The sequence below is a fragment of the Zosterops lateralis genome, assembly GCF_965231275.1.
Source record: "Zosterops lateralis genome assembly, chromosome: 5".
Classification (NCBI taxonomy): Eukaryota; Metazoa; Chordata; class Aves; order Passeriformes; family Zosteropidae; genus Zosterops; species Zosterops lateralis.
In genome coordinates, this window is record NC_139766.1 from 17722954 (window position 1) to 17795042 (window position 72089).

General features: G+C 38.8%; 1 protein-coding gene across 1 annotated transcript; it reads left to right on the forward strand.

The window, feature by feature from the left end:
• Positions 1–24190: 24190 nt before the first annotated feature.
• LOC310909977 (beta-glucosidase A-like) lies at positions 24191–45765 on the forward strand (the record flags this gene model as incomplete). The annotated part of the gene is given in 5 exon segments (XM_083862364.1): positions 24191–24304; positions 35325–35397; positions 39555–39856; positions 45632–45680; positions 45683–45765. Coding segments are annotated over 5 exon segments (621 nt in total).
• Positions 45766–72089: the final 26324 nt, after the last annotated feature.

Below are 72089 nucleotides of genomic sequence, written 5' to 3' on the forward strand. Positions count from 1 at the left end.
TCCCTGAGCTCTGTCCTCCCCGACAACGAGCTTTGGTTTCCCTCTCCTCCGCTTCCATGACTTGGCTCTTGCCCTCCTGCTTCAGTTCTTTAGTCTTGCAAGGGAGACTGTTGCTGTTCTTGCTTCGTGAAGGAAAGATAATCCCCTGCCTAGGTGATGAATGGCTTCGAAATTAATAACGCCACGTAAATAGTACTTATAAAACATTTTTCTTCAAATTGTTCCCGTAAAATGAGGTAACCAGTTATTCCCACTTTATAGCCAAAAGTTACTTGAATATCATTCTTCTCTACTATAAACATGCACACACAAACACAAAACTCCACCTACCTGCCATGTGTGTTTTCATGGGACACTTGAAACTACTTTTCGGAGTGTAATTAGGTCATGTTCTCACATTTCTCTGTAGCCAAGACAGCCAGGCACAAATACTTTTGTGCCAATGACAGCTGAAATTCTCAATATGCTCTTTGCCTCTGGTAGGTGTGAGGATATCTGTTGCCTAACTCTCAATAGAATTACAAGAAGTGGCAGGACCTACTTTAAAAATTTTAAGACATTTTGCAACACCCAAAGGACGTTCTGGTAACTAACCAGGAACAGGGTCCCATCCTTTCAGAAGAGAACTGGCAAATGGCACCCTGCAAACGACTTGCTATTACACAGAAATGCCATTTTACATATTGGCAGTAACAGCTGCCAAAATGAGTCTTATAAAATCTCTAACCTAAGATGTCCTTGAATAAAGCTAAACATTCAGACTGTGACTCAGTTTTCAATGTAACCTAACAAAAATTACTGGCAAACCATTGGAATTGTGGATTGGAGTAAAAGGAACAAGATTACAGTAAAAACTTCACAATCACCTTTTACTCCTAGGCTCTGTGTCCTCTCACAAATGAAGATGAAACATGTTCTAAGTACTTAAATTGTTGACCAGAGTGTGAAGAAGACACTAGTCCCTGAATTTTAATATGATGTTTGTGTGCCACTGAGTCACTCAACAGGACCAGCCTGATCTGGGTGAGGTGTGAGGCCACTGTCACACTTGAACTAAATTAGGTCAGACACAAAATGCAAAGTTGACAATGCCTTTTTGCACTTATGCTGAAGTTATACTAACTGTAAGAGAAGAGAGATCTAATCAGCATAAAATTCACCACTAATTCTTCCATTTTCGGCTCTGTTTTAAACCAATTCAAAATGCACTGTTAATTTGTGTTGGGTGTTTCATATCATAGAAGCTTATAATTTTTGATCTGGCACCAGGAGTTGTAAAGCTGAATTAACTATATCAAACCATGGCCCAAGATATTTTTTTCCCTCAGAAGCAGTGCTGGGTTAAACAGTTCTTCTCTTTTGCTACCTTCTTCCCAGAACATCTACATCAATAACATGACCCAGTTCTCTGTATAGCCACATAAAAAGTTTGTGCTGAGCGATGGATCAGCATGGAGGTAGGGCAGAAAACTGTCTCTCCTGGCAGTGGGGGCAGTATATGCCCATTTAGACTGTTGATCCAACCAGGACTGTTTTTGACATCACCACCATTTCAGCATAGCTAATCAAGATTGCACTTCAGTGCTACTGAAAAAAATATTCTCATGTTTTTCTCAAGCTTCTTGCTTCTCAACCTTGTCTTGTGTTTGTTGCAATGCATGTTTTGATCAGTTGTATCAGTGAGATGATCCATGTGGTCACATTATCTAAAGACAATGATGGACGTGGTGAACTGTTGCTTCTGGTATTTGTGATCACAGCCCATTGTAATTTTCCATTTTCCTAAAGTCCTGGAGAGACAAATTTCTTGTTACTGCTTTTCATCTTAATGTCATATCCAATTCCTTTCTTTCTAATATATAGATTTGAGTGTTACTTGCCCCTGATGTTTCTGAACTATTTGCTCTGTTCTTTCATCTTTGCTGAAACCACTCCTATTAAGATATCTAACTATGGATGCCACTTGCAAAACTACAATTTTAAATTATGCCTCTGTTTAAACTGCTACTATGGAAACCTACAAGTTTTGCTCTCTGTTGATTTTTCTTCTTAGTTTTACTGCCTCTCCAGGGAATCTAATTCCACTGCTCCTTACCTGTTTTCAAAAAGCTTGAAGGCCTCAAGCACAAGTCTCTTCTTGAAGGCTTATGCTTGTCCCTTCATCTTTCCTCTTTCATGCAAATTACTGCAACTTCCATTCTGTGCCAAATATTTGAAAATGTGTTTTCTTATGTTGACTCAGGAAAGCCCTTAATCCAAAACGTATGTCCCACAGGAGTTACTTAACAAATTTCATGCGTGGGTTTGGGGGTTTTTTTTAACTGCGGTATACCCAAGTCAAGTTTATTAGGTCACTACTTTTGTTGTAGTTTTTTGGTCTAAGGATATGAGAACAAAGCTACATAGTATAGCTGCTTCAAAAACCAGAAAGTCCTGTTGCTTCTACCTTTCCAACAGCCCCTTTACCTTTATGATGTATGCCTTCACTCTTGCTCCATCTGCTGTAATTACTTAATTGTTCAACAAACCAAATTAACTCAACAACGAAGTTGGCTATTTTTTGTTTAGTTTTCTGCCAGGTTATTGAGGCAAGGCAGGAAAGGGTTAAAAGAACGTCAGAGCTGAAGCGGAGGGCAGGCACAAGGGAAGAGTGAAACCTCCCACCTGGGCAGCAAGATAAGCCCTCCTATGTAACTTCAAGTGAGACAAGGTTTGTAGGGGGAGGAAACACGTTTTATTATAATAGCTGATATAGATACAAAAAAGAAAGCAGGTTGTTCCCAAAGCTTATGGGCTATAGCTGCTAAAGCAGCTACTTTAAAATACCACTTCTTTCTGCAATTCTTGCTTCTTTTTCTGCACTGAAAAATCTCCAAACTTTCTTTCCCTCAATCCTCTCATTCTCCACCAGTGTTGGTAATGTTGTTGGTGCTGGTGATGCTTTCTTTGCAGTGAGCCATGTAACTTGCACTTTTTTGAATGTGCCTTGCTTCCAGATTGCCAACAAGCATATTTTGTCAGTTCTGTGGTTTCCCTTCCCTTCATAAAATTTGCCACTAGTACATTCACTTTAAATTACTTTTCAGAATTGAATGTACTAATGACAGATTTTATGAAGGGAAGGGAAACCACAGAAATGGACAATTTTTCCTTCCTTTTCTAGTCTGCTAATTAGTAATTTTTTGTATCCAGTATATATAAAAAGAAGGGTGTGGGAAAGAGGGCAAGGCAACTAAATTCTTATTGGTGTTTATATATAAACAAAGGCAGCTTTGGCAGCATTTCAAGTTCTTCATTTGTCCTCAGGTCAGAGCGATAAATAGGAACTTTTACATTATATCTGTCTTTCATCCTGATTATTTTCTTTGCTTACTCCTTTTATCTTTCATTATTTTGCATCTCTTCACATTTTCCTGGATTTTCATAATTTTCACTGAAATGGTTACTTGCTAATTCTCCTCTCAAGGGACTCCTAGGCTACCTCTACCTTCATATCTTAAGGGATTTTTTTTCTCACTGCCACAGAGTTTTTTAACCAACCACATTTCATGGATTTCAACATCATCAGTTAAATTTTGTTTGCTACAGCAATTGTCAAAAAAGAGGAAGCATTTGGTTGCCTTCAGCTATGTCTGCAACACTGTGGTTATTTGATATTCCAAGTACAGGGAGGTGATGATAACTGCTGACACATGCTGGCTTGCTGTTGGTATTCACTAAATCTAAGCAGGCACAGAGTCACCTTTGTACAACTATTCAAAAATACACAGCAGCAGGTTGTGGTACTGCACCCCTGCCTCTGTCAGCCACTTCACTGGATTACCCCAAGCTCTGCTGTGTGAAATGCACAGGTATTCCCAGATGCTTGGCTAAAGCTTTTCATGCTGAACATTCTCCATTTGTTCTCAGACACAGAGATATTCTCTGCAAGTCCCTCTCTCCATTTTGCAGCAGTCAAAGGTCAAAGACCTCCAGCTTTAGTAGTATAATGGGGAAAATGGAGGTTTTAGCCTCCATTGGGAGTCTGAGGAGAAACATTATTTCCCTTTACCTGGTTGCTCTTTAAGCAGACATATTTCACAAAAACTTTGGCAGAATACCAAACATTCATTGACTTAGTTTGTATACTTCTTATGGAAAAGTTTTTGGAAATGCTTAAAAGGAGAATGCTCTGCAAGCTGTTTATTTAGAGATCTCTGGGTTTGGTTATCAATGAATCCCAAATTAAGCTGGAAATAGACACTGAAATTTTGTGTATTAAAACTTGAAATACCACCAGATTCACTTCTGTGGAAAGGACAGCCAGTCCTTGAATATTTTCATGCTTGATTTTCATTTTCTTTGCCATGACCGAAGGAAAAAAAACGTTCTGTGTGGATTCAGCAGACTCATACGGGCATCTCACTCATTCTCAGCTGTTTTAGCCTATAATTGTAGATGGAGCACTGACTTTGAAATACAGTTCCATTGCTAAATTTTAGAAAGCAATATGAACAGCTCAAAACCACATAAAATATGTGGTACATGGTTTCTTTTTAACATACAAATTCTATTACCACTTTTTGTGTATTTAGCCTTCAAATAATTGTTTCATATAATTTTGAAACATTTTGATTTTCTATATATATGACATGATTTCTCACAAAAATAAAGTTATAAAAATATATATTTGCATGGAAGAGGAAGGAATAAATACAGTTTTCATACAACCTAGCATTAAAATTTTTCTAAAATATGTAACTGTCATTCCACTCCCTTTTTAAAATATTTTCATCTGTTAGACACATTACTCAGCATAAATGTACTTATAGCATTCTAAGCAGTAATCTACTAATAAAAATGGAAATAAAATCGTTTTCCTTCTACTTCTTGTCATACTTTGTTGTATACTTCAATAGATGTTACAATGTAGGTGGGTTTCAAACACTCAGAATTGTGGGGTAAAATTATAATGGAGAACAAAACCTGGACTACTTCATTACTGTCATAGCCATGCTTGTGGCTTAAAAGAAGGTGATGGTGTTCTAAGGTGGTGGTGGTTATGTCTAGGTAGATAGATGAGGATTTGCACTGTTGTGTGAACAATGCAGGTGAAAGAAATGCTGTCGGATGTTTAAGCAATTCAAATGGTTCAGAAGTTAAGCATCCTTAAGAGGAATAGTTTGAAGTATTTTCTTCATTCTCAAATCTTTTCACCTTAGATTTTACAGAACATTAGGTCTAGAAAAAGTACCAAATTTATTGGCTGTATAATGTTGCCTGAAGCAAAAGATTCTTTTTTTCTTTTTTTTTTTTTTTTCCCTGCACAATATCTCTAACTCAGGTAGAAAATTTAGATGGAAAAACAGGAGAGAAAAAGTAATGTAACAACAAAAATAAAAAAGAGTACACTGGCCAGAGGCAAGTGACAGCTGAGTCCCACACTCAGACAATACCCTGCAGAACTGAGCCAGACCTGCGCAATAGTCAGGAAAGCAGAAGGGAGGGTGATAACAAGCTCCTCTGGACTCAGAGGTGTACCCACAGTGATAGAGCGGGAGTTAAGGGCACATTGATGACAACAAGATGTTACCTTCAAAACAGAGGTTGGGATCCTTGCTGTCGAGTACTCAAGATACATGTACCCTGTGTATGGCACACACAGACATATGGCACGGCCACCATGCAGAGATGCAAAAAAAGCAGTCAGTGGATGGGAGAAGTGCCGTGCCTTACTGTGGCACTCCTTCGGAGCTCACACCCGTACCTTTCAGCAGGTGGAGCCACAGCAGTAGGTTATAGCTGCCTGTCTGTTTGCAGGGCTGTATCATTAAAGAAGTGATCTCTGTCTCACCCTCAATTTCTAAATAAAACTACAGTCTAAACAATCTGCAATGAGACTTGTACTGATCTTTTCTCCTAGTACATTTTATCCATAGGATTATTTATAGTTCTGGTAAACAATCACAAGGCATAAGAAATGGAACAGAGGAAGCATAATAATAAATAGCAATTAATACATCATTAAAGTTTTTCTTCCCAAGACAGAAGGAAATGGAAAAAACAATGCATTTTTATGTCAACATCAGCAAAATTTCTGGATCCTGCTTTTTGAGTACTTAATCATCCTGACATCTAGGCACTTCCATGGGAGTTTTGGCAGTGAAACTATCCAGGGAAAACTTTTTGTTGAGCTGGCCTCTCAGACTGCTCGCCTTTTTTTTCTCCCTTTTTCCAAACTCATGTAATTTTATCATGATAACACAGCATAGTAAACATATTTCAAATTGTCTTTTGTACTTCCTGGGCAATTGAGATTCAAGTATTTAATTTAGACTTCATTAAACAGTTATTATATATTAAACAAATACCAGCTACATACTAAAACATATTTGCAGAGTATTATGGCAGTGCAATAGGTCCATATCAATTTCACTGTTATGAATCTATTACATAACTTTTAATCCTTGGTGAGTGTATAATAATCAGTATTCATATAACATACACTAACTGTCCTATTAAATCTAAATTAATTGTGGCTTAGGGAACATTAATTTAAAAGGTTGCCTATTTTCCCAGCAGATCTGATCTTTGTTTCATATTTTTCCATTAAAATTAGTGTTAAAGACTGAGTTTGTTTCATTTAGAATCTACTTACTAGGTGACTGAATACCTGTGAATCACATTCTGCCAATCTTCTCCGCTAACAGCAATATTAAAGATTCTCACCCTTTTTATTCCAGTGTAATTAGCATTATCTGGAGATAATGATGATAATAAAATATCACATTTTTGTGCAGGAAAAGCAATTCCTATTGGCTGAAAGAACTGCCATTCAGCAGTTCATTTAAACCAGTGAGTCAAAATTTGTCAGTGGAATTTGTATATTTCTGGCTTGCAAAATGACCAACTCTCAGGAATGGATGTCACTTTGAAAATTTTGAAATACTTTTCTTGTTTAAATGAATCACGATCCCCACAGTGATGATCTAAAAGGGCCTTTATACCTTGTCATCCTCTGCAACAAATGTGAGAAGCTGCAATAACACTGCCTGTAGACCTTGATGAAGACTGCATTGCTATGAGCAATAATTGGCATCAGAATGTTTTGGTAAGAGAACTGAGATATTTCATTGGAGAAAGGGTCAAGAATCCTTGAAATTAATGTCAGAAGAAACTGTTCAGTCATATATTTTAACATATAAGAAGCCATCACAAGTCCATATTGAACTCAGTAGATTGTAACTGGTTCAAGCTCTCTAGAAAGATATTTCTGACAACATCCAGAGCTAGAGAATTCATTGCTTCTTTTAGTAATCTTGCTTCTTTTAGTAATCTATTTCCAGTGACTGTTCACCTTTAGTTTTAAAAATCAGTTATGTTTTTTTTAAAACTACTAGAAAGGTATTATTCAGCACTCTTCATCTAACACACAGGAATTGTATCAATACACTGAAATCATATTACCTCTCAGTCTTTTTAAAGCCAAACCATATCTGTCATACAAAAATCTTCCCTTCTGTGGATCTCTTGTTTACTCCAGTTTCTCAACCCCCATCCTCCACAAAAACAGCTGCCAAAACTGTATGCAGTATTCCAATACTCATCAATGCCAAATAACTTCTTTGTTCCTATTTACCATTACTTCCAATTAATGTGTTTTCTTTTTCTGTGACTGCACATTGAGAATCAGGAGCCCACTGAACTGTCTGTTTATAGATATACCTTCAGTTTTTTGTGCTATCTAGATACCATGCCCAGGATACACCTGTATTGAAAACACAGAGATGTTTTAGCAATTGCTGAACTATCCTTACACAGCATCAAGACCTTTTCCCTCTCCACCTATTAATGGGGAGCCTGGAGGTGCCCGAGGAATTTGCAGGGGACATGGCCAGGACAGCTGACTCCAACTGACCCAAGGGATATTCCATACCCTGCAGCATCATGCTCAGCATGCAGTGTCAAAGGGAGAAGGAGGAAGCAGGGCACATTTGGAGTGATAGCCAGGGTTTGATGGGGTCTTGCTCTCCTGGAGGTGTCTAAACACCTGCCTGCCCCTGGGAAGTGGTGAATTAATTCCTTGCTTTTTTTGGGTGGCCAGCTTTTCCATTAAACTGTCTTTATCTCAACCCAAGAGATTTCTCTTTTACCTTTCTAGTTTTCTCCCCTATCTTCCACCAGGGCAGCGAGCAAGCAGCTGTGTTGGCCTTAGGTGGTGAGTGGGGTTAAACCATGACACTCGCATAAAGCCAGAGATTTACATAACTTTTGGTTCCTGTTATACAGCCATAGCACTGGTAGTCATAGCTCAAGTTTGGCTGAAGCAGTGAACTTTAACCTCAGTTGATTCATATCTGAAAATACTAAAGAAACTGACAACATTTTTCTTCACTGTCCCTCACACCCTGAAGAAATACACACAGAAAACAAGAAGTATAGGAATCAAGAGAGGATTTGTCAAGTGTGGAAGGCGCCTTGCTAGTCTTGTTTAAGTAGAATTTTCTCCCTTAACCATTTAGTCATTGGTTAATCAAACTAGCTTTTATTAGTTGTGCTATAGGCTTACTGCTCAGCTTAATATCCGTCTATTTTGCCTCTGGAAACCAAGAGGATGCTAAAATTATATTGCAATTTGAAAGAAGAGAATAACTGAGGTTTGAGGAAAAATGAAGAAGAATTATAGGCCACTAAATTTAACTTCAATATCTGACAAATAACTAGAACAATTAGTAAAGCAAGAGCAATCAGTATGTAAACAGGTTGAAGAAAATGCAGTGATAAATTGGTAACATGTTTGTAAAAAGCATAAATCAAGTGAAACCAAACTAATTGGTTTCTTCGATGAAGTAATGAAGGCACAAAGCAAAAGCTCTAGACAGAATTTCTTAATATTAGTAAAACACTGATCCTGGTTGCGCATGGAATTCTCAAAAAGAAGTTTAGTTGGATTAAATAGAACCAGCACCAAAATAAAAACCAACACAGGTAAATAAATCAAGCTCTGGAAAACTGAGCTGATAGCTGGGAGTAGATCAAAACCACTTTGCACGATCAAACATCTTACACAGCTCAATTTAGACAGGAAGAGATTTTTTTCTTGAGTCAAAAATCCCCCATAAAGCAGCACCTCGTGTTAGAAACACCTAAATAAAGAAACTGAGCAGACCAGCAAAAATGACAGCCATTTTGGTTCTATGCCAGCACCAGAATAGCTTACATCAGCATCAGTTTTCTGCTACACAGCTGAGTTGCTTTATTTAGATACATTACATATTCCAAAGCATATCTAAATAGAGCTTTGGTTGCTGCAGGATTATCTCAAATTTGTTTATTGACGTTGCTTCTGTTGACTGGTATTTCTGTCCATTCATCTAAAATCGCAGGATTCATGAAATGTTTATGCCTTTTTGTTTTGACTGAGTGAAAAAAGATGTCTACTGGCACTACATGGCTTTGGGATCTTTTGCTCTGTTTTCTTTATAAAAGATGATAAGGTTTTGTATGGTTATTTAGTTGTTTTTACCACAGCAAATAGTCATGCTATTGGCAGGTATGGCCAAAGGTATGTTTTTTTTGACAACTAAGATAATGTTTTGGCTTTTAAAATTGCAGAAACTTGTTCTTGTCCCAAAAGGTGGTGTGGTAAGAAGCAATAGGTGATAGAGAGATGAGATCCCAAGATATCAGTGGGAGGCACTTTATAAGACACAGACAGCAATTGTAGCAGGAACATCAGCTGTCTCATCATTGTCAAGACTTCATTGCAATTAGGGGAAAGGAACATTTTTAGAAGTTTTAAAGGATGATTATCAAGTTAGTTTTACAGATTCTTATGAGACAACCTTTCCAAGTTAAGAAGGGTAGCACACGCCTGAGCAGCAGGTGAGCTAATCAAATCTGACAATAAAACACAACAAATGTATTTTAGTGTCAGAATAAAAATATAATGGTGAAAGGAGACATCAGTTGTATATATAAAAAAACCCTGAAATGCAGAGCACAAAGAACAGGCAGATGCAATGAACGAAGTGTTTTATACAAGAAAAAGCAAATACTATTAATTGTTAATGAGTTGATTTTGTCTGCTCATAGACTTCAGTAGTGTTTATTTTAAAGTATAATGAATATATATATATATATATATATATGCCACAAATAAAATCTTAGTCAGTAAAACTTTTGCCACAGTCATTTCTACACCCTTAGTGTAATCCAGATTGCATTAAAGTTGAAATAAATGCAAAATTGCTTCTGACTTCTCCAGGTGTTGGGGTTTGTCATTGTGTTCTGCCTGTTCTATGTATATTTGTGCATGTTTTATGTACATTTCAGTTTAATGTACCCCAGTTTATGTTCCCCAAAATGGCTTCCCTGGGCCCTGTTCCTCAGACTCCATTTTGTTGTTTACCCTTTATGTTATATAACCCTCTGCCTACCCTCCCCGGAGACAGTCCCTGATTGGCCCGTCTTTCCCGCCACAGGCCCTGTCCATCACCCTCACCCCCCCATGCCAATCTCCCTGAGGCCTGAGCCTAGGGATTGGCTGGGCCCCTTCCCGCCTTTTCCCTGGTCTCTCCTGAATGGTTCACCCCTCAGCCTTGCCACTCCCTGGTTCCCCCTCATTGGATGTCCTGCGCTTTCCCCACACCCACAGATTGTTCTATATAAGCCGGTGCACTGAGTTGCTCGGGGCTCTCGTTGGAGTGCCCGGGCGAGAATAAACTTCTCCGTTCCCAACCTCCCCGAGAGTCCCTCTCTTTCTTCGACACCGGCTTCGTGGCTGCGGATCAGGTGACTGGCCTAGGTGGAGGACCACAAGCGGTTGGTGTACTGCCACGTTGCGCACAGGGCTAGCCTATCGGGCAAGCGCACGGCGGCAGGGGTGGCGCCCAACGTGGGGCCCCTCAGCGTCAACGCCTGAACTCCTGCAGCGGCGCAGGACGCGACAAGTGAGCCGTCCGGCTCATTTTGGATTACAGTTGGTAGACTGTTCGCAGTCTGCGCGCCCTCTGTAGAGCAGCAGCCTCGGCTGAGCGCTCCAGAGGGGTGGAGAAGGTAGCTCCCAGCACCAGGGAGTCTTCTCCGAAGCCGGACCGCCTTCAAGCCATTTTTCGAGAAACCTTGGACGGGTAAGTATCCCCGAAAACCCTACGCTCCCAGGGGGGAGGAGGTTTCGGGAGGGAGCTTGCCCGAGGGAGGAAAGGGATACTGCTGCCCAGGGGGGTGGTGGTCCTTTTCCGAAAAAGGGGAAGGGAATCGCGGGGTGAAACCCGAGGTTCCTAGGCTGCGCAGCCCCCGGGAGGGTGGACCGGGAGCCCGTCTGGTTTGGGTTTCTGTCTTTGCCGTTCTCGGGTTTGGTTTTCCAAGGATTTCTCACTTTTCGGTTTGGTTTTGTGGTTTTCGTTGTTTTGTGTTGTGCCTCGGTGGCTTTTGTCTTTTGTTGGTCCCGCCCCGGTTGAGAGGTTTGTGGCCTTGCCGGTTTTTTGTGCGGTGGAGTTGGTTTTGTGTTGTTTTTGTTCAAGGCTTGTTGGTGTGTTTGTGGGCGCATTTAACATCTAAAGAGCCATGGGTGCAAGGCTCAGCGCACCACAAAGAGAGGTCCGTTCTAAAGTTAAGAGTTTGCTTGTTGTTATGAACTTTAGGTTTTCGAAGGGAGATTTAAATAAGTTTGTGCGGTTTCTCTTTTTGCACTTTCCCAAGACGGTTGCCCGATCCGTCGACACCGCGGTTTTTTGGGCTGTGGTTTATATTAAATTTGCAAATTTGGCCAAAACGGGCGATAAAGATGCCTTGAAATTTTTGTATTGGGTTCGGCAGCTAAGGGCTGCAAGTATTAGTTTAGAAGGAGTGCAAAAAGGGAGTTCACGCGGCTCCCTTTCGAGTTTGTGTTCCCCCCGTCCTAACCCTCCTTCCCGTCCCCCCTCTCCCCGGCCAGGGATCCTCAAGGGGTCTTCGAGCCCCGGCCCCTTGAGGGACGGCAAATCCCCCCGCCCGAGCTGTCCCAGCCAGACGGCTCGGGATTCTCTGACCAGGTGTACCCCGCCTGCGAGGAGATCTTCCCTTTCCCAAATGTCCCCAAGTTTAAAACCCCGAGTTCGATTTTCTTTCGCTGAGCCGGATTCCCCTGGTACTCAAGATGGCGCCCAAAACCCCTTTACCCTAGATGGCGGGCGTCTCGCTCACTCCTCCTCCCTCTCCTCCTTTTTCCCCTCCCATTCCCGTTCCCCCGCCCTTCGGACGTCATCTCGGAGTACCAACCCCTTCCTCGATACTCCTCCCCTTTCCCACGCGGAGTTTCCACCCCTTTCTCCTCCCACTTTTCCCCCCGCCTACTCTGCCTCAGCCCAGCCCACAGGGAACACGCCCCTTCCCTCAGCACCGCCCACCGCTTGGTCCCGCCCCTCTTCCGGTTCCCACGCCTACCCTTCCGGTTCCCACGGTTGGAGTCCGGAAGGGGAGGGCCTGGAAACCGGAAGCCCCGACCCAAGTGGCATTCCCACGGTCACTCCAGTAACCTACCGCGGCCGAGGGGGGGCAGCCACTTGGAGACCGTTTCCGCAGGCGGCCATTAAGGATCTGATGAAGACCCTGAAGGAGTACGGACGAGAGAGTCCGTACTTCCAAGGCATGTTAGAGTCTACTCTTGCGGGGCATGTGGTCGTCCCATGGGATCTAAAGCAGCTCTTCCGGTGTCTTAACAACAAGACGGAGTATAAGCTCTGGCAAGGCACCTGGAAAGACCTGCTTGGACGAGCGCTCCCTAGCTTGTTGAGAGATCCTGTGACCGCAACGGATAACGGTGGGGACCCCATCACTTTGGAACATCTGATGGGGGAGGGAGATTGGAAAGGAGCATCGGACCAAGCGGAGAACATACCAGAGGGGGTGCTAACGGTTATCCGGGAAAAGGCGATCCAGGCCTTTTGCGAGATGCGGCCCGCGGGACCCTTAACATCTTATAGCGAGATTTTGCAGGGTCCAGCGGAACCATTCGTGGCTTTCGTTGAGCGGCTGACTGCGGCCATTGAGCAGCAAGTCAATAGGGTGGGCGCACGGGACGACATCCTTGAAGAGATGGCCTTCAAGAATGCAAATGAGGAATGCAGAGAGGCCATCATGAGGATCCCGAAGGCGCCAGGAGAGCAGCCCACCCTCGACGAAATGCTCAAGGCCGTCAGTGCCCGAGTCGCCGCTGGGAAGCCACGGACCCTGCAGAGAAAGTCGTCTGGTCCTGCCAGGGTCGCAGCAGTCTCACAAAGTGATCCACCGAAAACGCCACGGACACCTCGAGCGCAAAGAAAACCACCGGATAACCGTCCGTGTTTCTTATGTGGCCAGAGGGGCCACTGGTCAAGCCAGTGCCCTAAGAGGGCAGAGTTTCAATCGTTTTTGGGCAAAGGGGGAGGTGGGAAGGGGAAACATCCCTCCTCAACAAAAAACTAGATGAGGAGCGCGGCGCCCCCCGGCGTGACGACACCAACAGGGAGGGCCACACTGCCGGGGTGAAAGATAACCATGTCTCTGCTCTTGCCCTCCACAGGAACCAAGTCATGCCTAGCATGGCCGAAGTTCCAGATACAGCTGACTTACCGAACATGACTTCCAAACCGGACGTGACATTTTTGCCAGACGAGACTGAGGCACCGCCTCCTTCCCAGGACGCCAAGCCGGAGGACGAGAAGATCTTCGTCCGGGAACCCGAAGGATCCCTGACGACCGACTCCAGGTATGAGCCCTTTAGGCTCAAGTTGGCCGAGCCTCTTCACTTGCGGGATCGCGATTGGCATACAGTCGTGGTCTCGAAGGACAGGGGCACATGGGACGAGATTGGGTGCAAATATGTCGTCGTGGGAGATTGTAAATTCACACCGCTTGACATACACATAGCCCCTGGGGTCATCACCACCGACCCCAGGAGGTTTGAACTATGGCTGCGCACAGACCACCCACCCACATTCTTACCGACGGGACAGATAGTAGCACAGCTCATCCCAGAACCCCTCTTGGCCATCTGCAAAGAAGAAGGGGACGAAGCCGAGACCACGGGGATGAGCTGTTGCGAAGATGAACCACCAAGTATCCTCTCGGTAAGGAAGATCACACGGTCAAAACCAACAGACACGTGTAGGATCAGTGTGGGTGGGGAATCCAGAAACGTTAGAGGGGTCTGGGACACAGGAGCGGATGTGACGGTCATACCGGAGAGTATGTGGCCGTCACATTGGGAACTGCAAAGCGTGGGGAAGCACGTCTCGGGTGTAGGCGGGCTTCAATTGGCGAAGCAGTCGAAGGACATGGTCCAAATTGAGGGGCCAAACGGACAATTGGCTTCATTACGTCCGTTTGTTTTAAACTATGAGACACCCCTGTGGGGGAGAGACCTCATGCATCAGTGGGGGGTCACAATTGGCTTTCCTGACCCCCCCAAGGTTAATACGGTGGCCATCAACGAGCGCCCTACCTTGAAACTGAATTGGCTGTCTGATCAACCAGTCTGGGTAGAGCAATGGCCACTGTCTCATCAAAAATTAAAGGCGCTCAACGAGCTCGTGGCGGAGCAGCTGGCCAAAGGCCATATAGTGGAGTCCACGTCACCGTGGAACTCCCCGGTCTTTGTCATCATGAAATCAGACAAGACCAGATGGCGGCTCCTCCACGACCTCAGAAAAATTAATGAGGTAATTGAAGACATGGGGTCACTCCAGCCAGGGATGCCTTCCCCGACCATGCTCCCCCAAAATTGGCGATTGGCTGTAATAGATATAAAAGATTGTTTTTTCCAAATTCCGCTACATCCGGATGATGCGCCACGCTTCGCCTTCTCCGTTCCTACCATCAACCGAGAAGCCCCAAGGAAGAGATACCACTGGCGGGTTTTACCCCAAGGTATGAAGAACTCTCCGACTATTTGCCAGTGGTACGTCTCTTCCTTGCTCGCTCCTGTGCGCGCAGCCGCGCACCAAGCCGTCATTCATCACTACATGGATGACGTCTTGGTGTGCGCTCCCACCGACGACCTGCTGGCCCACGCGCTTGACCTTACAGTGGCTTCACTGGCTGCTGCAGGGTTCGAGTTGCAGGAGAATAAAATTCAAAAGATGCCACCCTGGAGGTACCTAGGCTTAGTTATCAGTCAGCGGACCATTGTTCCGCAACAATTGGAAATTAAGACCAAAATTGAGACATTGGCGGACGTCCAACAACTGTGTGGGACGTTAAATTGGGTGAGACCTTGGCTGGGTCTCTCTACCGAGGACCTAGCCCCCCTTTTCAGTTTACTGAAAGGGGGAGAAGAGGGGCTCAGTTCCCCTAGGTCCCTCACCCCAGAGGCGAAACAGGCCCTGGAAAAGGTTCAGGAGGTTATGTCCACCAGGCAGGCCCACAGGTGCAGACCTGACCTGCCCTTCCGATTTGTCATCTTCGGAAGGCTGCCTCACCTCCAGGGACTGATATTCCAGTGGGACAACGTCATCCAGCAGCTCCCTAAGAGGGACCGTGATGGCAGTGACCCGCTCCTCGTTATCGAGTGGGTCTTCCTGAGCCATCACAGGTCCAAGCGGATGACAAGGCCACAGGAATTGATGGCTGACCTAATCCGGAAGGCTAGGCTCCGAATTCGGGACCTAGCCGGCTGTGATTTTGAGTGCATTCACATGCCAATTAGGCTTTCTTCGGGCCAAATTACAAAGGCAATGCTTGAACACCTTCTCATGGAGAATGAGTCACTTCAATTCGCATTGGACAGCTACTCTGGGCAAATTTCGATAACTCGGCCTGCCCACAAAATTTTCAATTCGGATTCCACATTCCAATTGGAATTGAAAACGATTCAGAGCAAAAAGCCCCTCGATGCCTTGACCGTTTTCACAGACGCGTCCGGGAGGACTCACAAGTCAGTCATGACTTGGAGGAATCCAGAAACTCAGCAGTGGGAGTCAGATGTTGCTGAGGTGAAGGGATCGCCTCAAGTTGCTGAGTTGGCCGCAGTCGTCAGGGCGTTCGAGAGGTTCTCTGAACCAATCAATATTGTAACAGATTCGGCTTACGTAGCTGGAGTAGTGTCCAGAGCGGAAAACTCCATACTTCAGGAGGTGGACAATCTTGCCTTGTTCGAGCTGCTTTCGAAGCTCGTTAGACTGATCTCCCACCGAAAGCAGCCATTCTATGTGATGCACATCAGGTCACACACGGACCTGCCGGGGGTCATCGCCGAAGGGAACAGGAGGGCCGATGCCCTTGCTGCCCCGGTGGAGGTGATCCCTTTGCCTAACACCTTCGAGCAGGCCAAGCTCAGCCATCAACTCCATCACCAGAACGCGCCAGGTCTGGTCCGGGAGTTCCGCCTTTCCCGTGACCAGGCCAAGGCGATCGTGGCCTCATGCCCCACTTGTCACCGGAATTCGGTCCCCTCGATGGCCACGGGGGTTAACCCTCGGGGGCTGTCGAGTTGTGAGGTGTGGCAGACGGACGTCACACACTTCGCCCCCTTCGGGAGGCAGAAGTTTGTGCACGTCACGGTGGATACCTTTTCCGGAGCAGTGTACGCCTCTGCCCACACAGGGGAGAAATCGGCGGATGCCGTTCGGCATCTGATCCACGTTTTCTCCTTTATGGGCATCCCCAAGTCTCTCAAGACGGATAACGGCCCTGCGTACGTATCCAGGGAATTTAGCAACTTCCTGCAGCAGTGGGGAATAAGTCACAAGACTGGCATCCCTTATTCCCCAACGGGCCAAGCGATCGTGGAGAGGACCCATCAGAACATCAAGCGGGTCCTCAGCCAGCAGAGCACCATCTTGAGAAATGAGCCCCCATCCATCAGGCTGTCCCGTGCCCTTTTTACAATCAACTTTTTGAACTGCTCCTTCGAGGCCATGAACCCGCCAGTGACGAGGCACTTTCGTGGGAGTGCACAGTTAGCACCCCACGAAAGGCCAAAGGTCCTCGTCAGGGACCCAGAAACCTTGAGGACATCGGGACCTCACAATTTAATCACCTGGGGACGCGGGTACGCCTGCGTCTCCACTGACACCGGACTTCGGTGGGTCCCTTCCCGGAGTGTGAGACCTTATGTCCCCAAGGTTTCAAAGGAGGGTTCTAGGCCGGCACAAGTCACAGTAGCCTCCTGGAGAAGGAGAAGGAAGTCCGGTAGGAGGGGCAAAGAGCAAGAGAACGACCCAGCAGAAGGGGGGATAGCCACTGCAGTTGTTACGTTACCCCCCTGGATGTTTCCCCTGGAGAAGGAGAAGGAAGACTCCTTCCCCTTTTCCATTCCCCCTGATGACTGGGAACCAGAAAGTTTGGAGTGGCTTTTCAGTTAATATGGAATGTATGTTTTAAGTTCTCCCCCCAGGGAAGTCGCGGACCAGACCACTCGATCCATCATGAGAGGATGGCCCCCACGCATCATCACCGCCATCAGGATGGTGCTCCTAGCCAGCCTCGTGGGACCAGCGGTCACCTGGATGGTCCCACAGCCTAAAGCAAATGTGTGGCGGACCCTTGCTAGATCCCTGAAACAGGACCATATCTGTCTGTCCTCCGCCTCAGCAGGAGATCCCCTGTCATCATGCCTCGTGGGGATCCCGTCCACGGAGAGTGAGTTTTCCCCTCAGCTCGTGGAATTTAGAGCCAGATATAATCGTAAGCCCGTCCCGATGAATCATTGGAAGGAAATAAATCATAATTCCCACCTGATTAAGAATCCCCTGGCGCTCTGGAAGGAGTGGACCTCCCACCTTCCTGTCGTAACCCAGGAACCCCAGGAGCTGGATCTCCTGGGGTCCTCCCCCGCAACCTTCTGCATTCACCTCTCCTTCCAGCCGGCGGCCAACATCCGCAAACACTATAGAGAAATTAAGCAGGTGTCTGATAATTATTGGGCTAGTAAGTGGTGTTCTTCCCTGGTCCATGTTTCCACCATTTCTAGCACCCAACCCCTTGCTCTTCCCCCCAAAACATTTTTGATCTGTGGGGACAGGGCTTACAGCGGCATCCCCTCTCTTGTGTACGGAGGCCCATGTACACTCGGGCGGTTAGGGCTGTTCACACCCAACAAAACCCAAATTATTCATTGGATAAAGAAAAATTCAACCTCGCACACACCAATCCAAAAGAGAGGCCTGGCAAACCTCCACCCCGATTGTGAATCTGAAATTCTGCATTGGTCCAGGGCAAAGGCTACGGCCGTGACTATTTTCCTGCCCTGGGTTTCAATAGCCAAAAACATGGGAGAATTGGCCGAATTGGAATGCTGGGTGGCGAAACAAACGAATTTAACATCTAACGCGCTTTCGGACCTCCTTGCAGAAGAGAAAATAACGAGGCAGGCCACCCTACAAAATAGGGCGGCCATCGATTATCTCCTGCTGCTTCACCAGCACACCTGTGAAGAGTTCGAGGGGTTGTGCTGCTTTAACCTCTCGAACAAGGCGGAGGACATACATAAGACCATCGTAAAAATCAGAGATATGGTCGGGGACATAAAGAGGGAAACCGGAGGCTGGCTGGGAAACCTGTTAGACAAATGGGGGGTTCCCTCATCCTCGTGGTCTGGGTCCATTGTCCAAACATGTTTAACTATTGTGTTTGTCTTAGTTATAGTCTCGATAGCCTTCGCCGTCATAAAGCGAATGTTATTGAGACTTGTTTCAGATAGCACCTCCCCTGTTGTCAACCATCTCGAAGAAGGCCCACCCGTTGAAATCGAGATGCAAGAGCTGGAAGAGGCCCTTCGGCAGTTAGACGAATTCCGTTCCTTGCCCATGGACGATGAAACCGTCGTCTAAAGAGACTGTCAGGAGTTCCCACTCCATCATTTAATTAAAAGAAAAGGGGGAGATGTTGGGGTTTGTCATTGTGTTCTGCCTGTTCTATGTATATTTGTGCATGTTTTATGTACATTTCAGTTTAATGTACCCCAGTTTATGTTCCCCAAAATGGCTTCCCTGGGCCCTGTTCCTCAGACTCCATTTTGTTGTTTACCCTTTATGTTATATAACCCTCTGCCTACCCTCCCCGGAGACAGTCCCTGATTGGCCCGTCTTTCCCGCCACAGGCCCTGTCCATCACCCTCACCCCCCCATGCCAATCTCCCTGAGGCCTGAGCCTAGGGATTGGCTGGGCCCCTTCCCGCCTTTTCCCTGGTCTCTCCTGAATGGTTCACCCCTCAGCCTTGCCACTCCCTGGTTCCCCCTCATTGGATGTCCTGCGCTTTCCCCACACCCACAGATTGTTCTATATAAGCCGGTGCACTGAGTTGCTCGGGGCTCTCGTTGGAGTGCCCGGGCGAGAATAAACTTCTCCGTTCCCAACCTCCCCGAGAGTCCCTCTCTTTCTTCGACACCGGCTTCGTGGCTGCGGATCAGGTGACTGGCCTAGGTGGAGGACCACAAGCGGTTGGTGTACTGCCACGTTGCGCACAGGGCTAGCCTAGCGGGCAAGCGCACGGCGGCATCCAGGAATGTCTTTGCACCCATAAGCAGTGAGCCTTCTCATTACAGTCAAGTACCACACGACTTGAATAGTTAATTTTAAAAAGGACAAGGATACAATATCATTAGATAGATTTGGGTTAAAAAGTTATGCGTTTATATTTTAAATAGTAGAAAATTACTTCACTGGGTTTTTTTTTCAGGGAGAGGCTCACATGTAAAGATGTTAAGATGAAGGTAATTTTGTTTTCCCTTATAATGAATACTACCTCAAATGTGTGTAGTAGTACAATCACAATATTGTCTTAGGATAAATTTAAGAGTTTAAAATACATAATTAAAATTCATGGATTTAGGGTTTTTTCTACTTAGACATGTTCACTTCATAGAAAAGAATGGCAGCAACCTTTAACAGCAAACAAATACTTATTAGATTTCCAGTCCTGCTTGCTGAGAAGAAAATAAAGGAAGGGTGCATGCAGTATACAGAGGGGAAATTTTGCTTCTGATGGGTGGAATAGACAGTAAACAAAAGTGACTGTGGAGTTGCTGCTGTTGGAGGCCCACATGGCTGCAGTTGATGCAGTCTGAAAGCAGAAGACATGAGATCTTTTAAGTTACTCTCTGTAGGCCATAAGGATATTTTAAGAAGCCACACACCACTACCTCTTCTTTCAGAGGAAGTAATGGGCCAGGCATGTTTTTAAAAGTTGCTGGGAATAGTACACCCTATCTAATGTCCCAGTTTTTACATTCCAGGTAATTGTCAGCCTCTTTTTTAGACACTGGTATTTTAAAGCAGCAGAGAGAAGAGTCCGGAGATTTACATAGCCTCTAGAGTTTACAATTCTTTTTTGCGAGTCATAATAGATATAGACACTTCTACTCCAAAACTAAAACTATTTGTTAGACCATACCTAAACAAATGTATTCATAAGTAACAGTATTTTCACTTAAAAACCCCCCTAACAGCCTCTGATATAGGGAGGTCTAATCAAAGCTTAAAATACATTTTTAGGAATGTTTCCTAGAAGATATGGAAGGGTAATTTTTCATTTTTTAATTGAGAAGCTGTAATATATATATCTATGTAGAAACACATACAGATAAATAGTTCTCAAAGTTTTAAAGTGTTTTTCAGATCTAACCCACAGAAATACATTTGGTCACATAAATCTAATTAAGAATGCAAAACAAGGTAATAAATGTTAAGATGTAAAGATACAGATGCCCTTTCTGAATGCCTTCAGAAAAAAACCTAAAAAACCCCAACTTATTAGGAAACAGGGGCCATGTGATTCTCTGAAGGTGAAGAAATTTGAATTATAGCTGTACAGGAAATTTCAGGCTCAGATTCTTATTGCTCATAGTTACTGTTCTCCAATTGCTAGTCTACAATGAAAAACATGTAGAAAACATGAATAATTTTTGTAATATAAGGGTAGCTCCTCCCACAAGATTTTTGACAGCCTTGTGAAGTTGATGCACAGCCCTTGCTTTCTCAACACCTTACCCCATCAGTTTAAGATGCAGTCAGATTTTATCTGATTCTCACAGGACAGGTAGCATAGAGTTTGTATTCATATAGTTTGGTTTAAGCTAAGAACATAACCACATTTAATCCACTTAACGTTGAATGATCTAATCCTTTGTGATTTTGGAGCCACGTAAAAGTGCTGTAAGTATTAGCAAGTTTATATTTCTGGTTTAAAATGCCTGGGCTACTTGAGCTGACACTGTGCATCTGCCTTGCTTAGGTAGCATTTGTCAACGAAAGACCCTCATTCTCAGCATTTGTGTTCTAGATAGTTTAGCAAGTCATTGTATTTGTATATTCACAGTATGCTTCAGTTTTCCTAGGCTCTTTTCTGAATAGAATACGTACTATCAGGAGAACGATTTTTTCTTCATAAACAATGCCCATGTTGATGACTGTATTGCTTATAAAATTCACCTGGTTTATAGCCAAGCAGTATATTACATAAATGTGAAAATAAAATGCTTATTTTAAGGTCTTAAAGATGCACAGCTGAAGATCTTCTTCCTCTCCTAAATGCAAATGCTATTAAATTCACTTTTTCTGCAATTAAAGAGCATTAGGTAGACTTTCAGTTAAGATAAATTTACCTCAAAAATGTATTCATCATTCTCTTCAAAAGTAAAGCCCCAAAGCAAAATACACATAGTTGCCAGCAGCTTTAGTCAAAGCTAAAATTAGCCATGCTGATTAAGTGGATTTTGCATAACCTTAACTATTAATCCCTCATATTGGTCTTCCTTTCTTTGAAAAATCTTTAAGTACCAATAACCTAAAGGTTTATAGAGTCACTTTTTAATGCTACTTAGTTAAGATTTAATCCTTTGTGTAATAGTTAACATTGGCACCATCTTCTAATAGCGCAAGATTTCTAACATGCACTTGCTGAACAAAACAGACGTTTTCAATTCCAGGGAAATAATGGCAATACACAGAGAGCAGAAGAACTTCGATTTAAAGAATTAAAAAATGTACTTACAAGAGATAAAATGGAACTAACAGTAAATTAATCTCTCAGTTTTCACCCTTTCCTTAAATAGTATTCTTTTCATGCTTAATTCTTTTGCCTTCCATTTTCTTTAACTCAGCTCCTTATTTTCTAACAGCTAGATTGCCTCCCATCTTACCTGGCTAAGCAAGACATAAATTACATTTTCTAGAAGACCAATAATGAATTTGACTCCTAGTCTCTTTTTAAAGCAACCCCTGTTTTATAGACACTTCTTCTGAAAAGGCAAGATAGTACTGAGTCCTGGATCATTCTGTTGCTGTCAGAAGGAAATTAAATTACTGCCTTTAAAAGTTGAAATTGTTCCTATTTTCAGAGTAGGTCAAGGAGGAGTGAAGTAAGTTGTTCTTCATAAAGTGGTGTGCCTTTGCAAACTTTGACTCTTGTTTGGGGCTAGTCCTGCTAACAGAGGAAGCTTTCTCTGATGATTTATCCAACACCTTTTGTTTCAGATTTGCTCCAGGATAAGAGTGCAAACATTACTAGCTACCCAAGCTCAGACACCTGGAAGCTCATTAGTTTACCATAACTCCTTTGTGTGCCCCAGCCCGGCCTCAGCATTTCATAGCATTTGCTCATCTGCCTGTTTTTCTATAAAAAGTAATCAACCTTCACATTTTGTAATAATTTGCATTTTCTGATATTTATTTTTTTAGCACCAATAATTTGAAAGGGGTTTGGCAGCACCAGCAATCCTACTTTCTTCACTTTAGAAATAATGAACAGAAATTAAAAAAAAAAAAAGAAGGAGCTATTATAGGTAGCTGGTAATTATAGCTCACACTTCTGTTTTGCTAGTCAAACAAATAAAAAAATCAATTATAAAGCAAATGAATTGAGTAGTAAATATTTTTTGCTCTTTTATTTCAGCTAAGGTTTTGTTCATCTGTGTTTGAGCATTAATTCATTAATTGTTTTAAACATCACTTCATCAGCAGTAAACTCAAAGCAGCTGACAGTTATGTTTTGTTTATATATTTGATCAATACAACCAGCTGAAAACTTTCAGATCATTGATCATGTCATGTTCTGCTGAGTAATTGGCTGGTAAAACTGGGTGTTTGGAAACTGATGACTTAGTGGTTCAAAGGTCAGTCCAGCAAGAAACTGAAGCTGGCTAAAACAGACTTTCTTTTCTTCTTTGTCTTACTCTTTTGTAGGTGGTCTTCTAGATGATCCATGAACTTATCTCTAATCTTCATGATACTTTTCCTCTTTTTTAAGACAGATTTTAAGACATACTGTTGTTCCTTTGATCACCTTAGTCTGCTGTGTGTACTGCATTGTAAAAGTACTAGCAATGGTATTCCAGATGGAGAGCATAGTGACATTTATAGGGTCTTTAAATGTTTCCTTTTTGTCCTTTTCAGCTATTTATGACTTTGTCAAGCTTTCACCTTCACAGCTGAAGTTTCTCAGATATGATCATTGACCAAAGGTCGGTTTTATCCTAGTTCTCTTATTAAGTTTGAGGGGGAAAAAAAATATCATCCAGTTTTGTGATCTTAAGTAATGTAGCAGTTTGCTTTTCCTTACATGAAGGGTTGTAGATTTTTTCTTACAGAGCTTTAAGCAACACTCATACCTAAAGACTTTGAAATTTATCTCAGAGAACACTTAGTATAGGTATGTTCTTTTTAGTGCTTTTTTAAACTAGTCTGTTCCTATTTGATAGACTTACACAGATTAAAACTGTCTTTCCTTTTAAATGGTATGGACCTTGTGTGGAAAGAAACAGAGCTTTAAGAAGCAAATAAAATTATAAAATTGCCAATGTTTGGAAAATTGAATTATCTCCTCCCCTCTTTATGTGGTTTCAAAAAAAAAAAAAAAACAAAAAACAAAAAAAACCACATTTATCTCACTAAATGATGCAGTAACATCACATGGGAGAAAAGCACCCAGGAGAGATTGCACCATGGTCAAGGAATCATAAAGCGACACAGTGCCTGCAGAAGTGCCTGCCTGAGCAGAATGAGTGAACTCATGGGAGGTTACAAGTATCAAATGCTGTGAGTGGGAGAATGGCATTACTCCATAGAATTTCCTGAATTATGGTCAAATGACTAAAATTTTTTTTTTTGCTTTTTTCAGCCTTAAACAAAAGTTTCCTGAGTTTATCCTCTGCGGGGGTCGGCTTCTCCGAGACTCCGGCCAGCCCTGCCGCCTCCCACAAACCCGGGGATCTTGCTGCCAGAGGGGCGACCAACTCCTAACCCTGTAGGCACGATGAAAGAAGGACGGGACTCTCGGGGTAGCTTAACCAAGGGGATGCAGATCCACCAAGGCAGCGTCCCAAAGAGACACCAAACCTTGGCTGCACCGGCTTTTTATTGTCAAGGGGTGGGTGGTACAGATGGGTGGTCTCTCTGAAACAATCCAATCATAAAACATCGAACCATGGGGTGATCTCAACTTGGTCCAATAACAAGTGACTGGGAGGAGGAATACGCAATTAGGTGGGAGGGGAAGTTACATAACTTGGGTGATGGACAGATAACCGAAAAGGTGTAAACAACTATTATGGGATATAGAAAACCATGACAACCGGGAAAGGCGGGAAACTGTGAGGGGAGGGAAGCCATCTTGGACAATTGTAAAAATACAGAAATATAACAAAGAACTTGGAATAAACGGTCCAACATTCATCAAAACACCTCCACAATCTTAGTGATTAATAACTATGCAAACGTATTATTCAAGCTTTAATTATTATTAAGAGTGCTAAAGATGGGCAGCAACAGAGGTAAGCCACAGTGGAAAAGCATAGGAGTTTTTTTATGCTGTCCAATGGAAAAGCTACTGTTTTCAGATAGGTTTGCCACTTCTGTTAAAATTCTAGTCCCATAGTCAAATACTTATCCATCCTCTTGGTAGATTGTGATCACAACTCTCTTAAAAAGCAGCTATAAATACGTCTTTTATAAAATCACCTCCTTCCCTTACAGATTCATAGGAAAAATTTGAATGATAAAAAGGTAATCTCTAATGTCATTACAGTATTCGTATTTTAGTTGGCTGTGTACTGAACACATGCCTTTAATATTTCCTTCTCCATAGAAGCAGATATTCTATAGTACTGGCTTTAATGGGCAATCATTCAACTTTTAAACTTTCAAGATACAAAGTAAATTTAGTACAGGAAACCTGTACCTGTACTATTGCAAAGTTATGGATGAAAAGATCTATTTCAGCGTCCACTCAGCAGTACATACAGGTTACTGCAGAAAAGGGCAGAGCTGAGATACGTAATTTTGGGTTTCAGGTCTTGTTTCTGACATTTTAACATTTCAGTTACAGAGCTCTGTTAATGTCAGTTTTTGAAGGAATATACGAAGTTCCAAATTCTGTTGTGCATTCCAACAGACAAGCTTGCCAGAGCAAAGCAGAACTGTGTATTTGCTGTCAGTGTATGTTTCAATATGAAAGACAATTAAAGCTAACAAAAAACTTCTATCTTTCCATTTTTGTACTTATATATTGTAAAGCAAACATCTATCTGCATGTTTCCTTAGCTTCTCGGAAATGTGCTTGGTGCCAGATAATTCTGCAGTAGATGTGAGAAGGTACAAATAGATATTGTCCTCTGGAAAGAACATGTACCTGATGAAAGATCTAAATTTTTTCTAATCCTGATATTGATCTTTTGTGTGGATTTTGAGAAATCATTTCTCTTTTTCATTTGGGAGTCTTTTCTCCTGTGTATTGTCTTTCCAGGGACAGAGAAAGATCTCTGCATAACAGCATTATGATCTTTTTGTATTGTGGCAGGAAACAATTGGTATGAACATACTTTTTTTTTTTTTTTTTTTTTAAGGATTCTTTGTCTTTTGGCAGTTACTTCCAATGTATTGTGTTCTCCTTCCATTGTTTCATCTGTGAACACCTTTCATCTGAAAATTCAGCACATCCAAGGGGAAAAAACTGAAAAAGTTTTGAATTAGGATCACCATATTTTTAAATAGAGAACAAGCCAGTGCCTAGAGAAATTAATGGCTATAAAGTATTCCAGGGTAATAAACAGGTATAGTGATAAACAGAAGTTATAAAAATCACAAGATCATCTCTTAAGAAAGTGTTCCCAGCTTGCTTGGTTATCCTGACATTCTCACTGAGCTATTGTAGAACAAAGATATTGTTCATTTTAAATTTTCTCCTTGAATAACAAAGGTATAGTTAAGGCACTAATCCAGCTGGATAACAATTGCAAGCTCTATAACCAATAGCACATGACACAAAACATGGTGAAAGATTCATATCTTGGATCTGTTCTAGGCATCAGTCCAGGGCTGTGTTCTGTAACTGCAGGAAAAATACTGAATCTGCAGCCTTTAGGAAACCCTTAGAAATCTTATATATAGCATGAGGACTTGGCTAATCTTGAACAGGAGAAGGAGAGTGAAATAAAAAATCCAAATTCCTCTTGCAGTATCTATTAACATCCCATGACAGAGTGGAAGTTCAGCCATCTTGAAAGAAGACTGCAAAAGTAACTTTAAAAGTATCAGTTACAGTCACATAAAAAAAAATTGATGGACAAAAAATTTTTATAACATTCGTATGTTATTTTCTCCTCTTTTTATTTTATTCCAGTTAATTAAATATTTTGTTTTGTGGAAGCTAAGACTTGATCCAACTGTCAATGACTAATGGAAAACTTTTGCTCATTTTGTTTGTAGAGCCTGTCCATATAGAGTCCAAACTGGAAACCTTTCGGTATTCTACTTGTGGAAGTGTGATAGAATTTGCATTTTTTCTACTGCACTCAGGAGAATTCCAGACTGAGATGTTTAAAAGGAGGAAAAACAGTGAGCATGGAAGGATGAGGTCTAAAAAGAAATTACTATGACTTTTAAATTTTTTTCCTTACTGTTGAAAACTGAGATTTAGAACAAAGATATTTTGTCAGAATGCAGCATTATGATACATTTTTAGTCAAAAAGATACACAGGATGCCAAGAAAAAGAAAAAAAAAAAAAAGAGGAATTTTTGTGTTGAGCACAGGACACCAATACATTCTGCTTAATACACTCATTTGCTTATTGAGAAATACTTATTCTAACCTGTCTCAGGCTAAACAAGAACTGGAGCCTTGTGTGTAATTCATTTGAGACATCTAATAACCATTGCATCTATTCTTTATTGTTTCAGGCCAAACATCTGGCTGCCTTTTCTTTTCAGTATCAAAATTATATGAGTGGTATGGATCAGAGGTGTTTAAACCATGAGATTTCTGCAGAAAGGAAAAAAGATACTTCAGCATTCTAGGCACTGACTGAGGAGTGAATCACAATTGGGACACTGATGACACATACTTGTCATCTTACCTCTCTTCCCCTATCCTTCCACAAATTTGGACCCAGTGTAAGCCTTGGAGAAGAAATACATGTTACATAAGCTTGGTGGAGAGCTCGATAATGTTTGGTTGTGTAATCTGCCAGAGAGTCTGTCTGCTTTGAGAACACTTCAGCCCCCATCATCTTTTCATTAGCTGGATTGGGCTGCTCCTACAGAGCTGGAGCAGGCTCCATGCTAGAATTTGGAGGCCCAACAAAATTCCCCTGTCATTCTGCTGCTACTGCCAAAGGCTGTGTTTTAAAAAAATGCAAAAGACAAACCAAACCAAACCAAAACTGAGGCTAAGATCATGAATACAGGCCAGAAACAGAGTATAGAATAATTGGTAATCAGTAGAGCACAGTCTGCTGGAGAACTTGGAACTCAATATAAAGTTTCTCACTCTTTGGCAAGGAAACAACTGCAACCAATGGCAAGGTCCACTTAAAAGGTAACAGCTTTCTATTGCTACAACTTCTTGCCTTGGCTCAGCTTGAGAGGAGAGTGATGTAGGTAGTAGCACCCACCATTGGACAGATTTTAAGTACATTTAATAATCTGCTCTATGTGTTCTGCTAAATAGTGGTAATTCACAAAATCTGATTTTCAAAGGCTAGAAAATAAAAGGCTGCCTTTGTTCTGCTACTCCAATCTATGCCATAGATTGTGATGTAGTCTTTTAATTAGATAAACACAATTTTTTCTACAGACTTCCATGGGAATGTGAGGAACCAGAAATGTTTCTAAGAGCTCAGTATAGATGTATATCAAATATCCACATCCTCAGAGCTCTAACTGTTGCTTCCTATGGGATATTGATCACTCAGCATCCAAAAGCTTTCATACAACCATCATTGCTAGGTCTATTTACCAGTTTAGTTTGAAGAGCAATTAAGACAGAATCAAAGGAGCTTGATCTAAAAATAGACTTGCTTGCCCATAAACTCCAAATTTTTTGTTGTGTGATTATAAAATTCTGAAGTATTTCGTCAGAAGGGGAGAAACATGTATGATTTCATCTACACTATGTCATAGTTCAGTTTACTTTGTGGCGAGCTAAAATACAAAGGAAGATTTAAAGAGCTTAAATTGAATGAGACACAGTATTTATCTATGTGACGTCTTTATTAAGGAAACAACCTCTGTGATGGTAAAAAGGAGGTCAGTGCTGCTTCGTTATGCCTACTATATCCTTTAATTTATTTTTTTTTAATTTTATGTGTTGAAATTAAGAAATAGAAAGCTATGTTAAACAGTTGTATTGATTTGGTTGGGGTTTTTTATTTTTTTTTTTTTTTAATTTTATTCTATTAGATTAACTTTAGGGTCAGGTACATGTTTTGTGATATTTCAGAATAACATAGTCCTGATATATCACTGCACAGCTGTAATACTATTTGGAAGAACATATATATGTGTATATATATGTGCGTATGTATGCATAAAAGCATAAAACTCAAGTTGTTTGAAAAATAACCCATGTTTGCTGAATTTCAAATAGGTATTTGAATTACTTTGTCAAATTAAAGTACTGTTATACATCTCCTTTTCCAGGTGCAAGCAATAGTGCTTACTACTATTTGGTAGGATGAAAAGGAGTACAATGGATAGTATTTCTTGCTAAAGAAAAAAATATTTACAGGATAATGGTGTAGCACAAATCTTTTGAAAAGTAATATCAACTACTGTCTCTCATAGTGTGCTGCCATTTTATAGTAGATAGTTCTATATTGCTGATACAGGGAAGTGAATTTTATGTAAATGCACTAATATAATGGGATTTCTTAATCCTGACAGGTGGAAGAAGCTTTTCAAGCATATTTGCTAAAGTCATAGTCAATGTCATTAGTCATAGTCAGTGACTTGAGAAACGGCATTTCTGGAAGAAAAAGAAAATGAAAGATACAGTTTCAGCATTGTATAAACTTCTTGCACTATTTCAAGCTAATTCTGAAAACAAATAGTGGGACTCAGCAGGACTTTATACATATTACAAATTTTGAAATAATTTGGTTTTGTCAATATATCCCCAATATAAAATTGGTCTGGATAGAATCCTTTCCTGGTTTATTCTATGATTGTGTTAAAATAAATTAAAACTATTCTAAAACCAAACCAACCAAACAAACAACCCCCCCCTCCCCATCCCCCAAAACCCAAACCTTGAAAGAAAAAAAAGGCAGTAAAAAATTGTTTAAAAAATTTAGGTTATTAGTGTTTTGGCTAGAAAACATGCATATAAATGAAAAAAAAAAAAATCTGTGATGATTCAATTTTAAAAACAGGTTTATCTGATAGTGTTGATTTTTGCTCTTTTGTGGTCTTATGGATGTTTCTTAAAGCATTTCTCTTAGTGCCAGTATGTGTAATGTCTCCTTCAAGTATATTCTCTGGTGCCTGGTACTTGCACCAGCTTTTCAGACTTTCCATCATGTTGCAGCACCAATATTTATTCAGCCATGTATTCTCACAAATGTCAGTTTTCTTTCAAATTTCTTTGGCTCTGGTTCCTGATTCCCATGGATATTGTGCCTGTAAGCATTCAAATTTCTCAGCAATGTTTTCATCTCCTTGCCATGTGTTGTGATGTCAGTACATGACTTGTTGATGGCAGGTGGGGTCAGAAGAAGGAAAAGACATTCCTGTGCTAGGAAATATGTAAGTTGTGCATGTTAGAATGGGAGAATAATATAGACATTATGTATATAATCTTTCAGCAATAAAAACCAAGTAATATGACAACTTTCGAAGGGTAAATACGATTTACCTGTTAAGAAGGGAGAAGTTTCAGAAACAGCAAAACAAACAGATACTGGACCTATATTTTCAAATGACCCAAATTTGACTTCTTGTTATGGGCACCTAAATTATGTTCCAGAGGATAAGTTGCTGGGAGTTTGAAGTGTACCTAATGTAAAAAATGAGACCTACTGATTTTGAAGCAGAACTAAGTATCTGCAAGTGAAGATTCTATGTACATGATTTTGAAGATTTAACTGTGTGGCAAAATAGCCTACAGATTCATGGCATAAATAAGGAAATTGTGCCACTTACAAACATATGTAAGATTTTGCATTCTATTTTAAATATGTTAACAAGTTTAGCTAAAGTCATTCAGATATGTCTTTATAACCAACTGCAGCCAAACTCATAAGTTGCAGCAGATAGTTTCCTGGCAAAATCGTATTAAGCATGTAGGTAGCTCTGCATACATCTTGAAACTCTAAGTTTCTAGAAAATTTAGACAGCTCTCCCTGAAACAGCAATGAAAGTGTGCTGTCTCAGCAAACAGTGCATTCACAAGGGACCAGAGGGCCTGCCTCTATTTCTGGTATTTTTTGTGTCATTTTTCATATATATATATATCTTCCTTTTTTAATCCTGATATTTTTGAATGATGGCTCATTGTTTTTAAGCTTGTTCACCTAAAAGATGAGTGATTCAGAAGTATGGAACAGCAGGACATGCCAAGATATAAATGACTAGAGCATGGTTTTACATGAAAGGGCTTTTGCCAGGTTTTCTACTGAAGTGTGAAAATTTAAAGCTGTGGATCAACGCCTTGCTCTGCGCACTCAGTGTTGTGTCACAATGCAGTGACAGTGACAAACTCCTGAGAAGACAAGCCCACTTAAAAATACTGTATGGAGGCACTCAGCAATAAAGGACAATTGCCTTCAACATCCAAGAACTATCAAGGACTTCTGAAGACTGATGGCCAATATGGAATATCACTTTACAAACTTACTATACATCCTAATGCTGTTTCCGTGCTGAATTGCGGAGACTTTTTCTGGTTCAGGGAGTGATGTAACACTAGTTTGGCCCTCTTCTATAGTTTGTCTAGAGTTATTCCCAGAAAGGTTAATTTGTGTGAGCTCCCCAAATGCAGCTAACTTGCTTGCAACGAGCTTTAGGTCTCCAAGATATTGTGCATATATCTGGTATTGGAAAGCTCATAGCAGCTGGCAATCCACTGGCAGTTTCCTCAGGAATAGCAACAGATTCAAGCTGCATGATGCAATTACCAGAAGCAGTGGGAGAATATTTTATTTCTTCAGTCTCAGACTTTTTTTTTAGGCAGTGGCTCACTGTTATGTCATTCACTTTATGAAGGACAATACTGTTATATGACTGGCTTACTTTTAAGTTTTCTTCCAGGAAAAAGTCCCATAGCTGTAAAATCTCTAACCATCTGACTGATAGTCTGTTTTCCAGTGCCCATGCTATACACAGAAGAGATGGGATGGTTGTAGAGCTGCATTAAAATGAGTCATTGCTTGTTTACTTATTCTTTAATAGTTTTGCTTAAATTTCACAGTCTATATCTACTGCTCAGTTACAGATTCCTGCCTAGATTTCCTGATGTTCTTAATTTTAAATCTCTTCCAGCATTACAGCTCTCCAGATTTTTACCTGTTACCATCTGTTGATTTTTTTACCAAAATATTATTCATCTGTTTTCTAAATGGAATCTCATTGTAATATTCTGCCTGTGTTTCTAATCTTCCCAAGAACTCTTGAATTATTTCTCCATTTTCAGCAGTGTGCTCAGCTCCTCCTAGTTTAATAGATCTGCAGATTTCATTAATGTACCATTTACTCCCTCTTCTAGCTCATTATTGAAGCTATTAAATGAGATCAGAAGTAATACTAATCTTTGTGTACTGCACTAAATGCCTCCCTCCAAAGTTATTGTTTATCATTACCCTTCATTGTTTGTCATCATCCTTCATTTCAGTCAACATGATAGTTCATTTCCAATTTGATTTAAGTTTGGGAGCAGAATTTTGACACATTGGTGACGGGAGAAGAAAGGCAAATCAACAGTCCAGGAGAGGCTTCTAATTAAGGCTGAATTTAGAGAATCAGAGTTATGAGTTCTCAACTGCAGCCACAGTGTCTCCATAATTTAATTGAGAACACCTTAAGTCCAGTGCTAAAATATCTTAAAGAAAACAGTATATGGCTAAAAGTCAGACATATGACAGTATATCTTCTGGTCTCTATTCATTAATTTTGTATTACTGTTAAAAAATATCAACTTTGTCTGGCAGACTTCAAAGTGTTTTAGAAAATTTGTTTCTCAATAGCTGCTCTATTACGTTGCCAGAGAGAGAAGCTAAATTTATGAGTAGCTATTACAAAGAAAACTCACAGAAGATATGAACTTCTATCTTTGGCTGTTTCACAGATATAGTGTCTTGCTTCTAAAGAAGGTATATCTTTCTATTGGCCCATGTGTGGTGTAAAATTTCAGGAAGAAGATTTTAACTTTCATCGCCCCTTCAAAATTTAATTTCTAAACTCCATAGTAAATACTATTAATAATAGAAATAAGAAATTTGTAATAGGAAACATCATTTCAGTCAGGAAAATCTCCTTTTGACAAGATACAATTCCTCTGATAATAATTAACCCCACATGACTTAAAGTCTAACACCAAAATCTATTCTTCTTTCACCTTAATAAAGTATCTTGCATTTTGCAAACTTAGTTGCTAACTCATGTTATCAGGGAAAATTACTCCTGCTCTTTTTTGACTTGCTAAAAAAATCTTTGTCCAAGTACATTTGGATACTGCTTGTTTTTTCTTACGAATACTTGGCTTGAGCTCATTTGGTTCCATATGTGCAAATGTAATGGTCTTAAAGGTAGTCTGGAAAAATATTGCCTCTAGATAGAGCTTAATAGTTCTCTTAAAGTTTTATGCCTGTATGTGTTGAACAAAACAGTAGGACAGTGAAATACTGAAATTCATGGTGGGGCCAGATTATTTGTTAGATGTAGGGAAAATTATCAGAGTAAGAATGTGCACCTTAGAAGCCATGAAATGGGTCTAATGAAGATGTAATTTCATTACAGATGTAATTTCACACTACTGCAGTAAGGAGTGGCTTATGAATCCAGAAATACAAACCAGAAGTGGGATCACAAATGTAGGAACTGGGTTGCCAGAAAAGTTTGATCTTTCTTGCTATCAGCATAGCTTTTTTGAATTTTGAAGCCCTGCATCTTTCAGATCTGCCTACTTATCTGACATAACCTGGTATCTCATTATTGTGAGTCTGTCTTAACCTCTGAGGCAAATTTTGTTCAGCCCCTTCCAGACTTCTTATGGAATGTTTTCCTCCTCCTCAATCTCTCTCAAAACCCATCTCTCTTGATTCCTGATAGGGAATCAGCAGTGACGCTTTTTAACCTTATTTTTATGCTTAAACATTTTTATAAAACTTTTTATTGGATTTTTATTGTTACTATATCCTCTCTGCCCATCTCCACCTATTATTGAGTTCCATATTTGTTATATATCCTGTGAAATTAAATTGTATTATTCTCAGGGGAAAGATTTAATGTTGCTTACATTTTCAAAGGTGCCTACCAGTAACATTTAAGGATGTAAAAAATAAGCATTATTACTCTGGTCCATTAATACTTATTAATCATGATTTAAGGTGGCCTTGGTGAGTTTTACTGTTAACTGCCCTGTTCAAGAGAACATTGACAAGTTAAGTTTATTGATTTTTGATCATCTGTATAATACACATGAAGGATATGTATGTTTGCCTAGACCATGGGTGTCAGCATGTGTTTTGGGAACAAATTAGTATGTTGTGCCTCATTTCCCCCTTTGTTCCTTTGTATTCAAGGGGCTTTTACCTTTCCTCTGAAAAACACTTGAGGAAATACATGCCTGCTGTGAAAGCCCAATTTATTTTGCATTGCATCTGCACTGTCTGGTTCTGCAATATTCGTTTTGGAATTAAATCAGCTTCCCTGTGTCTTTACAAAGGAGTTTATTTTTTTTTTCCAAGAAGTTGATTATTTTATTGTGTGCATTCTTGGCAAAAGTATGTGCATTGACTGTATTAGTGCCTCTCCTCTCTATAGTATGGTTTCTTATTTTTATTATCAAAGAAAATATCAGTTACATGTGTGCTTTCCAGAAGTAGATCCTCACCCAGAAAGATTTTAAAATCAAGTGAGTGTAAGTAGAGTAAAGAAGAATATATTCATATATTCTTTATATATTATAGCAGTCCAATATGTGCTGATACTGACCTCAGCAAAAGCAATGTGGATGTAGTGTTACAATAAATGGGGGGAAAGTGCCAGTAAGTTTAAAAAAAAAAAAAAAAAAAAAATTGCGGTAGTGCCATCTAGTGTGCCAGGTGTTGTAGTTTTCTGGAGAGGGACAGTAAACTACTTTCAACCCATCCCACTTGTTACCTGACTCTCCTCCTGCTGCTGCTCCCTTTTCAGTCTGCTGACAGGAGAGCAGTAACAGCATTGACAGAAGGCAGAGGAAGAGACCTGAGGGCTGTTTTGCAGATGCTGATTCTGGCACACATGCCATAAGGTTGTCATTGCTGCTCTAAAAAAATGAGCATCCACGGGGTTTTAAAAAAGGAGAAAGATAGCTGTTCTGTCTGTACTCCCATACAAATCTTGCTCATCTCATTGGTTTCCACTGCAAAACTTGTAATGGCAAAAATATCCTTTTTCAGCTACTACAGGCAAGTTTTCTTGGTGTTGGAAGAGAAGAAGAAATTAATTTTGATGCCAGAAAAGACGAGGGGCTGCTGGTTTTTGAAGCATACTGGAAGAGGTGAAAATTATTTTTTTGTCTGAGGGCTAAAGGAATTATGTTGAACACAGAGTCTACAAAGATCTCTGTATGGGATATAGGAGGTGAGAGGCAAGTGAAGGGAATGAGGGATCAGTTTTTTGCATTAATTCTTTGTACTAGGAGGAGCCCTTTTACCATGACCACCTTAGTCTTTTCCACTGCTGCCTTTTCCACTTGCACTGGTAGCTGGCTGAACCTCTCTGCTTTAATCCCGAGATATGCAAAGTGCATGGCTTACCCCTCAGGGTGTGAAGCTGCACAGGGTTTATTTTTGTATTCCATATAGAATCTGCTTGTAATGAGTGGAAGAGTGATCAAGCCAGAAAGTGTTGTCTGCAAACGAAACCAACATCTCCATAGCACACATAATGCCGTGTATTCACCTGTCCTCTGCAGCTGGTGCTGGAGGATATTGCTTTTCCAGTTGGATTTGCTTGGGGTGCAGCTACAGCAGCATATCAAATTGAAGGTGTCAATTTTTAGCTATCAAAGTATTAAACTTAAGTGAACAAAAAGTCTGGATCTAGGAAGGAGAGTGTTTGATCTTTGCCTTGTTATGTAGACACTACTTCTGATGCAAATCCATGTAGAAAAAAACCCTCACAACTTCTGTTTAAACACTTGTGACTTGAGGAGTAAGAAGAAGGTAAAGGATTTTTCAAATCCCAGAAATATGGCTAAGTAATGGGAATGGAGCTAGTTATTGTTGGGGAGGGGTGAGGGGGGGAGTTATAAGTAATTTTTTCATCTATTTCTTGTGTATGTCCTTTCTGTAGAGCTAGTTCAAGTAGATTGCTATTGGCTATTTTGAAACTGGATGGGAGAACTACCTCATCAGACATTGGTACTCACTTAGGAACTCATCTCCAAAGATTATGAAAAAAAATAAACTAAGAGGTCAACAGTTGGACTTGTGGAGGCTATCCCCCAGGGGCATGTGTCATGTTCCCAACTGAACAGAGAGGACTGACAAAGGGATTTGCCCAGCTCAACAGGAAAATATGTTGTAGACTAGAGAATGTAAACACATATACACAGGGACACCTACAGCCATAAGCCCTCCAAACTTTATCCTTTCATAAATGTGTCTTTATAAACCTTCAAAATACATATAGACCTGATTTTCTCATATTATACCCTGCAGCATACAGGCACTTAACTCCCATTGATTTCAGTACCTAAATGGGAGTTGTAGATCCTAAATTGTCTTTGAGGATGTAGCCTTTAGTTCTTGGTTATTGCTGAAATTGAGAGTACTTGGCCATGCTCGGTACCTTTTAACGAGCTCAGTTCACTTCATCTAATAGACTGCACAGCTCACAGTTCCCAGGGAATCAATATTCTAGGCCAGATTCTAACTCGAGGCCTGCAATGCACATAGTTCTTCTAACTAATTTTTAAAATGTGAATTGTGTGTGCATTATAATTTCCTGCCTTTTGAGTGGCTAGATGTGCAACTTTAATGTTCTCTTAATGTATTTTTAATGAACTTTCTTAAGGCTTCTGAGTGGGGAAAACATAAAAAAAAATCTATAATATGGTCTAGACACTACTCAAATGACCCTTTTCCTGCAGAAGTAAGAAACTCAACAGGGAATTCCTTCTCCTGAAAGCTTCAGAGGCTGTGCAGCTTCCGACTTAGAGGCATCATGATTGAAGCAATAGTTCTTGTAGAGTCCAAACTCAGTTGCTGTGCATATCACAAGATACACAGTGGAAGAGGCATGAGCTGACAGACTACTTTATTTTTTTTACTGTCAGCTATGTATTTATGCACAGCACAACCTTCTCTACTCTGTATATTTCAAAGCGCTAAAAAATCATACCAATTGTACTCTGCATGCTCAAAGTGCAGATTTCAAAGGTTCATGACTCAGTCAAATCAAAATCAATTTGCACCAGAACATTCAAAAGCACTTCTTCTTACTGAGGGCCATTTCTATGCTAAATTTCAACTCTCTGCTTGATTTTTTTTTTCTTTTTTATTTTTTTGGGAAAAGTTGCAAAAAATTCTTGTAATGGTAGAAGTGGTTTTCTTCACTTCTTTCATATGCCAAATAATGGAACTGCATTAATTCAAACAAAATTACACTTTTTGGTCAGAGACCTGGTCAAGAAAATTTCACTCCCAGAGGTTAAAGGACAGCTGAATTAGAGGAAAAGTGTACTTGGAAAAGTACATGAAAACTTAAATACTCTGATCAGAAATATTCCTGCTTTAGGAGCTTCACTAGTTGGAAGCTAGTTCATTACATTTCTTTCTGTTGTAATAATTGCAGAGTATGGGGAACGTGTGTCGTAATAATTTATATTATTCACTTGAAGTCATGTCATGTGCTGATTTGGTATCCAATTTACACCTCACTATTTTAAATGTAAAATCAGTTCCTCATGACTGTTCTTTCCGGGCCCCAAAGCTCAGTAAAACTCCAGTTATGCCTACGCTATGGAGTGCTGTGTAGCATGGAAGTCTTTGAGCAAGCTTAGAGGTGCAAACTTGGTTGATTGAAGTGGAGCAGAGCTCTCTACAGACTAATTGTGGCTCAACAGGACGTGTTAGTGTATCTAGAGCTTTCTGGTTCCTCGGCTGGATTCCTTCCTACACTTTATCAGTGGCTCAGATGCTCGATGCTGTACAGAGAAGTTTCTTTGAACAGTGTCAGGAATGCTTGAAAGTGGGTCTGTTTGCCACAGCCCCCTCAGGGCTTTTCAGTGGCTAATGACCACTGGAGTAGTACTGTTAGACTGCTGAAAATCAAATGCTTATCCTTCTCCCTCCCACTTCCTTTGCTGGAGGAAGGCAGACTAAAAAGAAGGATCATTCAGCCTCTGCTCTAGATGAGGATTCTTAACTGAAGGTGTGTTAACTGCCTGTTATGGCAGCTTTTGTGTCCCTTCGTTCCAACCGTGCTGAAAAAAGACCTGTGTCGAATCAATGTGGTGCAGGAAGCCTGTTCTTAAAGGCTTCAAAATTCTAGGTACCATCAAAGAATTACTGTTATTTGTTATTTCCTGCACTTCTCTCAGATGACTATTTATTTCAGCAGTCATGTTTGAAATTTGAAGCAGAGTATAGAAAACTTGTAATACTGTATTTTTTTCTGAGGAGAGTACAGACAGAGCATCAAGTCTGTCATAAAATCTAAGATTAAGAAAAACTCAAACTGTCTGGATCTAAAATTTGACCTACTTTGAAGGTTGTCCCATGTAAAATTTAATTTACTGACCAACCAAATGTAGATGTATGGGTGTTCGTGTGCTGCAATAAAATTCTGTAAAGACCATGAAATGTGACAATGATCTCTGAAAAGCTAGGTTATAGAAGTGATATTACAGATTTTAGTAATGCTTTAAATTAAGTGTCTTCAATATGCTTAACCTTGCATTAAACTTAGATTTAATAAGACAGATGTATATTAAGTACTGAATATACTTAAGGGAGCAATCTTGCATTGGCAGGGGATGGACTCAATGACCTCCTAATAGTTCTCCTCCATTTCTAATTTCTATGATACTAATTGATTATTAAAACACTTTTATTGAGGATTGATATGTAGCTATTATATAGTTATTAATCTTATAACCCAACTGATATTTAATTTATACATAATTTTAACACAGAATGTCATTTTAGTTTTTAAAGAATAACGCTGAAACAGTGCATTCACTGGGACTCTGAAAAATCATGGTGGTTAATGAGGGTGGCCCTTTTGAGGTTAATTGCAATTTTATGATTAAATCACACTTTACAGGGGTTTACAGAGGGAAGTAAGTTTACAGAGCTCTCCACAAAAAAAAAAGGTGATGTTTTCTTCAGCTATAGCATGGCTCAGGAAAGACAAAGAAACTTGTAATGAAGAGGTGCATTTATTTGAATCAAATATTTTATGTTGTTAGATCTCAGACAACATCTAAATTTTGAATATTTTAATGGTAATCTGTGTATCTCAATTTTAGAATTGTGAAGAAATATCCTAAAACTCTCAAAGTTTGGGGAAAATGGTGCAGTGCTTTTGAACATTCAAAATTAATTTCTGTGAATGTCTGGCTAAACAAAAAGCAGAAGCTTTTTAGAGCTGTGTTATTAATTCAGTTTGTATATGCCTAGGGCCATGGCTCATAATGGCATTCCTTTCTTTTTAAAAAACTGTCAAGATTTTCAAAGGACATCCTGAAAGCCATAAGTGCCTATTTGTTGGATGTATTTCTCATACCCTAAAGGCTTTCTTTGATATGGACTGATCTTTTACATTTATGGATGGAAGTTGCATTAGAAAATGCCCTTTGTGAAAACCTGTAGTATCTCAAGAGTGGCAAACTTCTGATTTTTTGGCTAAGGAAATATGAAGAGTGTTAGAAGTCTGAATTTTTTTTTTTTTTCAAACAAAATTTTCAAATAATTAACAGCAAGTAAAAGTATGAATAAATGCAAAACTTAATGCAAATGTATATTATTGCTTGAAAGTTCCTAGTTACTTTAAATAATATAAGGAGTGGGTAGAGTATACTTCTCAATTTACCCATGGGATTTTCAGGGATTTGCACCTACTTTGTGATAAATTATTTACTTGCAACATATGTTTTTTGATGTCAAAATGTAAGGACCAAGTTTTGTTTTTCAAGCAGGAGGCTGGAATGCAGATGGAAAGGGCCCTAATGTCTGGGACATATTCACCCATCAGGGAGGAGATCGAGTTTTCATGAACCAGACTGGTGATGTAGCTTGTGGCAGCTACACTCTGTGGGAGGAAGATTTGAAATGTATCAAACAGCTTGGATTGACTCATTATTGCTTTTCTCTTTCCTGGTCACGTCTGTTACCTGATGGGACGACAGGTTTCATCAACCAGAAAGGCAATTGTTTCTTAAAAATAGAAGGTTGCAGCTTTAATTCAAGGTTATTGCTGCAGTCTGGCATAATTAATCCAGTATGCTATTCTGCAGTGTAGCTTTGAAATTGCAACTTTTTTTCAGAGTAATTATGGGATGATTTTTTATAGGTTTGCAACAACTTGCTAATTAATATTCTAGATCCCCTCGGATAGCACAATCTTTTGGGATAGGATTATTATTATGTTTCCTATGTATCTTTTTGCTTACTCCAGTTTTTTTAATTGTATCTCTAAATCATTTTGCTTCATCAGAATGTTTATACTTACAGGGACCCTAGCCATAAGAATATTTTTGGATGGCTTACAATAGACAAGTTATCTCATTTGGCAAGTGCATTTAGATAGCTTATCAGTATACTCCAATGTGCTGAACTTCACATTGACTATTCTACACTAAGGGACATACTTTTCCCAGACATTTTTCTTCAGCAAATTAGAGAGGATTCTTCAGACTGATAGGAACTATGCTTAGTTCTCTGGCAAACAGAAGCTCTGAAAAGAAGAGTTTTCAGAGTCTCAGCAGAGAGTGTATATGTGTAAAGGGATACAGCACATAAATAAACTGGTCAGATTGCTAGAAGTCAGATATAAAATTTATTTCACTTCTGATTATTTTAATTCCATTGGTGTGGACTGGAGGAGAGCTTAAGGTCACTCAATAGGAAAAGACAGGAAAGGGCAGTTGTGCCTACAGAACAGAGGGAATGGAAGAAAGAAGAAATAAAGAGAATTGTGAAGAATAAAAGCAACTGAAGCTGAACCAGAAATGATGGGAGAATCAAAGAGGCTGACTGAGATCTCTGGTATATTGGGAGGATAATGTTCCAAGGAGAAAGAAAGAGAAGTATATTTGAATGAACTTCTGAATCTCAATTCTGTTTCCTATTCTTCTGCATGTCAGTTCTACCAAGAAGATATGTATCTTTATACTTCTAGGGCAGTGCTTGCCTTGGTAATTCTTTTCTTCTACTGGTTTGAAGATTGCAATGATGGAAGACTACAAAGGATAGGACTTAGAAAATACTCTTCAGGTTAGCCTTATCTGTACTAGGATGGTACCAGCAGAAGCAATCTTTTTCTGTGAATTTTGGTTCTGTAGAGCTTGGCTGTTCAGTAGACAGCAGCCCATCCTCTGCATCCTGCAGATTAAGGTTTTCACCAGAGTGGAGGAGCCTTTGTTGTAAGGTTTTGGAATAGGGGGGCTGGTAAATCTGCTGTAAGCAGACCAACCAGCCATTTTTCCCTGCAGAGCATGCCAGATACATGTGCCAGTATCTTAGAGAGGCTTGAATTAAAGCTTTTTCTTTGCCACCAAAATTTACAATACATGGCCCACTTTCACTGGCACAGCTTGTCTTTCCCTCAGAATGCTTTTTGTGGTGTGTTGAATTTAAATTTGGCTGAGTTGTTGTGATTTCTTTCTTGTACTGATATTCCTTCAGCTGGGGCTGCAGGCACTGTAAAACCTCAGCAAGCTGCCTACTGAATGGGCTTTGTTATTTAGTTGTCAGAGTGGGAGATAGCAAGCAGACATTCTGAATGCACTTGGTAAGGAAAGCTAATATTTTGACAAAACTCAGCTGTAATTTCAGAAAATGTTCACTTGATCCCCAGTATAAGCAGTTGCCTGATTAATATTATGAACTTTACATTTAACGAAAGGGCATTGGCAGAACTCCAAGTAGGCCAACTTTCATTAGGCAGGAGTTCACTTCTCCTGTGCAGTGATCTGTTGAAGCAATTGCAACTGCATAGCATGGAAAGGCCATCATCTTCTATATAAACATTTTTGCAAAGAGCATGTGAAGAATTAGAAAGCTTAAAGCAATGTTCTTTCAAATAAAATCATTCACACCAACTGATTCACTACCAATTTCACACCTAAGATGTAGGACATTTGAAAACCTTTAAAACCATTCTGCTTCTAACTTGGTGGAGGTAGGGTCTTTTAAAGCAGTGATGTTGTAGATCTATTTTTCCTAAGGTGTGTCAGGTTTTTAGCTTAAAGCTTATACCAAGTTTTTAAAGTATTTTCTTACAATTTTTTTTACCCTAGAAGGTGCCCTGAGCAGAACAAGTGAACTGCTGAACATTAGGTGTCAGTGCAGAAGAAGACAGAAGTTGTAGACAAGGGGATATTGAGTCTGTGAGAATTTGATGTTATGCCTCACTTCAGTATGAAGGTAGGGAATCAGAATGGGGAGAGAAGATGATAGAAAGGAGAAAAGGACAATCCCTCACTTTCGATTTACAGACTGCTCCATAATATCTGTAATCTCAGAAGTTTGGGTTATCTCCACAAAACCCTTATATACACACTTCCTCAGAAGAGCATTTTCTTCTGTATTTCTGCTTCTACCTGACTTGCAGATACATACGGAGAAACTAAGTCAGCCTACTCTGGAAGGTATGAGACAACCTGGAAATGTGACTTAACATTCACATTTTTCAGGCATGCAGTTCTATTTCTCTTAATTTTCTAACAAAAGACATAAATCTTTTCCAATATAGGTGTTTAATTGAGATGTAAAAAATAAATGATAGCTGGTTGCACTTCAATATTATAAATTGTACTATATAATTTATAATCTGAAAATCAGGATGAGAAATGCTGGTGTCTTCTAGGTAGGGGATGAATATGAGAGGACAGGATCTCCTTTTTTCCCAGTTTAAGCTTATATAGTAAACCTTGTAGTCTCATCAGCAAAGAGTTAAAACACATCCAGTCCCACTGAAGACAAATAGAACCCCATTCAAAAGTTGGAATAACAAGATGCATTTGCTGCTAATTGCTATTGCAAATTGCAAGCATTTGTTTTTCAAAATTAAAGTTCTAGCATATTCCTTTCTCTTTCGCGTGGGTGCATTCTCAGGCACAGGCACATATCTCCTCAGAATTTAATGTGTTTTCTGGTGCTGCATTCAGAAAGAAAAGCAAACTACGTCTGAGATTTATTGTGAATTATTTTGTAAACAATCTTATTGAGTCTTGCTGTGCTAAGGGATGTGTATGCACCTGTTTGTTTAGGAGAAGGCACTGTCTAAATCTGGGGTTCCTAATTGATTTCTGCAGTAAATGTTGTCTTAAAAAAGCTATTTGGCAGGAGTGTCTAAGATCAGTTATTTGAAGGTGGGTTACATTGAAGTCTAATACTGTCCTTTTAAGAAGAAGATAGTATGGCATTCTGTGTTGGCATTTTCAAACATCAATACACTGTAAGCTGACCCTGAAAATACCAAGGAATATATAATATTAGTATAGAACAAATTTCCTGCTTTGGATTAAACAAAATCTCTGGTTCAGAAACTGTTGAGAATAATGATCTAAGCCATACATAACCTCCTAAGCATACGTTGTATTAAACTTTGCAATTTAGTCTTCCTCCTTCTACTTTTTGCTGTGTTTTCTACTTCTGTAGACATTTCTCAGTTCTGTGTTTCAATACAGCAAGGCCTTGGGATATGTCACATACACGTATATCTTATAAGGATATGTGCTAGTCTAAGACCCACAAAAATTTCATGAAATTTAGGTTTCTGATGTTATTAAACACTTTGGTATATTTAGCCAAATTCAGCCCTCTGAAGCAAAGACTGACTGATTTCTACATTCCACCAGCATGAGAGAGACCTATTCCTGTCTGGAGCCTCTTAGCTTAACAAATAATAATTCAAGGCCACTGTTGGCCTTTTCCAATTACTGCACTAAACCAGATAGTTCAAGTAAAAGAGCAAGTTAATTGATACTCTTTGAACCAGAGCTTCTGATGTGTATTTCAATGCCTAGTGTTTTCAGAAGGTTTAAAAGCAATACAGTTGTGTTTGGATGTAAGCAAAATTAAAAATGCCTATTTAAGAGCTTAAAGTATCTTGATATTTAAACTTACAGTGACCTCTCAGCAGCATAAAAATAGTCCTTTAGGAAACATATTCATGTCAGCCACTGCTAAATCTGTACAGAAGGTGAATTCCTTTTAAGCCTCTAGAAATACATCCCCAGCTACTGGCCAGCTTTCACAACACATCCAGGAAATTAAAGTTGATCTCTGTCTTAGCAAGAAGGGACAAGAAAGGTTAGAAGTCATGAGCTTTTAGAGAGGTGAGCTAATTCCTTCTTGCAGTTAGAAGGACTGAGCAGTTTGCAGCAGTGGCAGTGTAAAAGTGATGGTTTCTCAGATAAACTATTGTCAAGCCATTCAGGTTGGTGGCTAAAGAGAACAAACTCCATCTAAAATCTAGTGGAACCCAATGAAAAGCCTTAAATATCCTATAGATCTAATGAGTGAAACGTTGAATTCACACCACTACAAAATGTTGAATACACTGACAGTGTCTTTGTCCTGATGTGGGCAGAGTGATGAAGAATGGAACATTCTAGAGGAAACAGCTAATCCAGCTAACCAAGTTCAAAACATAAAAGATCAGCTTAGTTACCTTGCTGAGTGTGGCATTGAAGTTTTTAAAAGACGTAGTTCTCAAGGAGAAAAATGCTTTCATTAGAACAAATCTACCTGTAAGGCTCTCAAGCGTCAGGTTTTTTCCAACACGCTTGTATCTTGCACATGCACTCAGGCTGCCATTCAAGCATTTAAATGAAAGGATTATATTTTCATGTGACCAGCACCCATCAGAATTATGTTTTTCCTGTGGAGTTGCTGTCCACTGATCTATTTTGGAAATTTGCATCCTCATTTCATTTTATGTGACTGGTTGGAAGATTTTGTGTGCTGAGCATTTTTGCCAGCTCTGAGATCTTGTAACGGTAGTCAGCATGCACTTGAGAGAAAATATTTGCATCTCGTAACAGAGAAAACGTGCAGTGGGGTTGCTTCAAGTGTTAAAATGTAACAAAATTATTATTAACTCTTTTCGGTTTCTTTTAATAGTTTCAGGAGTCAATTCTTACTGTAAAACCTGGGAAATGGCATCCTGCTCCCTGCATCAGTTTGGTTTGCTTTAATTTTTAAAAAACAGATGTGACTGGAGATCTTAAAGCATCATTGAGATCATCAATATTCATGTAAATTATTGCTTCAGAACATTTGGAGACTGAGTGAGCATTAGTAACGGTCCTTATAATGTTGCTTTAGGTCGTTGTTAAAGAGGTATAGCCCCAGTATTGGTACCAGAGCTTACAAGGCAATTTTAATGTGTAAAAACTCCTGATGCAGTTGTGGTAACATTTGGAGAGAACACTGTGGACTTGTGTCTATAGCTCAGATTGACAGAACCTCTAATAATTCTGCAGAAGATTTTTGAGGATGGTATAAGATATTGTAGAAGATATAAATAAACAAGTCACCTTGGCATTTGTAATTTAATTTTTTTCATGCTGGCTATAAAGAGTAGGAGCCTTAGTGTTTTCCTATTACCTTTGTACTTGATATCTCTTTTGCTATTTGAAATTACATACCAGTGTTATATCTTTTGAACTCCAGAAATTATCTTTCTGATGCCAGCAGAAAGGCTTTCCTGGCATGCATCTACTCCTGGCAAGGAGACATGTGGTGACTGCCAGTACCAAGGGGTTAAGGAGCAGTGACAATAAGCAGATGCTAATGCAGGAAAGATATTTTAGTCTTCTCATTAAAATAAGTCATTTCACTGTCTTCATGGATATTTGCACAGTTTTGCTTTTCCATTGTTAGTCATAAAAGGTCACTTCATGGAAAATTAAGTTAATAGGGTCAGTGCAATTTGATGAAAACTAGTTTTAGTTTGTAGCTTAGAAAAGATAGAGGGTAATGCATCTGATTTTATGGGCTTTCTTACATCTGTTCTGAATAAAACTTCTGCTCTCTCTTGTTCTAGGATACATATAATAACCCTATAATTTACATCACAGAGAGTGGGTTTTCCCAAGTGACCCTGCTCTACTTGATGCCAGCCAACGATGGGAGTATTTCAGACTGATTTTACAGGAAATTTTAAAAGTCAACATTTAAAATTATGAAAGATCAGTTGTGCAAACCTAATATAATTTTATTCTGTGATTATTTGCATTCAGCAATGACCAATGATTCTTGAAGCTAAAACTTACGTAAATCAGAATAGAGTGATGTGATTAGAAAAAAAATTTGTTTAGCTGAAAGGAAAACAAGTAGTTTTAATCTTGGTGTGGAAACAAAAGAAAAGGTGCTTCATACATACATAGTTCCGAAACTTGTTTTGTGAGGTCAAAGTTCTTCATTGAGCAGAGCAACCACGTTAAAAAGTGCTTATCATTCATACTTCTTATTGTGCAGGATGTAAAGTTGAGTGCACCTAAAAATCTGATCATTGCATCTCATTATACCCTTACAGAATACAACCTCCCACACACAGTGAGGTCTATGTAACAACTAATTCTTGTACACAGCCACTAAGTCATTATAACTCAGCTTCTGCCTGTTCAACACTGGAAAAGCTCTGTCTTTATGCTTTACTTATAGTTTTTGTATTGGTCGAATTTCCAACCTTCTGGAAATTCCTTACCTTCCTTCTGTTGGTACTACTTTCTATAGTAATTTACTGGACGTAGATCTTCTCACTGTGTAGCAAGTGAAATGCATTTTAAGATGTCAATTCATTTAGATAACAGTATCTCTGTTTTATTTATCCTAAATGATCATAGTAATGAAAATCATATCATAGTTCAATAATTTTTTGTGGGCATTTTTACATTTTCATGCTTATTTTTTACTTTTGCTGTTTATATTCTTCATTTTATCCTTACTTTTGTTAAAATGTTCACTTATAAGCTTTCTATCTTCTTCCTTTTCATTTAGAGTTGCAGTTATGCAAAAATCCATGCTAATTACCTCTTTTTCTACAATTAAGTAGGAGATGCACAGGACCTTTTTCCAGCACTGAAACCGATAGGTCCTCTTTCTGTGTGAAGCAGACAGGTCACCTACCTGCTGTCTTTGGAGAGCATTTCTTGGGTTGTTCTGTATCTCGCCCCAAGCCATGTCTGGAAACTAATAGTTGGCAATGGACAGCAGTTTTATCAAGGAGTTTTGCTTACTTTTAGGTTTGTAGACAAGATATCTGGATTTGATTTTCTCTGAAGATGCAAAGAAATTAATAAACACAGAAACATCTCCCTGTTTGATGAAATGGAATTCATTTACCAAATCTAGTTGTTTGACAATGTTTTAGAATGTACAATGGCTTGTCCTGAAGTAAATATTTAGGGTAGGTCTGATGAATCCCACTTTAATGCATTTGTTGACACAGGTCTCTTTATGCCTATTAACGAATGAATGGGACTATCTTGGAGGTAGATGCTTATTGAAAGACATCAAGAGCTGAGTAAAATTTGCCTTTACCATTTGCTCAGTCCAAAAATACTTTTTAATGTGTATGTGGTCTGAGTGTAATTAGTGCAACCTTACGCAGCTTTAGTTATATATGCAGCTTGACATTAAGTTTATAATTTTATCCAGTAAAATAGCATGGTGGAATGCTGGCTGGAATGGGTCCCTCTGTACAAAGATAATATAACTATTAAACCCATCAGCTGTAGACACTCTAAGAAGAAATGTCAGTAACATTATCCCCATGTGACTTCGTACCTTCTACTCTGAGTAAACAGTTTGTCAAGGCCACTCCACATGTAATGACCCATGAATGAACAATCCATTTCAAGTTTTCAGCTCACATTGATGCAAAGCAGGATACTCAAAGATGTTCAGTTAATTCAGTGCTTAAATGCTTAACCATTTATTAAGTGTTACATCAAGCATAATGGTTTAATTGCTTTGCATACAGTGTCTACTCTATAATAATTCCTTATCTTTTGAGCTAACTTTTGAAATTATTAGTACAGGCTCATTCATGCAAGGGGCTCTGAGTCATGATGGGAGACTATGTGGATTCTGCTGTGGGATTTAAACATCTACTTACTTTTTTGACTAACCAAGAAATAAACATGTTTGACTACAAAGTGGAGTATGTCTACAGTTTGTTATTGCACTTGTTATTAGAAATACTTTAGTATGTTGTAATTAGATCGATAATATTACCATTTAATCTTTTTTAGCATTAAAAACCTTCCTAGTTTTTAAGATACATATTTACACTAGTTATGTTAATTTTGTCATCCAAAATTTTCAAAATAATAAGGATCTTCAATTTTCAGGACCTTGTGTTTTAGAAAGAGTTGTGCTCTAGTAGTCTGAAAATCAGTGCCTCTCAAGCTACATGACCAAAATTCCTAAAACTTTTACTGTCATCAGGACTATTTAACTTACAAGATTTTGGAGGGCAGGACCAGTCCTGAATTGCTACATCAACACTCTCAGAGAAAATTGAGGTTTTTATTTTTTAGTTAGTTAAAAAGATGAGGAAGAGCAATACGTAAATATGAACTAGGAAATAGAAAGCAGCAGGCAGCTACTATAAATCATATCATTGCTATTATAAATGCGTACAACTGCTGCCATGTTGCTTCTGCAATATATGAATAGATAAAAACATCAATATTTTAAGAAATGCGGATATACATATTTAGCACCTCAACAGAGCCATAAGCATGCATGGTGCTTTAGAGATAAATGAAAGTGATGTCTTCTTACCCCAAGGAACTGAAAATCTAATTTAGAAACAATGCATGGAGAGATGAAAAACAGAAAGCTGGATGAGAGGTAAAAAGAGAACATGGGTCAGAGTAGTCAAATGCTTTTTACAACAGTTGCTCTTCCTTAATTTTATATAATATATGTTAAGGATGACATCTTGGTCAAAGATCAAGGCTGCCAAAAAGAAAAAAAAAAAAATTTGAAAGTACTTGATAGTTGAATGTTTTGAAAAGTGGAGCCTTCTAAAAAAGATAATGTAGTTCTATAAAGTCTGTGGAGAAGAGCAGGGCAAATATGGGTAACTATTGCCAGCTGATGAAGAAGAGCAATGACTATTCCATAGTCTGGCTGGTAAAAGATTATTAACAATGCTGATGGGAAGGGAAAAATGAATTAAATGAATTTTAGGTTGCAGGGTGCTGCAAGAAGTAGGTCTTGGAAGTTAGTAGAAATAGAAAGTAAAGAAATTGAGGATGATGTGATGTGATATGAGCAGAGGCAAATAAGAGGGAGATGAGCAAAAATAAATGTGAATAAGCAGGACTAGATTTGGAAGTAAATAGGAAACATATGAACATTTAATTTGGAGTCAGCTAGAAGGTCAGCAGTAAAAGATGCAGGGCAAATAGGAGAAATGATTGTGAGGAAGAAAGGATGGATAAAGCTTAAGATTCAGATGGTGTTAATTTTCCCCTTAAATATGCTTGAATGAAGCAGGAGAGAAAATGAGATACAGAGAATGCTGACTGCAATGGGAATTGCAGAGCAGAACTAGAATTGACAGTAAGCAAGGTGGTGCAGTTAAGATTTTAAAAATTGAACTTAAAGTTAAATGCAGTTCCTTCTGGATAGCTTTTTGTGTCCTTTTTCCTTCAGACTTCTAAGAATTGTTATAAAACCTTTTATTTATTGTTGTCACTGCACACTCCAACCTTGCTCTCATGAACTAATCATTTAGTCTGTGTTGTAGATAGGTATAAGCCTGCTTTTGCTGCATTCCCATGCACATAAAATGGTGAGGTTATAATGCAATACTCTAGTCCATGAAAATATGATTTATTGTTAAATTAAATATGGATGTCATAATGTGAGCCCCTTGGGTCAACTATAAGCTTGAATGTTATTGAAAGAGCTGCAGCAGCAGCTCTGTTTCTTCATTGCTGCTGACAAAAATGCCTCTACAAATAGAATACAACAATGCAGACATATTAAGGAGTCTCTGGGATGTGCTGTCCCTGGCATAACATTGCCATGTGACATTTTCAAGAACTATAAATACATTGACTGCATTATAGTGTAAAAGTTAAGCAGCTTTGCGGTAGTCACTGCAGAAGCATTAAAATCAAGCTGAATTTGTTGTGAATACTATGAGGGATTCAAAGCTTTTAAAAACCCAAACCAACCCAAACAAAATAAACAACTGAAAAACTCTTAAAATCATAAAGATATAGCTGGGATAGTACAATGTTTTTGTCAGTTTTTAGTGTAATTTTAAAAGGTTCAAAAGATGGGAGTACAATTCCATAAAGTTCCAGTTAAATGCTAGTATGTGACAAGAGCAGATACATATAATTTCTCAGAAAAAGTATCTGAGACTGTTTAGACTGTTTAGAAGTCAAAGCTACCACTTTGTAGCAGAATTTGCTTGTTCATCAAAGCTTATACGTATTTTTTTCACATTAATCCTTTAATCTGAATATTTTAACCTGCGAAAAATGAGCTTTTTTTTTTAACTCTTAACGAGCAGTTTTGCAGTGCAAAATTATGAAAGAACATTTTCTTTCTCCAAAATATTCTGTAATCTGCCTTCAAAATTATTTTTAGTTAAAAAAAAATCACACTTCTGAGCTCATATTGGGAAATTTTCTACTGGAATTAGGGTATAATTGAAGCCTGGCCAGTACAACAGCAGAAGAGGATCTCTGAAACAAAGACATGTGAGTGAACTTCTTCCTTGCCACTGTCTTGATTTGGATTGGAAAAAAAATGAAATGAAAGGACATATTTATTCATTAGCTGCTAGATGTCTCTGGATTGATCAGCTCGCCCCAGGGCAAAGGACTATAAGACACAGGAGCTTTGTGTGCAGTGTTAGAAAGAGGATAGCTAGACTGAGTGGTGCAGCAGTTTCTTCAAGTTTCTGGGAACTGGGATGTCGTCAGTATTTCACATCCTCACACAGCACCTGGGATGTGCTTTGATTCAGAAGTAACCATCCCCCCAGTGAACTGTTAGTTTTCAAAAGCATTAGCAACTGCAGCACAAGAATAGCTCCTGCTCTGTAGAGGAGAGATACAGTGTGGGAAGCTTTAGTTACCTCAGAGAGAATAACCTAAGTAATTAGGCACTGTGGATGTTGTACTTCTGCTAGATAGCTCATGATTAAGTCCCTGCTAGAAACCTCTTCAGAGTATCAGCTTTGTTACAGACATACTATTTTCTTTGCTTAGCAGTACCACCGTACTGTTGAAGCAAAATTCAGGAGTTTTCAGTTTTGCTTCTGTTCACCTTAGCTGTTCAAGTAAAAACTGGGGATCTCAAAAGCTAACCAGTTTCTTATCTCCAAATCACACCTATGTGACTAGAAAGTTAGAGGCAATTATTACTCACTTGCATTTTAGAGAGTTCCTGTAGGAAATTATTTTTACATGTACAATGTAATCCCCACATCAGAAGGAGCAGTTTTTTGATTCTGTTTTTTTCTTTTTTATTGTACAAGATGAAAGACAATGAAAACTCCACTGAAAAAAAAATCATAAATAAAAAGGAGGGATTTTGTCTTTTATGATGAATAAACTGTCTTTTACGAAAATTGTGAATTTAAATTCATCAGATGTGGATAGCACATAACATCAATGAGTTTGATACCAGTTCTAAACTACATGCTTCATATCGAGTTACCTTTCAGAAGTAAATGTACTGAATCCACAGAGGCACATCATTAAAAATTCTCTGGTAGTGTGTCTTTGAGACAGCTTTTCATTCATATCTCCCCCTTTTTAAGATAATACAACTTTAAACAACTCAGGCCCATTAAGTACATTCTAAATGCTTTCTTGGGATTATATACAGGATCACAATTAGCAAAAACTAAGTTAATATGTAATGTAGTTTGGCTAAGCTTTTCCACATAGGTACGTATCTTTCCTGTAATTGAGAGATAAGTTCAGTTTATTAGAATAAATATCTGCATTTAGATATCAGTCACTTCTTCACATGGATTTATATTCCAGAAAAGGAAATTTTGCCTTTTAATATACAACAGGAAACATATTTCTTCTTGGAGCAGAGCATATTACCAAAAATATTATAAAAAATTGTTCAAAGGATATTACAAAATTTGAGAGAAAGCTATTAAATGCTGTAGTGATGATACAACTTTTATCCCAAGATGTTCATATGTTCCTGAGTACATTCCATTGGATGTATTGATGCTCTGCTTCTCATCTGGCTAAGTGTCTGCTGTTGACCATTTAAGTAGATGTACCTGCAGTATGATCATCCTTATGTTCATTTGACAATTACTGATAAATGTATCTCTTCTAAGACACATTTTTAGAACTGCGAATAGAAGAACAAATAAGAAGATAAACGTAGCTAGGATCTACTGTATTAAAAAAACACAACTGTGTTTTGATGTGCTTGGGTTGGTAGCTAATATATTACTATCCAGCTTCCAAGCTAGTTATTTTTCATTATTTTTCTATGATGATAATAGCTCATCATTTGATTTCATGGGAGTTATTGTCATTCTAAAGGGCTGCAAATGATATAAATGCAGCTGTACAGGGAATATTACAATGTCAAACGAAGTGGTGTCATTGCAGATCTATGTATATGCTGCCACAATGTCAAGATAAAAGGAAAAAAACATTGATCAATAGAGCATAGTATCAGAAGTAATTGGATATAATGCAAACAATGCCCTTATACAGTCTTGTTAAATGAAAATACAACTTTCAGGCTATAAAAACAGTGCATTGGATTTGAACTCATGTGTGCCTGGTTGTTGAAAGCCACTGCAATTTTTACTGAGTTAGTATATGCCCCTTCATGCATTAACACATACGTTCAATATGACCTACTTTATAATTGCTGTGGGAGTTTGCCTTTGCATTTTTTGAGAGTTCTCTGTTCAGATTCTCTACCATAGCCTTGCATTAGCTTATTTGCATTGAATCAATTTTGCTAAGGGTTCTCACATTTTTATATAAGGAAGTACTTAGCTTTGTTACACAGGGAATGAAATATCTTGATATCAGTGTTAAATGAGGGAAATTGAGGTAGCACAAGTTCAGTGTAATTTAGCTAAGGTCAAAAAGCAGATGGGGTAATAATAGGAAAAGTGCCTGGATTTTCCTGCTCTCCTGTTCTGACTCTGTATGGGCAATGTCACATTTCTGCGGCTAAGACATTTTGAAATAAACATTCATGTCAGAGAATATGAACATGTACCTGTATGCTAGGTGTACATCTTTCAAAAACTCTAATGGGAAAGTCATCTAATGAACCTGTATAGTAGCTGCAAATTAAATACAAAATGTTACTATTTCAAACATATTAAGGACACTTATCCCTATTGAAGCAAGTCTGATGTTTGAACAGCAGATTTTTGAGGAGTTAATAATTCAATTTCATGGTGGAATAATTTGCCCAGAAAAAAGATGGATGATTATATTTTTCAGAAATAAAAAATCAAATTATCAAATAGTAAAATAAGTGGAAAGCATTATACCTCTATAAGAATGCTGCCTCTGTCTGGATATAACACAATTTAGAATAGATAAATTGGAAAAACCCCCACAACTTTTACTTCTTCATTTTTGAATAATGGAAGACTAGCTACATGAAGTTTTTTAGAGTTCTCTAATATTTTATTTTAAGAAAGAAGGAAATAAAAGAAAATGAAGTTCTCAAAAGGAGAATCAATTTTAACATATTAATGATAAATACTTAAAAATTTGCTTTTAAATTTCATTATCTTACAATAATGTAACAGTTAAGTGTATTTCCTTGTTATTCCCTGAAACAAGGAACCTTCTGTTGGTGTCACTATTTTACTTTGTAAAAGTAACACCTGAAAATAAAAACCTTCCTAATATTTATAGTAATTCTGTGTTCTATTTTCAAATTGTGCATCCTGGAACATTTACACAGTGTAACAATGACTTGGAAGCATGAGAATATAGGGTTTTTGTAACAATCTTGAATTATAGAGAAAATCTGGAGGGAATTGGACTTGTATGGCAAGTACTTGCTAGTGTTAGGCTCAGGGGACTAATTGTCAATTAAAGGGGAAAAAATTCCTCTGCAGTGGCTGTTTGCAAAACAAGGAAAGAATGTCTGCAAAGGTTCCCTCTCTTGCATCTCACACCATGTCCTCTGTTTCAGTATTTAAGGAGCTTTAAGACACTTTCATGTTAATCTTCCCTTTTTTTCCCTCAGTAACACCATTGGGTTAGGCCTAGCAAGCCTTTTGAATTCCTAGAAACCCGCACTGTCTTTGCAGCTTAAGTGTAATTTTTTAATTTATGTTCTTTGTGTTGCCTAATTTGTTGGTATGGAATAATAAAGTTTATATGGACAGCTGCTATGGGAACTTTAGTAAAGGGCTTAAGCAACAAAGAAAAGCTTTGAATTTTCAGAATCAACTCTATGTGCCTTAGTTGTTTGTATGTTTCTATAAATAACTCAGAAACCAACAACAGCATTACAGTAGTTTGCACTCTTCTTTCTTGGAAGTATAAGAAATTATATGAAGTATAATTTTACAAATAGAGTTCAAAATCCTGTTTTTATTTGCCGCGTATCCTTTATAATAGATTCTTACTGATAACTTTGATGATTTTTTAAAAAGTGACAGACCAATGCTTGTGTTACTACAGATACAGAGACAGTGAAGAGCCCAGGCAGTATATTTTTGCCGGGACTAATACCTTCTCTGTAGTTTGCAGGATCATGCTGTAAAAACTGGAGCTGTCATGCACTTTTCAAGTTTATTCCTCAGTCACCATGCATTGTAAAAACCAAATCTACAGATCCTAAAGGAAAGAATAAGCATGGCTGAATGAAGAGACAGAGACAAGTGCTATAGTCCTTGCAGAAGGGGAGAAGAGAGTGCTTTTGGCTTCTGCAGCTTCTGAAAGTCATTTGAAAGCTCTCTCTTGGACTTGCATGCCTTTTATATCCGCAACTCAGACTGTCTCCTCTGATCTCACCAACCAGCTTTATGCTTGTCTGGCAGCCTTTTTCTCATGAGCTACCCCAGCAGTTAGGAGCAGCTGGGTGCATAAGTAAACAGACTCCAGGTTCTACATCCTGTGCTTTGCTCAACATCTTCAAAAGCTTCTAAAAGGGATCTTTTGCTAAGAAATGCAATTTACAGAGCTGGGTGGGGCAAAATCATCAGTGTCCCCTCTCAGGTGTTGGCTTTGCAGGCTGGACATTAGCTTCAATACTGGACCTGCATTCTGAGACTTCAGTAATCCAGTGCTTTTTAAATATAAGTTACAACATCAATTAGGTCCATGGAATCCCCTTCCCATTTATACTCTTTTGTGCATTTTCTCTTTTCCTATTTGAATATTATGGCATTTCTTGGTTTTTTTTCTCCTGCTTGCCTTACCCCCATTAGTCCTGTGTTTTCCAGCAGGCAGATGCTGATTTTTCTCATTCATGTGTAATGCCAATGAAATTTTCATTTTCCATATTTTATAGTCTGCTGCTATTCACCTTTTTAAACACAGGCAATAGCAGTCCAAGGGAGAAGAATTCACTAACCTCCTGGGGAAACTAAAAATGATCATAGTCTAGCAAGTCAGTCTTTAAATGTCCTTTGCCCATTCCACCCTCCCCTCTGCTACTCTTTAAGTATTTAAATCTGCCCCCTACCAGTCAGACTTCCTCACCAGATGGTGCCTTCTGACTAGCTCTGCCTTTCTTCGGAGGATGAATAAGTATGGCAAAGAGCATAAGGAACTGGTGAGACAGATACTGGAATATTTCATCAGTGCTAGTGTCCACTTTTTTAAAAGGACAGTGAAAAATGGGAGACAGCTCAGAAAGGAGCCGCAAAAATGATTTGAGGGCTGGAGAAAATGCCTTACTGGGGGACTCTAAAAGAGCTCAATCTGTCTACCTTATCAACAAGAAGATTGAGAGGTGACTTGATTACAGTGTACAGGTACTTTCATGGGAAAAATATACTAGGTACTAAAAGAGCTCTTTAATCTGGTGAAGAAAAGCATAAAAAGAGCCAATGGCTGGATGCCAGACAAATTCAAATGAGAAATCAGACACATTTTTTAACAGTGTAAGCAATTAAATACTGGCACCAATTACCAGGAGGACTGGATTCTGCACCTCTTGCCTTCACATCAGTGCTCAGTGTAGTTTGGAAGATACACCTTAGTCAAATATGAGTTCTGGATATATACCAGGGAAACTACTGAAATTAAGAGCCTGTGATTTACTGAAGATAAACCTAGATGACCTTATGATCTCCTGGTTTTTAATTCTCTAAATATAGGAGTGCTGTCTGCAACGACTGTTCGTGAATCATTAAAGAAATCTGGTATGATACCCTGGCAGTATTAGACACTGGTTTTGTGGCAGTAGATTTGTATAAATAATTATTTTATTAGCCTGAAGACAAAGCTAAAACAAACAAAAAGGAATTAAGTGATCCAGAGTATATGATTTTGATATTTAGATAATTTTAAGTTATTGTAATTTTTGAAGTCAGGACAATTTGAAAATATATACCTCATTTTGTAAAGAAAAGTCAGACTGTTTCTTTGGGGAGATTTTAGATTTGAATATTTGTATTTTCCCCAAATCTTCCAAATTGTTTTTGTTTTTTGTTTGTTTGTTTGTTTGTTTTTTCTGGCTGAAAGAATTCTGCCCTCCTTTCACCATAATTACATTTACGGTACGCTTATGTTCAGTGGGAAAGCCACCTGAGGTTCTTCCAGAGATATAGGGAAACATATTCCATACTATTAGCTCAATGGTTGTTCTTACTTGTTCTCCTCTCTGAGAATAATTCTCATTTATGCAGGCAGTGATAGGGTTTTAAATGATGTAATCATATATTGGTGTGAAATGGTAATGGCTTTATCTTTAAAGATAAAGATTTTTTTAAAAGGTTAATTATATTCCACAAATTGTTTTAAAAGTAGAATGTTAATATTATTGTAAAACTCCAACTTGGAAGGCAATTTCCCTACCTAATATATATAATTTAATCTCAATATGCTTCCTTTTTTTCTTCCCTATTGCTACTATTTCCATGTGCCATGCTAGGTATTTTTTCCTTTTGTGTTTATTCATACACCTGTGAGTATCTGTTTCCTCTCCTTCAGCAAGATATCACTTAGTCAGACCATGCATATTTATCTTTTCTCTTGGCCTTAACTCATAATTTATTTTTTTCCATATTTTGATAACTTTTGATTTTCTTTCAGCTTCATTCAATTTCTCACTTTCTCTCCAAACAAATCATACCCAGAACATGAGACTGTACTAATAACAAGTGTTACAGCTTGGTGGCTGATCTGACAGGTAATAAGTGTTTCAAGTAAACTCTGATGCAATTTCAGCCAAGGAAAAGGCAAGGAGCAATTTCACATCTAAGACTGGAAAAGTGACAGAGGAAAGAATATAAATCCAGCATAGAAGGAAGAGGTGTAAGTATGGCTTAGTGGCTGAAGCAGGAAGACAGAAGGTCTCAAGAGTGTGGCCAAGGCAGGTGAGATGGAGAGGTAAGGAGGACAGTGTGCCAGAAACAAGCCTTAGCTGGAACCTAAATTTGAAAGTCTGCTCTAGCCATGATGAGATACCAGGTACCGAAACTTAATGAGGGTTTTTCCACCTGGCACTCAGGAGATATATTCTCACACTTCATATGTTTTACTGGTATTATCTCATGTATTTTCACCCCCTGTATAGTGGTAAGCAGCAACCATCACCATCTCCACCTAATCAGCTGTAAATCTGCTCTCCTTGTTTTACAGTTTTTTTGGATGACACTAATCTCTTCACATTGGCCAGACAAAGCATCCCACATTAGTGCAGTCTTTCAGTCTAAACCTCAACCTCTCTTGTGTCATGGGCATTCATGATTCAGCCTGGATGTTTCCTCCCTCTGCATATTTTTTGCCCATTGTAGGCTACCACAGAGAATTTTAGAACTATTTGGAAATTCATCCAAGACAAGTAGGAAGCAAGGACATGGGATAACACAAAGGTAGATTGCCTTTGCTCATACCCAGTGTAAGCTAAGCACGGAAAGCCTTGAAGTTAGAGATTAGAGTCCTTAATTGAACGTCTCTAGTAATCAGAATTTTTCTGATGTGGCAACTTGATCATAATAGTATGTGGGAGTAATGGTTTATTTGTTTCTGTAGTATCAGTTTTTTGGTGTTTTTTCTATAAATCAGCTGTAATCAAAGGCTCAGATGTGTGTGTGCCTCTGTACTGGCAGTCAGCCTGAACCTTTTGCCAGAGCTCATGCCTGTTTACCATTCATTCTGAGTAAATGACAGAATAATACACTCAGTATATTCTGTGCATGGTCTGTAACTGGAGGTGGCAGTGTTCTGCTACATCCTTTCAATAGTAATTTTTAGTCATGGAAAGTCCATTTTAATTCTCTCAGTCCTAATCTATGCCTTTAAGTAAGCAAACTGTGTGCACCTGTATGAGAGTTGTAATAGAGAAGATTAATATGATATGAAAAATGTCTTTACTTTAACAAAAAGGTTTTCCAGAACCCTGGTTTTATTAATTTATAAGCAATGTTTATAAATTGCATACAAAACATACTGTGGGATAGCATCAGTTCTGTATGAAACGAAAGCAAATCAGGTAACAGCAGAGACATCGCTCTTTGTCACAGATAGCTGGAAGTGTGACTATGCTCCATGGTTTCTATAGTCATGCAAAAGATTTCAGATTAAAAAAAGCAAGCTGGACACTGTGAAACCAACTCCTTGTTTTAGCCTCCTACCAGTAATAAGAGCCTTGCTGCAGAGTTGATATTTTTACTTTCCAAGGGTGAGAAGAAGTTCACTCTGTGGAGCAGTGAACACTTTCCTTGTCCTGCAGAATTTCATGAAATTTGAGAGGTTTTAGAGAAGCAGTGGTGTGGCTGGATATGAGCTGAAGAAGACACTTTGCTATTGCATCCTAATTCTTTGCAGTGGTCCCAGCTGCAAAAATGGCACTATATTTGTATTGATTTTTTTAACAGCCAAACCACTGTATGTACCTGAATCTGTAAAACAACAGAGTATTGATCTATTACAGAAAAGGATCTATTTAAAGTATGTATTCTCTGCTAGTCTGGGGTGCAGGGAGACATCTATTTGCTAGTGTAGCCTGGTATATCTGCATTACAGCCACTAGTTTCCACTGTCAGGGTGTAAATTTAAGCCACCACTCCTCCTTCAAATAACCTAATATTGCTTAAATCTTGCACCAGCCATTGCCATATATATATATATATATATATATATATATATATATATATGCACACATATATACATATATATAATGTCTCTCTGTGTGTCTGTGTAGGCATCTCAAACAGAAGAGTTGCCAACAGACTTGGATTTTTTTCCCAACTAGCAATTTGTTTAACAGGTTTGCACTGGAACTCCAAAATTATTTCACTTAAAAGAACACTGTGGATGTTAATTAAAAAGATTCATTAGGGTTTTAATAATTCCTTAGAGGCTTTAACCACAAATCTGTTTCTGTACCAAAAAAATATTTTCTTCTTCTCTTAATCCATCTATTTTGGGGAAACCAGTGCATACGCTGCTGGACTGTTAATAGTGTGTCTCCTTCTCCTGTACCTAGCTTACTTTAAGAAAAAAAAGTATATGTTTGATTGTTAATGAGGTAAAATTACACTCAAATTCAAATGTTTCTTTTACAATGAGAAATTGGAATTTGGAACTGAAATTGAGCCTTTTTGTTAGTTCAGACATACCTGATCAGAGTGTGTTTTGTGTAGTGTCAGTTGGGTGTCTAAGGGTGATATGGTAAATCTACCCTTCCATTACACAAGTGCAACCTTGAAGTTTCCATTAAAATGGAATCCATATAGCTGGGACAAAGTTTTGGAGTTTCCCTGAATGTGTATTAGACATTTTTGTAAGTGATATTGTTAGACAGGGATCACAGACAATGCTGAGTTGGAAGGGACCCACAAGGACCATTGAGTCCAACTCCTAGCCCTGCACAGCATCATCTCCAGGAGTCACACTAAGAGCACCATCCAGATGCTTCTTGAACTCTGCCAGGCTTGGTGCTGGGACCACTGCCCTGAGGAGATATTCCAGTGCCCAACCACCCTTTGGGTGAGGAACGTTTTCCTAATATCCAAGCTAAACTTCCTCTAGCACAACTTCATGCCATTCCCTTGGGTCTTGTCACTGGTCACCACACAGAAGAGAATAGTGTCTGTCCCTCCTCCTCCCCTTATGAGGAAGTTGTAGAATGCAATGAGTTCTCAGTCTCCTCTAGATTGAAAAAAACAGTGACTTCAGCTGCTCTTCATATCCCCCTTCACCATCTTAGTTGCCCTCTTCTGGATGCTCTCTCACAGCTTAATGTCATTCTTATATTGCAATGACCAGAACTGCACACAAGAATTTTTGTCTGAAGATGGCTGAACATACCATATAGGTAAAATTCCATATTCCAAGATCAGTAGGAGATTTGCTTTTAATGTCAATGCAACCAAACCCTAATTATATACGAAAATACATTCCATTGAGTAGGAGGTTCTGACTCCCAACATCCTTCACAAAAAGGCATTTGTATCTTTGGAATTTCAGTGGATGTATATAAAACTTCTTTATATGTTTTTCAATAGTATTTCCTAATCCTTCCTGCATATTTCCATACAGAGAAAGGTAATTCAAATATTTAGACTTCATAAAGTGTAAAAACTGTAATGCTGTATGGCATATTTATGTCATACATCTGTGTTAGCAACCCAGATTGGCACTTATATTACTAGAATTTTGATTACCTTTCTTTGGTCTTTTTCCTGAGCTTTTTTTGTTTATGTTGTTGAAATATAAGCCTCAGTCTAATCAATTCCATTATTCAGGTCAATTTTTTCCCCTTTGTGTTTCTGTAAAATTTGCTAACTCAGTCCAGGTATGAGTCACAGTCATACACATGATATTAAATTAATGTTGTTTTTTATTCTCTGGATTATTAAACATCTACTTAAATCCATATATATCACTTGCCTGTACATGCCATTTGCATGATTGAATGTTTTTTGATCATGAGATAGATTCTGTATATTGTAATATGTCAATTCCAGAACTTTTCAGAAAAATGTATTTCCCAGTTCTCATTTTGTGGTCTATGAGGAATCTTATTTTTTGAATAAGTATTGATTGCATAGTACAAATGTATAAGCCTGCCTTTTATTCAGAAAGAATAAACATGGTTGATGACGAACAAGAGCATGAATGGCAAACCAGTAGGAAAAAGGTATCCAAGCACCTTCAACTTAGTAATTGTCCTCACTCTAAAATTAGATAAGTGCAAATGTTTATGTGCAATGACTTCTGTAAAATCAGTATGAAAACCAAGATTTGACATTTTCATTTTAAGTATGGGACATTTTCTATAGGTTTCTTGTTCTCACAGATTTCTGTGAAATTTCCATTTCTGTGAATATACAATTCAGTATTGCCCTCTGTATTGGTAAGGAATAGCCAATATGCCCTTACAAGGACCCCAAAGGGAAAAGAAGAGATCAGCAGTAAACAAATATTCTCAGTAAATACCATATACCATCATTTTGATTATTATACTAAAGTCACACTAGGCAAGAGATATAAAACTTTCTCTCAGCTTAAACAGCTAATGTAGATGAACTCAGGTTGGATTCATTCCAATGTTTGTAACATCTTAAAAGCTGTGAAATTTTCTGTAGACACTCTAAGGCAGGGAGACCAGTTTTTTTACAGAATAATGACAATCAGGTTGTCATGGTGGGACACAGTTCAACTGTGAGCATTCCTACCGCATCTCTCATAAATTAACCCTCCATGCTGGTACTCATTAATGGAAATGTCAAGGGTTTTGGTTTTGGTTTAGGGTTTTTTTCACAACTGTAAGCTCTACTATAGATTTCTGCACAGTCAGAGCTTGAGGTCAATCTCTTTATCCATGCTGGATAAAGGGCAGCTACATACCTGTTCTGAATATTCATGATCCTGGCCATCAGTGGCCATATCTGGAGCACTTCTCAGTTAAGACTTGGAGAAGATAAAACCTGCAGTCACGATAAACAGGTTTATTACATTATATCCAGGGGTTCTCTCCATTATTTCCATTATTAATATGCCAAGTACTTAGTTGATAATGTTTACTTTGATACTTAGGAATCTTCTTGCTCTGCAGATTTTAGCTGTTATAAAGTTGTCACTTTCAGAACAACACTTTGAAAATGCTGTTCTTGGGAAATTTTCCTATTTCTCAGCACATGTCTTGCCTGATCTTCAGTGTTTAACTTCACAGTGGAACTTTAATATGAAAGAAAAAATAAGAGAGAAGTGGAAAATACTCAGCAGTACCACTGTTTGAAATCTCTGAGCAACTACCAGTAGACTTCCAGTATTTCATAGCCACAAAGGAGATCAAGTGGTTGCTGAATAAACTTCTAACATGATGATTCAAATCTGACTAAATGTGCTTAAAATGGCCTAACATTTATTCAGTACCACCAATTACAAAACTCCTTTTTACCTGTCTAGATGTGTTTATTGTCTGTCAGATAAGTAATTTATTCAAATGTTTTCATTCCTATGAAGCTATATAACTACATAAAATGGAATTCAAATGAGATTTTTTTTTTTCTGCCTATCTTATGCCATGACTGTTGTAATTTGTAAAATAAAACATTCCCTCTATCTACCATCACAGAACTGGAAGAGTGGTCAGATGTAGCCTCTGAGAATATATGCCTACTCTATTTGATAATCAGGTTCAAAATTCATCTTTCTTTTTTCATCAGTTTGGAGGGACTAGATAGAGATATCAGCTTTAGAGATAGAGATACTGTAGCTTCAGTCTGGAAAGCAACATTCCCATGTTACAGCTTGCTACAGCTGAACATTTTTAGGTGAAAAGAATTAGAAATTACTGTATCATACATTGCAATGGAAAATCCTGTATCATGTTCATGAAGATATAAACAGTACTTCCACAGAGACACAGTTTACCGCAGTGGCATAAAGTAAATATTTTTGATAGTGTTACAAATATTCAGGGTGTCAAAGGTTTTTTACCATAATGGCTTAAAAGTATATTTTATTTTGAACAAATAAACTTTTCTACATTTTTCAGATTTAGTCTCAAAATACTTTAACATACACATATGCCAAATTTGCTGATTTAGAAAGGAGGTAGGGAATTGCCTTAAGGAACAAATTTTATAATAAATAGAACAGGAGCTAATACTGAAGGAGAATAAAGGTCAGAACAAATTCAATTCAGTCCATTGCAAAAGAATTTTGGTAAAATTAGGCAGAGGAAATAGAAGAACAGTGATGAAGGTAACAATATTTTAGAAGGAAATGCTTGCAAGGAGACAGAACTGAAGGAATAGTCAGGATAACCACGAGGCATGTGCATAAAATGGTGATAAAGAGCACAGCTGCCATGAAGTAAGTTGCACATTCATCCTTAGGCATGCAGCATCTAAGGAAGCCATGAGGAGTCCAGCACAAGACACCACAGAAGCAAGGCTGCAGGCAGAAGATCAGATTTAAGTCATTAATACTGGGAAATAAGTGGGTCCAGGACAGCTGGCAAAGACATCCAGACAGTGACTTGGAGGAGTGAAAAGGGAATAATGACAGAGCCTTGAGAGATGCCAGCAGAGACAGGGAAGAAATAAAGGATCCATCAGTACTAACTCCCTAATTCTGTCAGCCAGATGAAGAAACAGTGACTTGGTGCCACATAAACCTAAGGGTGGGAGTCTCTTATGGAGTACTAGGTGGCCTATGGTGTCAAAGGTAACAGAGCTATCAAGGAAGAATGAGCATAGAGAAATGACTCTACAAGAAATAGGCACTTAGTGTGAAGGATGACAAGACAAATTAGATATTTGGCAGCCTACCTAAAGCAACTCCTTCAGCTACTGTGACCACCTACATTGGCAGAGTAATTAGAAGATCTTCCAAACAAAGTGATGAATAGCCTGATAGAGGCAGGGAGATCTATGCCTATTTATAATGTGCCTGTCACCATTATATCCAGATATCACAGCAACCAGTCAAAGGAAGATAGTCACTATCAAATAGTGGAGTATTTCTTCTGTTATGGTTAGATGTCTTTAGCGTGAAAACATATCCCAAATAAGGACAATTTTATCAAGGATGACAAAACAGAGAAGGCTTGTCTATAGTGATGTACCGTGTACATCTTCAGGATAAGAAGCATTCATTCCTTGAAGCTGAAATAATACCTTTTACAGAAATTTTTAATGGTGGTCCACTTCCTGAAGAAACAAAAAAACCAGGATGACTTGACTAGCCAATGCAGACAAGAGCTAGTGCACAATGTAAGTAGTGTTAGAAAATCCTGCTTAGGGCTTAGAAATAATTAACTCCTAATGTGTTTTTCTAATCAAATTGTCAGCATGAAATTCACTGTATTTGGAGACCATTCTATTACCAAGGCAGCAGTGTATAAAAAGTTCACTGTGAATATGATTTTTGTGTCTCATCTTTGAATTAGATTTGTTTTTGCCCCTTCTTTTTAATAGTTTTAAGTCAAAAGCAGTACAACAAGAGAGGAAAAATGCTTATCACATCTGTTCCAACTTCCTTGGACCAACAGGCATTCCTGTCAGTCTCATTTATGTTTCCATGCAACACTCTTTTGAACAGAGGCTTGATATGTGGAAGTTTTCCCTCAAGATTTAGGCACACCATAAATCAAACAGACCACTTGTTTCCATATTTAGTTTATTGAACACAGACAGGAGTATACTGCAGGTTCCTCAATGGCTTATTTTCTAATAAAAGCATAATGTTGTGCAGTTCACGTATTACAGCAGGATTTTTGTCAGTTTTACCCAAGCAATATTTTTCTGTCACAAAACTGGAGCCATATTTCCACTACTGAATCCACATAAATGTAGCGTCTGTGGCCTCAGTGGTGTTTTTAGGGACTAATTTTTTCTGTTTCTCCTTTTACTTTATGGTAGCAACATCCTTTATTCTTCAGAGATTGTTTTTTGCTGTTACATTTATTTTAAAAAATTGAGCATATGTATAATAAGTGACATGTAGGTGAATATTCCTAGGAACATGGAAGAAAAAAGCAGTTTAGATTTGGTTTATCTTCTTAGTTAAATCATTCAAAAGAATCCAGGCTCTCTTCTCTTAATTTTTACCTGATTTTGATTATCCAGGTTATATGAGCATTGTAAAGTTCCTTGCAAATTCTCTTCATACTTTTCCCAAGAAAATCTCCAAACAACTAAGCAGGTAATTGTTCCTTGATAGTTTTTGTTACTCTTGTCTCACATCCATCATCACATTTATGTAGATAGACAAATGCAGATATGGCCAAGCCTGTGACATGATACAGGGAAGTACAATACAGTCTGGTGTTAATGAAACAACAAAGACTTGAATGGTTGCCTTACTTGTCTAACAAAATCTGCACCACAACATTTGCGACATAGAGAAGTCAAACAATAATGTAGTTATACTAATTTGTTTCATGGCATACGCATATTACTTAAAAAACAATTTGATGTTAGAGTTTGTATGGGGGCTAAATCATGCATGCTCCTTGTCTACTGTGCTGCAGAATGTAACTGGGAATTAGTTTGTAGCCTTATACTTAATATACATGCAGTGAACTTCATGTAGGGATATAATAAAGTTTCTCACATGGAGAGGAAATTGTAAGAAGTTCCACTTAAAAATTCTAAATTATCTGCTTAATTCAGATTCAATTTCACAACACTAAGCCATCACCCAAATTAGGCCAGAGAGAAGTTTGTGAATCCCTGGGAAGCCCATGCTGGAGCAGGCTCCTGGCCAGGACCCGCAGACACATGAAGAGAGCAGCCCAGGAGCCCTGGAGCAGGTTTCCTGGTAGGACTTGTGGCCCTGTGGGGGAACCCACACTGTATCAGGCTGTGCCTGAAGGACTGCACCCCGTGGAAGAGTGACCCCGGCTGCAGCAGTTTGTGGAGACCTGTTGACTGTGAGATGGACTCACACTGCAGGAGTTTACGGAGGACTCTGCTGTGGGAGCAGGGGACTCCTGTCACTGGGCAGCAGCAGGAACAAGGTGTGATGAACTGACTGTAACCCCCAGGCCCATCTCCCTGCCCTTCTGTCGGGAGAAAGTAGAGCTTGGGAAGGAGGGAGGGATGAGAGCAAGGTGTTTTAAAGTTTATTTTATTTCTTATTTTCCTGCTATGACTTTGTTAGTAATAAATTCAGTTAATATCCTGAAGTTGAGTTTGCTTTACCCATTAATGGTAATTCATGAGTGATCTCTCCCTGTCCTTATCTCAACCCATGACTTCTTCACTATATTTTCTCTCCCCTGTCCAGCTCCAGAGGAGAGTGATAGAGTGGTGGGTGCCTGGAATTCAGCCAGCATCAACCCACTACAGAAGGTTAATGTCCTACTATGGTCCTCCTACTCACACTGCACCAGAACTTGTCTAAGTGCAGAGAAGGGAAGTTGAATAACCCCCATGATTAAAACAGTATTGTATTCGGGTCTGCCAATTCTTTATGAGCAGCAGGGAAAGACTAACCCCCTGATTTACAAAGAAAGGCAGGTTATAAAGAGTAGGTGTTGTGTTCTGGAGCATTGACTCATTTAAAACTGGAATACAAAAATATGAACCCATACACATTTCACATTGAATTTACAGATTGTATTTCAATTTTAACCATTTCTTGTGATGTTGTCCAACTTAGGGTATGTTTTATGTGATCCCTCTGATAAATTTGAATAAATGCTCACTCATCCCCAGAGAAATTCTGTGAAGAAGAGCAACAGAAGACTGGAACAAAACCCCACCTCTTTGAAATGCCAGGGTAGTACTGATGTGGAGCCTTGTAGCACCAGCAGCAAGTGACTGCCCTGGCTCCTCAATTTCTTTAAAGAAGAAGGAAGAAACAAAGGAAGTTTTTTTTAGATGAGTATCTCAGGAGTATCTCATTTCATTGAGCACTAGTCTACTTTACATGCAGTCCCAATTAACCTCAGCTTAGAAGGGCACAGCCTGAGCTGGAGTAGGTAAAAAGTTTTCAGACAAAAGTAGTGTAGAAAGTTGACATTCCATTCCTGTAAAATCATAGAATCACAGAAGCATGTTGGTTGGAAAGGACCTCCAAGATCATTGAGTCCAACTATTAATTTATAACACCCGAGTCCACCACTGAACCATGTCCCTTAGCAGTACATTTACATTCCTCAATATCCCCAGGGGTGGTGGACTCAAACATTTCCCTGGGCAGCCTTTCCCAATGCTAGGCAACCCTTTCATTGAAGATATTTTTCCTAATATCTAATCTAAACCTCCCCTGGAGCAACTTGAGGCCATTTCCTCTCATCCTAAATGTAACATAGTTTCAAATTTTCTGTTAGAGATCCCTTGCTTTATTTATGGCACTCTAATTGCCATAAAGAGGTTCATTGCACTAACTAGCCTGCTTCTGACAATGGATACAAAAAGTTTGACATCTTTTTTTTTTCTTTCTTTCTTTTTTTTTTTTTTTTTTTTTTTTTTTTTTTTTTTTTTTTTTTTAATGAAAAGGATCTACAATAAGAAAAAGTCACATGTAAAGTCTGTAACTTGCTAGGGGGAAAAAATCACAAAGCTCTGATGCTTAGATTAAAAACAAGTTGTTTTACCCTTTATATACAATGCTTGCAATCTGCAGCTGTTCACAAAAGACAGGAAGACTTAATATATAAACAAGTAAGGTTGTTGGCTTTATACTTTTCTATTCTTACAAAGGACATGTGTACTTTACCTCTTGCAGTGATACACCAAGGTGTTGTCCTTGAATCAAGACTTTCTCATTCTTTGGCATTTGAGAGGAAAGAAAAGAGTAAAAAGTAATAATATTTTTCTTTTACTTTGAGGAGAATCTTTCATGCTTCTCCTTTAATGTCATTTTCTAAGACCCAGGATGCTAAGTATCATCTCACATTTTACAGATGGGGAAGGAACTAGATGAAAAATAAGTGCTTTACATTCAGATCTTACACTGATGGTTAATCTTAAAATTGCTCTTTCTTTTTCAGTAGCTGGCATATGTCACTGCTATGCAGTTCAGTTTCTCAGGATCTAGGAATTAATTGAGATACAAGCTTCAACAATATTTCGATATTTGGCCAGCCTATGTCCTAATGTTTTAGGACATTAGGATCTTTTACACAATGGATGGCAGAGTTGATTTTCCCAGAATTGTTCTGTGACAGAGGTTAGACTACAAAACTGTGGATGCTCCAACTCTGAAACTGTTCAAGGCCAGGCTGGAGGGGGCTTTGACCAACCTGATCTAGTGGGAGAGATCCCATCCAACCCAACCACTTTATGATCTTGTGTTTGTTTAGCTTGGTTCTCTTGCAGTTTCAGCCTCAGGACACCTTCAGTGGCCCATACTGGGAATCCCATTGCCTCTGCATACAGGAATCTGAGTGTGTGCTAACAGCACAATCCCTGTTAATGTGGATATACCCAGTACTAAAAATGTGCAGGTATGTGGATTTCTTGAGGCCATGATCATCCTCCACTTCAGAGAGGCTCCACTACATTGTTTTTGAGTACTTCAGTTTCAGCCAAAGAACTAGATCATAAACTTGCAGCTAGCATCAGATTTCCACTGTGGCTATCTACATACAACTTTGTCTTGAGCAAAACTGACAGGAGAGGATCCTAAGAAATACTCATCTTCAGGAACAAGATAGAATTAATTAAAATAAAGGTTACTTAATACAACATTAATGCAGCATTAACTAATATCAGTAACTAATCATTACCTTATCTATCTACAATCCTGTTTTCTTACTGCTTAAACAGTGACATCCCAGTAAAGGTCTAAATCTACTTTCATACTCTTTTTCTAAGTCTGCCTGCTTTATTAGTTGTTTCAAATCAAGAGTCCTAAGTGTGTTATGTTCTAAATGGGGATCTCCCTATATGTATGTCATCTGCTTGTGAGGGAAGACATCAGCAAGAAGTCAAACACACCAATTATTTTCCTGGTGGCAGTTAGGACCTGCTATTGTTCTAAGAGGAATGTTTACATTTCTGGGAGGTTGGAGTTTCAATAGCAACCCCTATGTATCAGACATAAACTCTCAGGGATTGACTTGGTTTATGACACTTTTCTGTAGTTATCTGTGTTCACCTCAGCTCTCATGTTACTTTTTCAAACAATACCTTCTCTTATCTGCCCATTGCTGTAGCCCAGTGAATATATGGAGTATAATAGCAGTTATTCTGCATGGCACAGATGATGCCTGTGGAAAATTCAATATGATGTGTTTCCATTCAGTTGTTATTAAAAAGCTGTAGTGATTTTGGTTCACCAATCCAAGTTTCTCAGGCAACACACTGATTAACACCAAATGGCAGTGCATCCACTAGAACTATTTACTCATTTTCTGCTGTGACATAATGATTAGGAAGAAAGCAAAGCAGGCTCAAAACTTTAAAGGGTATAAAGAAAACTTTATTAACAGAACTAAAAGAAAAATAAGAAAAAAGAATAAACCTTCAGAACACTTTTCCCCCAACTCCTCTTTCTTTTCTCACTGACAACATAAAACCACAAAATTTGGTATTTTTATTATTATTATTTACCACTTCTAAAATAATCTTTCTTCAGTTCACCTAAGGAGAGGAGTCTCTTCTGCCATGCCATGGAGACTTTTCCACAAGAAACAGTTCTCTCGTGGTTTTAATTTTCACAAATAGCAGCCTCCCAGAAATCTGCAATCATGAAGTCCCTCCCACAGTTCAGTTGTGTTCCCACAACTACCACCATGGGTCATCTCAGCTTATTGGGGTGCAATTTTAAGGATGAGCCGTTCTAGTAGAGAAAAAAGTTTCTCTTCTTCTATCTCTGGGAACAGAGGTTTTCTTTTTCCATCCTTGGGGAAAGGTTTTTCATCTCCCTCTCTTCAAGCTTCTCATTGGATCACAGCTACTTCAATATCTGCTTGCTTCAACATGGGTGCCTCTGCTCATGGCTGTGGTTAGAATGCTACATCCCCCCAGTGCATTCCATGAGTTAAAGAGAAAAAGAACTAAAAAGAGTCTGATATATCAATTATATCTTCACCATGGCCTTACAAGAGAATTTCAGCCCAAGACTAAGGGATCTCCTCATTCTCCTCCTATCTGGGATTTGACTCCTTCGCTGACCTTGGTGTCTTCATGTTATTTTCTTTACCCTTTCTTTTTCTCTCACTCAAGAGAGGATTGATGTCTGCAAGTTTCATCTGTGCACTGAAGGAGTTCATATCTTGCCCAGGCCTGCAGATGGCCATGTGATCTCTGCCAGCGTAGGTCACTCTGGCTGCATGGCTGTTTCCTGGCCCCTACCACACTCAGTTCCAGCTGCAGGGTTGTTTTCTGTGTGGGGCTACAGGGGTGCCTCTGTTCTCAGCTACTTGATTTTTCTGTGGCCCCAGCAGGATGACTCGACAGCTCACAGCCAGAGTGGGGCTTGGCTGAATCTCAGCAGCAAAGCAGGGCCAGCCTGGCCAGAGTCCCGTTAACTGTCCAAAGGCTGGAAGCAAGAGAGTGTTTCCTGGGGCTTGTTTGTCTTTAAATGTGATTTCATAGAAGCATATTTAGCTCTCTTAAATGGTTTAACAGGGTGTCACTATTTAAAACTAGCCAGATGATTGGTTCTGTCAGGTCTGAAGGAAGCTGTCAAGGTCCTTACAGGGAATCACTTCCACTTGTCTTAACTAAAACCCAAACTATATTAAACCGTAACAAAAGCAAAAAATTCTTACCAGATTTCCGAAATCCAAAATAGCAATACATGAAAATAACATGAATAATCAGCCTGCAGGATTATAGAGGGACCTAAGTGTACTTTCATGTTTGTGTTAGAATGATGCTATAATGGTACTTCCAAGGAGAATCAGTATTCTTATTTGAGAAGATTATAGTATGATCGCTAAAAAAGTCCCAACCTTGTTCCTGTATCAAGGAACCACCTGAGCCTTTGGTAATTTTCTGGAAAATAAAGTACTCTAACTGCCTTGGTTTAGAGAATAAAACTGGTCATGACAAAAAATTAAACTGGATCTTCTGGAAAAGAGTCATTAAGGTAAATAGGAATAATTTTGTAACTGTTGCTTTATAAGTTTTAGTTTTACATTTTGATCTTTTGAGTTTTTAATTGCTCAGCAAGGAGTTTTAAATTATGTTTGTTTACAATCAATATGTTATATATTTTTATCCATATTTCATAGATTTTCTTGTTCCATTTTATAACATATTGCCCATTTCCTTTCTCTCCTGTGTTTCATATGAGGCAGTTATAGTCTTCCTTCTAGTTAGGACAACTGGACAGAATATACTCTATTCTATAAAGAATATTTGCATGTTTTACAACAGGACAAATGGGCAATGCATTTTTCTTTGCAGAAATTAATATTCTTCATTGTAAACAATGTCATCCATCATGTTTAGCTTATGTGGTGAAATGAATATCCTGATAGTTAGTATGAAAGCCTACTGAAAGTGCAGTGACCATCTGCATCTCTCTGTTGGGCTTTAAAGGCCAGTTCTCCCTTCTAAAGATTTATAATACAAAGGGCAATTCACTAATTAGTACTGTAAATTAGTGTTGCCATGAGGTTAAGAAAAAAACTAACAGCCCCTGCAGTATTTCAATTAATGTTATTTTTAATTGCTTGTATTAGCATTTGAGAACAAGATTGATTAGCTTTGACTGTCAAAGAAACAGAACTTGCAGCTCTTAAATACTGAAATGGAAGTTGTTAATTATGCTTTAAAATCCATAGATACTGTACATGGAAATCTGGAAGGTCATCTGAGTATCAAAGATGGTATGTTCCTGTTCTGTTAAATTAAAATTTAAAATATTACCATATAACCACATGTATTTCTCATGCTCTCTACTAACTGATCATGCAAATTAACATCTCCAAAATCACTCTAAAAACAAAACAGCTTTAATAGTGCATCTGTTTATAGAAAGTAATTTTAGAAGTTGTTTAACTTTAAAGTGATTACTTAATTTTCAATTTGTGATTAAAGTGGGAAGACCTGAAATTTCTCGTAAAGCTGTTGAGAGCTTTCCTCTGTAGACCCTGATTCAGGAAATAGCACCAGTTTCCTATGTCTCAAAGGCTAGCTCTAAGACAGAACTTGTGCTACTTCATTCCCAACTTCAAGGTCCTGCCTACAGCAGATTTAGAGACCTCGGAACAGGACATGGAAAAGCCAGCAAGCACAGCAGACATCTTCCAGTAGCAAGCTAAAAAAGGTCCTGAGATGAGCCGTGCTGTGTAGAATTTTATAGAGATGCTTGTGTCCAACAAGGTAGTCACAGGTTGCTAATCTTTCAAGAATATTTATGTAGTTGTTTAAAAGATTAAATAATGAAGACTTAAGTAATTCTTCTTGTTTA